We start from the raw sequence: 72,089 nt of genomic DNA on the forward strand, positions 1-72,089 counted from the left end.
CATTGATGATTTTGCCCACAGTGGCCGATATGATATGATGGGAAGCCCTCAGAGGCTGATGATGTTATGAAATTTGTACCTATGCATGAAATGACATTCATACGCATATGCATGATACTAAAATTATTTCATGATTTATAGAGTTATCCAGACTTACAGGTTGAGTCAATTACTCTATATTTCTTTTATGTCTGTTATGTACTTATTTATGTTCCTTACATACTCAGTATATTATTCATACTGACGTCCCTTTTGCCTGGGGACGCTGTGTTTCATACCCGCAGGTCCCGATAGACAGATCGAGAGCCCTCCAAGTAGACTATTAGCTCAGCAGAAGATGTTGGTGCACTCCATTTACTTCGAAGTTGCTTGTCTGGTTAGTATGAGTTAGATGTGTATTATTTGGTATGGCGGGACTCTGTCCCGACCTTTATAAAAATTATGTATTCTTAGAGGCTTGTAGACAGATGTCATGTACGTAAAAGATTGTATGGTCTTGTCAGCCTATATTCAGGGTACAAGTGGTTATTTTGGGCTTGTAGGCCCGCATGTCTTATGTATAGATTGGTATTACATGTTGTATCCTATCTATTTCATGGCAGCCTCTTTGGCTTAGTTATTTAGATAGTATGCATGAAAAGATATGTTATGTTGGTACTCGGTTGAGTAAGGTACCGGGTGCCCATCGCGTCCATCAGTTTGGGTCGTGACATATCGAAGGCAGTCAAAGTATGGCTAACAGTTATAATAAAATCAATGAAGGCTCTTTATGGCCAATGATAAGCAATAAATGAAGAACAATAATGAAGATAGTAGATGAAAGCAACGATATCAAGAGAATATGTTAGAAAGCAAAGAGAATGTTCTTGTATATTTCATGTAGAGCATCTGAAGCAACAACCCTTTGCAAAATGACAAGGACCCTCTTTATATAGGAGGGGAATCCCAATATAGTACTAAATACATTAATGACAAAGAAGCGGAGATGGGACATCTAGATGACACCCTAATTTGGGTTTAGAGTAGCTCACTAGGCTCTGTCAGTCCTTGCCGTATACCTTGGGAACTTCCCATTTCTACCATTGCCGTAATCATCACTACCCAAGGCCGGGTGTCGACGATCCTCGAGGGGGGATACTAGGTCGTGGCCTCGAGCCTTCGAGGTAATCTTCTGAAGTACCTTAATAGCGAGAAATTGGATCCTTGAATTTCGCCATATACACATACACATAGCAAATAAGGCAACAACACCTAATCCCTCAAGCTAAGGTTAGCCACAACACTTACCTCGATTCCACGGCCGAACTCAAGCCTCAAACACCACTTTCCCTTAGTTTCCACTTCCAATCCACTCGGATCTAATCATAATTAATTTAATAATATCAATTATCACTAAAGAAATCAATTCCAATATAAAATTACAAGTTTCCCAACATTTTTTCAAAAAAGTCAAAAACCGACCCCGGACCCGCTTAGTTGAAACTCGAGGTTCGGACCAAATCCCATTCACCCATTCACCCCCGAGCTCTAATATGTAATTAGTTTCAGAATCCTATTGAATTTTTTTGGGGTGATGGAATTGTTGTATTCTTCTGAGGTCAGTCTAACCCCCCCCCCCCCCCCCCATTCTTTTTTTGAAATACAAGACCATCCAAACTATGTCTAGGTAACTTTGTAAATAAATAAAACTCAGTCTCTCCATCAAATTATGTAGTTTATGCATGTATTTTCTAGAATTGGTCAAATATTATCTGTTTGCCCTAATGCTCCAAAAAAGTTGAATGATGCACTTAGCTAAATACTAAGTTAAATATCTTTACTTAATATTATTTTTTTCCATTTTTTGGTGATGTACCTCTATTCTAAGGACCCGTTTGGCCATAGATTTTGCCAAATTTTTTCAAATTATTTTTTGGCAAATACATATTTGTTCATAAATTTTATTCATGCTTTGGAAAATTTCCAAATCCCAAAACGCAGAGCTGGTTTTGACCCAAAATTTTACTATTACATTTTTTAAAAAATACCCTAAACTTTTATATTTTATAAAAGAGTCCACTATTTATTATTTTGTAACAATGCTGCTGCTTCTTCTTGGTCATCTGAGAGTATAGTATATAGTTCATATAAAAATGATAATTTTGTACCATATTTATTTATGTTCAGGACTATGGTTTGTGATAATAAATGTTACTGATGAAGGTACTGTTGGGTATTTGTGATAGTTTTTGGAACATGTGGGTTATAGTTTTTGGAACATGTGGGTCTAAGTCATGTTTCATATTTTTTCAAAAAAAAAAAGTGAAACACGTTTTGGAAACATGTCCAAATATATTTTTATCTTCAAACCAAATTTCATCCAAATTAGATTTTACAAACTAAATTTGGAAATTTATGGTCAAAAGCGAGCTAAAAAGCTTGATGGCACGATGAAGAGAGAGAGAGAGAGAGAGATTAGAGCACATAAACGAGAGGAAAAATAAGGTCAAGTATGAAAGTCCCATGATGTGACAGTGGGGGGCTATTCCAACGAGTCCGAAACCTAAATGGCAACTTTTTGGACTGAAACCACGTTTTTACAGTATAAAATAATATTACTTTTCTACTTAAAACGTGGTATTATGCTGCGTTTTACTTTAACGGAATTTTAGCCATTAAAGTAAAACTGTGACGACCCGACCAGTCGTCTCATGAGTTACTGCTCTGTTTCTCCCATTTCTATTTCTTTATGCTTCGTTATCCGTGTTTTATATGACCGGGTTGATTAGTTTGAGTTCGGAGAGGATTTGGCAAGAAATGAGACACTTAGTCTCTTTTAAGTAGGTTTAAGTTGGAAAAGTCAACCGGATGTTGACTTATATGTTAGAGAGCTCGGATGTGAGTTCCGATGATTTGGTTAGCTTTGGGAGGTGATTTATGGCTTAGGAGCGTGATCGAAATTGGGTTTTGAGGTTCGGAGTAGAATTAGGCTTGAATTGGCGAAGTTGATATTTTGGCGATTTTCGGTTGATAGGTGAGATTTTGATATAAGGGCTGGAATGGAATTATGAGAGTTGCAGTAGCTTCGTTGTGTCATTTGGGATGTGTGTACAAAATTTCAGGTCATTCGGACGTGGTTTGGTTGGGTTTTTGATCGAAAGCGTATTTCGGAAGATTTTAGAAAAGTAGGCTTGAATCCGATGTGATTTGATATATTTGATGTTGTTTGAGGTGATTTGATGATTGAAACAAGTTTGAATAAGGTATTGGGTCATGTTTGTGCTTTTGGTAGAGGTCTCGGGGGCCTCGGGGTGATTTCGGATGGTTAACGGGAAGATTTGAGACTTCAGAGATTTCATAAAATTGCTGCTTCTGGTGTTTTCGCACCTGCGGTTTGGGGACCGCAGGTGTTGTGCCACACGTGCGAGGGAGGAGGCCGCAGATGCGAAAGTTGGTTTGGCGAGCAGTTTCCGCAGAAGCGATCAAGGTGGCCGTACAGCGAAGCGGCAGATGCAGAATTTCTATCGTAGATGCGATTCTGGCTATTAAGTGAGGGACCACAGAAGCGGTTATTTTGACCGCATATGCGGTACCGCAGAAGCGGGTTTTGAGACTGCAGATGCGGAAAGACCTGGGCAGAAGGTATAGATTTCATCTCGTGATTTTTGAAGGGTTTAACCATTTTTTAACTTGGAATTGGAAGCTTTGGGCGATTTTGAAGAGAGAAATCAAAGAAACTTCATTGTGGTAAGGATTTTGGGACCTAAAACACACTTCCAAGGTAATATTTCATGGATTGGGACTGAAATTTAAGGAATTAAAGGACTAAATATGGAGGTTTAGGGCTTGAGTTTAAGAGGGCTTAAATTGAGGATTTGAGGGGTCATTTGAACTCCGATTCTTGTGTTTTTGATAGGTATGAACTCATGGGAAGACGAGGAATCTAATGATGTGAAAATTTCTGAGTTTCGGGAAGTAAGCCCGGGGCTCGGGTTTTGCTAATTTCGGAATTTTTGGTATTTTTTGATTGTTTTCGCTTGTGATCTGTTCCCTTAGCATATTATGAAGTATTAGTTCTGATTTTGGATAGATTCGACGCACGTGGAGGCCGATTCGAGGGGCAAGGGCGTCGCGAGCTAGAGAGTTAGCCTGTTCGAGGTGAGTAATGATTGTAAATGATGTCCTGAGGGTTTGAAACCCCGGATTGCACATCGTAGTGCTATATTGAGGTGAGACACACGCTTGGTGACGAGCGTGGGGTCGGGTACTATTGGGGATTGTGACTTGGTCCGTCCCGGTTGATGATTTTATTGCGTATTTGACTGAAACTTATTTGCTATCATCATGATTTGGGCTGATTGCCATATTTGGGCCTAGTGCCAACTATTTGAACCTTTCGGGGCTATTTATTGATATTTCCTCACTGTTTTGACCTTTTACTTGAACTCACTCATGATATTTTCCTACTGTTTTTACAATTCAGCCATTCTTTCTTAGTTTTCAAGACTTAAATGATATTTTAAATGATGTTTGGGCTGAAAATACTGTTTTACTATTGCCCGAGGGGCTTGTGATGATTTTTGGACTAAGTAAGGCCGAAGGCCTATATTATGAGGAACAGTGATACTGATATGAGGTCGAGGGCCTGAGATACATATATTCGCCACGAGGTGGCTTGATTGATATGAGGCCGAGGGCCTAGATTTGATGCCACGAGATGGCTTGATACTGCGCTTGGGCCGTAAGGGCCCCTCCGAAGTCTGCACACCCCCAGTGAGCGCGTGTACCCATTGTGATGTGAGATTGAGCCTGAGGGGAGGAAATTGTTGATACTGTGCCCGAGGGGAGAACTTCTATGTGTTTACTTTATCTTAACTGTTTGTCGATTACCTGTTTATTTGTTGTAGAAGTATTTTATTCTACTTTTCATTGGTTTACTGCTTACAATTACCTATTTAATTGCTTCATTATAGGATACCTTGTGTATACTTGTTTTCTTACTTTCAGTCATTATTTATATTTATTACTCACTGGGTCGGAGTACTCACATTACTCCCTACAACTTGCGTGCAGATCCAGGTGCCCCAGAGGCGTAGTGAGAGCTTTTTAGTCGTTCAACATTTGCCGAGGATTTCGAGGTAGCTACATGGCGTTCGCAGCCCTGATTTCTCCCTTCGATCTTATTACTTTTCCGCATTCCTAGACTATCTATGTAGTAGGTTGTTCAGACTTGTATTAGAGGCTCTAGACTTGTGACACCAGATCAGTGTGGGCTGTGTAGTTTTTGTGTTTTGTTGACTTCCGCATATTTAACTTGCTGATTTATACACTTATTATGATAATTGGTAATTAAACCGTGTTAGAAATGATTTATTAAGAATGAAAATGGGCTGAGGTTTGATAGTTGGTCGGGCTTATCTAGTAATGTGATAGGCACCATCACGATTGATATTTGGGGTCGTGATAAAAATGCATTATAATACCACGTTTTACATATAACGCAGTATTATATTACGTTTTGCCCACAACACAGTGCAAATCAGTGAACCTAAGGGCCCCATTGTCTTCCTTTTCCCTTTTTTGTCCTTATGCTAAGCTTCAGGTATCTCAAGTAAATGCAATCTATTTTTTTTTAATAACTTCAACTTAAAATATATTTCGAAATATATTTTAAAATACAACTAAGAGTAATTAGTGACCAAATAACCAAGATTGAAACTTTAGTATATTTTACCCTGTATATGTGTTTAGAAGCGACTTATTTCAAAGAAATGGAAAGGACACTGCAGATTCAGAATTTTATTTGCGCCAAAAAGGAATCAGATTTAAAATCTGGATAACATAGCCCCAAAATCAAAACTCTTTAACAAATAAGCTAATCGGAACAATAAATCAAACATTCAAATGAAATAAATGGCATAAGAAAAAGGTATAATGATTTGCAAAAAAGAAGACTTTGGACTCGCAAGAATGTTCCTCTTCAAGATGGGAACAAAGAGAGGCAATATCAAAATCCTCATGACAATACGGGCATGGGAAATCGGGTCGGACCTCTTCTTCAACCTCGAAATCATTTATGCTCAGCCTATCTACTTCACCCCCAAAATCATGCCAAAAAAAACAGAAAATAAGAAAATCTCCTTTTTTTCCTGGACAAATCAATGAAAAGCAATAAAATCCAAAAGAAAAAAAAAACATAAACCAAGTTGAGAACTTTGATGAATATAGGAATTGTGTTGCAGTAAATTCAACTGCCGCTTTGTAGCTGCAAGACGAGAGGTCCAGAAATCTGAATCCATGGAGAAATGAAGAAATAGAGAGAAATGGGTTCACGGACAAAAAATGGAAAAGGAAGAGAGTGGGGCCCTTTAACGGGGCCCTTAGGTTCACTGATTTGCACTGTGCTGTGGCAAAACGCGGTATAATACTGCGTTATACGTAAAACGTGGTATTATACTGCATTTCAGTTAAAGTAAAATGCAGTATAATACCACATTTTAGGTAGAAAAATAACTTTTTTTAAACTGTAAAAACATATTTTGAGTCCAAAAAGTTGTTATTTAGGTTTCGGACTCCTATTCCAACGGTCAAGTTCTTAGCACCTTCACGTTGTATTCGTCTTTTGTGGGGCTTCATTTCTTTCTTTAAAATCATGGTCTCTTCTATCATCAACATTATACTCATGTATCTAATTTATTTTAATCAGATGTACGGCCGAGGAATTCATTTAGGGGTCGTTTGTTGGAATACGATTTATATCGGTATAAGTTATGCCGGTATAAATTATGTTTAGATTAGTTACATTGTTGTTTATTTATTGTTTGGTATATTGTATTAAGAATGACAATTGCATAATTTTTAAGAAGAAGGTATAAGTTATACCGGTGCTAATTACCTCATCTTCTATAAGACATAAGTTATCCCAGTGTTAAAATTAACACCGGGATAACTTATACCTGATTTGCTAACCAAACAAAGTATTAAGGTGATATTAAATTTTTATACCACCCTTATACCTTCTTATACCTCATACCAAACGACCCCTTATTGTGAGATGCTGCCAATTAATAATTTCTTTTATAAACCATTAAATCAATCTTAAAATATTGTTGATCTTAGAAAATAAAACCAGATTAAAAACTTGATAACTTGATATTAAAATAATTATTTGATTTTTCAATATACTTGTTCCAATGCTTGAACCCTACAGATGAAAAAAATTAAGAATATGCAATATAGCTTATTCAAAAGAATTTTTAGCTCTTATTTTTAATTGAAAAAAAGATCTTTTTACAGAACAATATAGCTTATTGAAAGATTAAACTTTTGCAGAAACCAAGAAAGAAAATATAAGAGTGTAGTATACGTTTTCTGATGAGAAATATAAAAACTGAGATTATGGACTACTGGAGATATTAAAATAGAGACTCTACAAGTTTATTACACGTTTTCTAGTGAGAAATATAAAAAAGAGAAAAAAAAATGTAGGGAAACTAAAAGTTATCTTTATGTTTTATTTAAAAAATTACTTTTCTATTTTGAAATACTCAATATTCTTTTTTAAAAATTAACTTATAAATCTATTATTGATAAAAGTTGGGCTCCATTCCAAGGATTGTGGTTTGATGGATATGATTTAACCTACTTTAATAAGATATTTCGGGTTTGAACCCTATATATGGATGAAATTGTAACGATCCCACCGGTCGTTTTGAGCTCTAGCGCGTCGTTCAGCGGTTTGAGGCCTTGAGTAGCTTCACTTCATATTTTATGACTTGTACGCGTAGTCAGAATCAAATTTCGGGAAGTTCAGAGTTGATTCAGATGGAAAATTCTAATTTCGGAAGCTTTAAGTTGAAGGAATTGACTGAGGTTTGACTTTTCAGTAAATGACCTCAGAATCGAGATTTGAAAGTTCCAATAGGTTCGTATGATGATTTTAGAATTGAGTGTAAATTCGGGTTGTGTACCGGTTGGTCCAGAAGCATTTCGGCGCATATTATGGAAAGTTAGCATTTTGATAGTTTAAGAATTTCTAGACTTTGATTTGAAGTGAATTTTGGTATTATCAATGTTCGTTTGGGGTTCCGAACCTTGGAATAAGTTTATATCATGATTTATAACTTGTACATAAAGTTTGGCGTTATTTCGGAATATTTAAGTATGATTCAGACGCGTTCGTCTAAGTCTGAAATTTTGGAAGTTAAAAGAAGGATTCTAATTGCCGATTCGTAGTTTGGATGTTGTTTTATGTGATCTGAGGCCTCAAGCAGGTTCGTGACATGTTTTGAGACTTGTTGGTATGTTCGGATAGGGTTCCAAGGAGCTTGGCTGAGTTTCGAGGTTATTTCGGACCATTTCTAAGCCATTTTTAATTGCTGATTTTTGGCTACAGCAGCGTACATCGCAATCGCTGACACTGGATCGCGTTCGCGAAGAGAAAAATGGAAGAAAGGAGTCTATGAATCACGTTCACGGAGGCAGATTCGCGATCGAGAAGAAGAAATTTCTCCTACACGAGGCTAACTTTGGAGGCTTATATCTTGCAATCTATAAGAAATCTGGAGATGATCTAAAATAAAAGTTGTAGCTCTTGGTGTCTACTTTTCAGAAAGGCAAACCATTTGTCATTTGGAATTTGGTACAAAAAGTTATCACCATTGTACTAGAGAGTATCTGGAGGAGTTGGCAGCTTGTTCTTTGCGATCGCGAAGGGCAATGTTTGAGCTGAGAAATGTTGTGCTTCGCGATCACAAAGCATTTTCCGTGATTGTAAAGGGTAATACCTGCAAAGAAGCTATATTTCTGGGGTTTGGCCCATTTGCACCTCATTCCTTCCATGGGAGCCGACTTTGGGGAAATTTTGGAGTGCCATTTTCTTCATCAAACTTTAGGTAAGTGATTTCTACACCTTGTGAGTTAAATACATGGTTTATATATGATTAAAACATGAATATTTACGAAAATTGTGGAATTTTAAGAGAAAAACCTAGAATATACTATTTTTGGATGTTGACCACGAAATTGGACTTGGAATTGAGAATAAATTATATATTTGAGTTCGTGATGTTATGGGTAAAGTTTATCTTCGATATTTTTTGGAATCACGGCACATGGGCTCGAGGGTAGATTTTGTCGACTTTTCGAGTGGGGTTGAAAATTATTATAAATTATTAAATTATATGCATTTGAGTATATTTTGATTTATTTGCACGTTATTTGACTAGTTTCTGAAGGTTTGGCTTTGAGTTGAGGTGTTAGAGAGGTATTGGAACCGATTATGGAACTTCAAAGTAAGGTAAATCTCCTGTCTAACCATGTGAGGGTGAAACTATTCCCTAGGTGATGTAATTTTTATTCGCTATTAGTTGTGGGTGCTACGTACGCACGAGGTGACGAGAGTCAGTACGAGGTTATATTCACTTTATGCTCATGTACTGTATTGTAAGCACGTGTCTCATAATTCGATAATTTTCTTCCTTTCTTGTGGAGCTGGTCGAACGCCTTGGCAGTATAATAGATGCATATATGGTTCGTGCCGCTCGACCCTCGGTAGTATACACATTATTCTGGAGTGGGCCGAACGACCTCGGCATAATCGTGTGTTATTTCGTTGGCAGTCCGAAGATTAACGAGATTATCCTTCCACTGATTCCTGACATTTTATTTGGCATTTCTTATCTGTTTGATACTGGTACTTGATAAATCTGAGTTGTTGAGGTAGAATACAAAACTGAGAAATTCATACCTTTAAAAGAAATTTTTGAAAGATTTTGTAACTTACAGATTTACCTCATTATTGTTGTGTGCTTCCTATATGCTTTTGATTTATTATATTGCTTTATTGGACTTCAAGTAAGGGTCTACGTCGAACCCTCGTTACTATTTCTCCGAGGTTAGGTTAGATACTTACCGGGTACGCGTTAATTTACGTAATCATGCTGCACTTCTGCACTAAATGTGCATGATCTGATAGGTTTATTTGGTAGTCACCTTGGCGCATAGGCGCAACTGCTGAGGGAACTTTATGGTAAGATGAAAATTCCATGCTACATATCGCAGTCCAAAGAGTCTCCATCGTATTACTTACTTTATCATGTCTTATTTACATTCCAGACAGATGTTGTATTATTATTGTACTCCTTAGTAAATACTCATGCACTTTTGATATCGGGTTTTGGGATATTCTAGTTGATGACTACAGATTTGTATATTATATCACCTTTCATTTTCCATTTTCGGACTACTAGTTATTTACATACCCGTGATTTAGATGTGTAAACCTCCTTATTTAATTACAGTTATGATTTCGAAAATAATAAAATGAATAATTAAGTTGTTAGTTCACCGTTGACTTGCCTAACAATAACGTTGGGAGTCATCGTGATCTTTAGTGGGTTTTGGGTCGTGATAGATATCCTGTTAGAGTGCTCTTTCCTTTTTACTAGGCCTTAGGCGGTTCAGATTCAAGTTAGTTGGAACTTCAATACTGTTGATACCCAATTTTTTCCTATATATTTTAATATACAGAATACTCTCAAAACAGCATGTATGTGCATATATAAGTATGTCTCAAGATTTTATTATTTTTCTCTTAATTTTTAAAGATTTTTAAATCAATTTATTGCCCTATTTTATCAAGAAAACCACAATAATTATCCTCAAAATTATCATTTTAGGTTATTAATTTATTGGATTCTCATATTTATATTAAAACATAACTAGCATAATTTTTCCATATTTTTTACAAATTTATTTAGTATTGTTAAAGCTAAATTGCATATAATTGCAATATTGGCCTCTCTCAAGATTTAATTGTAATTATATTTATAAAATTGACTCCGGTATTTTAATTTGATAATTATGTATTATTAATCATGTTAGTACCTTTAATTTATTTCCAGAAGTTATTTTTCTATTTTGTATAAAATAAATAAGGGAAAAATGGCTATTTAAATGTTAGCCCATTTGCATTTCAATTTTAGCCAGATTTGACACCCCAATTAAACCCAATTTCAAATCCAATTATCCACCCCAAATCCTAAATCTACCCGACCCACGACCCTTTAAAATAACCCGCCCGAATTCCCCTTCAATCCAGACCGTTGATCAAAATGATCAACGACCACCCTTAACCCCTTCCTTTTTTAACCCGACCTAACCCCTAAACCTAATCATTTCCCTTTTGTAGTCACCCTTGAATACCCCTTTCTCCCATTTCTCTCTCATGCTCCCCTCAAACCCTAGCCGTCTCCCTCCGTTTCCACCCTAGAATCACCGAAATCCAATGCTTCCAAGGCCATTGAAGTCCTATACCGGCTCCTATAACTCTTACATGCCTGGTTACTATAGTTTCAAGGCCTTACACTGAAGAATCTTGGCCCAGACTTTGTTCGATTCGAGTTCTATGGCCGTCTCCGACCTTGCTCCGGCCAGCCATGGCCATTCGAGCCTGATCTCGACTTCTCCTGCTTAGATCAATGACTTTCCAAGCCTTTCTCACCATCTAGGTTCTTCTGAAACCCTAAATTTTGAGGTTCTTCTGATTTCTTTAGATTTGTTCTAGATCCGTGTTTTCCCTAAACTTTCAAACGCTTTCTCAAAGCTTCTTTCAAAACGCTTCTTTCAAAACCTTTATCGTTTCCGATTTAGGATTTTGGCAAGATATTTAGAAGTCTCTCTAATCTTTAGGATGTTCTACTATGTTTCTTATGTTGTTCTTCTACTATGTTTCTTATGTTAATTCTTCTACTGTGTTTCTTTATGTTAAAGTCTTAAGTTCTTTCTTAGGGTTTCTGATTTTATTTTCTTTGTTGATATTTTTGCCTGATTCTCTTATCTTTCACCTCTACACTCGATCGATGGAAAAAACCCTAAGATTTGGGGTTCATTCGAGTTCTAATGTTATATGCTATGTGATTTGTTTGTTCCTCATCTCCAAACTTGTTTGGTTTCAAAACCCTAATTTCTTTGGACCTATTTGAGTTTCTGAAGTTGTTTCATCTGTTGCTCGACTGAATTTCAAAATCTTTTGTTTCTTTATATGATTCTGAATCCCTGCTAAACTCTTCTAAGGTCTTTCTACTGGACCCTTTGCATGCTATTTAATACTCTCTCCCTTCTCCATTGCTGAGTTACTGAAACTGACCTATGTGACTACCATGTTCCTATAGTCCACAACTTACTGATTTTTCAATTGCATGACACTTTTCTTTGTCCTAAATTCAACCTCGCATGCCTGATACTTGTGTGCTCTTTATATATGCTGAGCTTCTCCTTTAAAATGACTTTCAATTTTTGACTGATTTCATACCTCCTTGTGTAAGTCTGATCGATTCTTTCCTTGTTTTACTAATTTCCCTGTTTCTTGGTTTCATTTGAAAACTTTCCTTAGCCTTTCTGACTTGGTTTATTCATGAACCAGTAATTTCGAACCTCTGACTCCTTGATTTACTATGTATTGCTTGATTCTTACCTTATTTGTTTAACCGTATATTTCAAAGATCCTTCCCTTAATTAAACTCCTATGTATTTACCCCTAATTGTATTCTTTGCAAAAGATGCTTATTTGATCTCTTTCCTTAAATGTTTTCTGTTCTTTACCATTTAAGTTTGAACTCCTTAATTAAAGGAAGTTCTTCTACTGATTGATTTTAATTGGTACATGATTATTTTCTTGCCTTATTCTCTGCATGTTTTCAAACTATAAATACCATGCTCTTTTATTGATACAAAGACACACGAACACTCTTAGTTTTTTGAACTCACACTCACATTCAAAAAGCATTCTCTCTTGTTACTTGCATTGTGGCTTGTTTCTCAAGTCCTGCTACTTGTTTTATTGTACTTTGCCTCTTTGAAACTGGTATGTTCTGATTAAATTTCAGCATCACAACAATGTGTTTACTTTACACTCTTCTACCTTTCTTGTCTATCTATTGATTGTGTTTAATTCAGTATTCATCCCAAACCCCCTACCCAATGTGTTTGATGCTAATGGTTTGTTTGAGGCATGACAATATTAAGTATTATTGTCTATGGATCAAACTTGATTCCCCTGGAATCATAACCTCTATGTCAGTATCATATGTTGTGTATTCTTGTTGATTTGTAAGCATAACAACACTCTCTATTGTTGTGCATTCCCAGAATTAGCTAAATGCCTAAGCACATAGGCTCTTTGCAACTTCCCTATTCTCCTGAATCCCTTTTGTGTACTTGTTTGTAGTTGTTTCCCTTTCATTCACCCCTTTAGAACTCTGTTCCTCACTTGTACTCTCTCTTAGACTTTAAGTTCTGCCCCCCTCTTGTGAGCCTTGCCTTGGGACCCCTTGATCTCCCTCTGAACTTGGACACTTGAGGGTTGGCAGTTCCACACTGCACTTATCCCCATTCTGATAATGTAAATTGGGTGTAAGCATTGCCCGGAGTCCCATTGAGGCTCTTAGGGAACTTTGACACACTCAGATTGGAGAAAGGCTTTGGATCAATAGTCTTTGAGTTGGGTTTATCTGGTAAGTCAAAGAGGATGTCAGAATCAGGCTTCCTTTGGTTGTACTTTTATTTGTATTTGGATGTAATTTTATTTATTCTTGTTTGTAATAATTTGTAATAAACATTTGGGGCTGGTTAGTGAAAAGGGGTGGGTAACTATGTATGCAAAGGGTAGAAATCATGCCTATAGGACTACTATATTCCTACATATTCAACCTCATATAGAAATTATGTCTATAGGATTCTGCATATTTAATTTCATATAGAAATCATGTCTATAGGATTCTCCATATTTAACTTCATATAGAAATTATGCCTATAAGATGTTCTGAATTCTGCATGTTCAAACTTCACTTAGAAATCATGTCTATAGGATTCTGCATATTTAACTTCATATAGAAATTATGCCTATAAAAATGTTCAATTCTGCATAAGGTTTAAAACAAGGTCCACATTTAGAAACCATGTCTATAAGGTTTTAAAATCAGCAACGTATAGAAAGCATGCCTATAGGATTTTCTAATAAAATATGATTCGCCTTACTCAGTGTTAGATATAAAACCAGTAGTAATGGATGCTATCGTTTGCAGAACTTATAATCAATTCGTTTAAATTCTGCCTCTCTCTTTCAATTATCTGAGCCCCTCACTTAGAAAGTTTAACGGGTATGCATTCAAACAGTTCATTTCGAGCCTAACTGTTTTATTGCTTTTTGAATCGAGTAGATACCATGCTTATATGATCTTTGTCCAACACTTAGGCAAGCCCTAAGGTAATAAATATAAACTGAATCTACTTTTATTAATAATTACAACGAGCAGGCAGGCCTGATTCAGACTTCTTATCTGAGTTATGTGATAAGCTGAAACTGTCTCAACAATTTCCTCTCACTCGTCTTTAATACCTTTTAAATCAGACCTAAACAGTATGTGTAAGTCATGCTAATTACGTGCTTCTTTGTTTAAGGAGGTATATCTGAGCCTCTGCTTGTTATATTCTTTCCCCAATTTGTAATACGTATTTTGTATGTCGCCTTAGAGTTTGTTTCCTTTGAAGCTACAAATAAGCCTAATATCCCTCCCTTTTAGGATTAGTAATCCTAAATGCCTCCGGAACTGATAGGATTGGGGCGGGTAATAACATGCAATAAGCAAACGAGACCAATCTGCGCTTTAAATACCTTAACGGGGTGGGAAGGGTAGATATTAATATGATGACAACGTGAAAATGTCACGTGTAGCCCCTCATTGAGGAGTGATTACCAGGCATTGTGTGGGGTGATCCACATTGTTAATAAACCTAGGACCCCCTTTTCCTTATTTCTTTTATCATTTCAACTCCTTCTTTAAAAAATCAGCTTTCTTTGCTCTTCCAAACTTTGTTTGTTTGCAAACCATTATATTAAACCCCCTCTTATTTGAGCCTTATTTGTCTACATGTTAATTCCACCCCAAATTCACAATAATTGTCTGGCCGGAAATCACACTAGTGGATTCTGAGAGGTGCCTAACACCTTCCCCTTGGAATAATTTCAAGCCCTTACCCTAATCTCTGGTTATTCAAAATCAAACTCTTTTGGTGTCCTAATGCACCCTAATCATTAGGTGGCGACTCTTCAAACGCAAAACCAATTCCCAAAGGGAACGAGTTGTCCTTCCAAATGTCATAAACCTGATTTTGCTCTAGAAAAAGGGGGCGTGATAGCATGGCGACTCCGCTGGGGATTTTTAGGCATTTACCATTTCAGATTGTTATTGTGAATTTATGCTTCTTTATGCCGCAATTATCTATTTATTTCTTTCAAGCATTCAATTTTCTTTTCGATTGCAAAACTAACTTGTCTTTTTGTTTCTTTCCTTTATTACTTTCCTTTACTGCGCTTTAAATTATGAACAACTGTTGTATTTACTACTTTCCTAAAGTGCAAATATGTGACAACCTACTTTAATTGTTGCATAATCATGGTCAACATCATATTTTACTCGTGCCAAACAAAATACCATAGCAACACTTATAATGAGTGGTTGCCCTCTTCTGATATTATCACCCCTGAATCCGGAAAAGGCATATTTGCGGTAAAACTAGTCGATCAACGGTGTAGTCGACGGTTCCGTGCCTTTCCCCCTTGAGTTGTTCGCTCAAGGGTACTAGTCTAAAACCCCGTAGAAACCTTACTCTGTTTAACTGTGCATGCATCATAGTCAAACCTAGCCGAGTCAGTTATGTTGTCCGCATAATGACTCTTTAAGATAGCCTTGTCCAAAGTCCATTGGGTTTCCCTAATATCCAAATGGACGTTACCACATTCTGTGCATTTATTTGGAGAACTAAATGCTTTTATGCTAATTGTTGATATTAAATAATCGAGTCTGGTGGAGGTAAGGGCCTAACCCTTTTATCTTGCAGAAATATGAGGCACGAGGTCCCCATCTTCGGTATGGTTAGCACACCCTCACTTTTACTAGACTGGTGGAGGAGTCTTCCATCAAATGACCAAATCAATGAGTGAAAAGAGAGGTCCGCCAAAGCTAGCACAAAGTTGGAATATCTAGAATACAGTCTGTTGGAATTGGAAGGAAAAGTGAGGAAGAGAGTCGCTGACTGCCAGAACACTGAGGAAAACATAGGAGAACACCTGGCAAAGGCATTTTTACTGGTGAACCTACGCGAGCTGGAGGATTTGATCAACAAGAGCATTCAACCTGAGGAAGGTCCTTCTGGGACCAAATAGATAGAAGTTTGTTTTTTGCTTTATAAAATGTAATAAGGCCAATGGCCATTAGTGATTTTCATTTCCTGTTTGTCTAGTGTCGATTTTGGGATTCGTCTTATTTATCAATAAAACGAGGCATTTAGCATTCTAAGTTCACCAAATCAACTTGTCTCTTGGCCTACCTCGGGCACAAAGAGGTTCCTAAGTTAGACACGGTTTACATTCTGCCCTATGTGTTTAAATATCACAGTATTTTTTATAATCCTCACTAGCTTGTTACCTTTTTGTTTTCATTTTTTGTTTATTATTTCCCCTCCCCAAAGGTTAGTTCAGTCACTCTGGAAACATCATCCTATTCCACGAGATCCAGGGGCCCTCCACCCACTCCTTCTCTTAGTCCCATTAAAAGCAAGAACTAAGGGCTCGACAAGAACCTTCAAGGAATCTCTAAACCCATAAAACTCAAGAAACATGGCACTACATTCGGTTTAGGATATGGATACACCTGAGAGGAATTCAATAGTTGGTCGCCACCATAGAATGGTCCTTACTATCCACTGGAGCAGCCAATACCGCATTTGGAGAAGACTTTCTAACAGGCTGGCATTATTTATGGATCAGATGAAGAAGAAGCACTTATAGCGGTGAAGAACTTGTTCCTAGAAGACAATGACATAGACTGTTGTGTTGTTCTCGAGGAGGAAGGGGAGGAAGGAGCTTCCATGCAAGCCGTAAGCAGAGGGGCCCACCTCAATAACTGGACCATCAGGACAACCAGAGCCCAACGAGCCTCGGGGCAGCAAGGCTAAAACAAGCACTATTTTGATTTACTAAAAGATTGTTATTTTTTCTCTCACATGTTTTCAATTCCCGCAATAAGACCTTCATTGTTCAAAACAATTATGCAATTTATCAAAGTATTCTGACTTTTCTTATGAATCAACACTTATTACTATTGTTTTCTCTCATCACTTTACTTATACAACATTACTATTACTTATCTTGATGAACCAATGACTGTGACATGCAACGAGACAACGCAACAAACAGACACAGATTCAGAGGAATATGAAATACCAGAAGAGGTTGTTAAGGATGTTGAGAATTTTGAGAACATACCTAAGTCCAACCTGGACGAGACCGAGATTGTTAACCTAGGAGAAGCAGAGAACGTCAAAGAAACGAGAATCAGTGTCCACTTATCACCACCAGAAAAGAAGGAATACACAGAATTTCTAAGGGAATATGAAGACATATTCGCTTGGTCGTATGATGACATGACTGGTCTGAGTACATCTATTGTGGCTCACAAACTGCCAACCGATCCAACATGTCCGCCGGTAAAGCAAAAGCTCAGAAAGTTTAAGCCTGACATGAGTCTGAAAATCAAAGAAGAAGTTACTAAGCAAGTCAAAGCCAAGGTTCTCAGGGTAGTAGAATACCCAACATGGTTAGCCAATATTGTGCCAGTAACAAAGAAGGATGGGAAGGTTAGAGTCTGTGTCGACTACCAGGATCTCAACCGGGCCAGTCCGAAAGACGACTTCCCCTTGCCAAACATACACATCCTGATCGACAATTGTGCCAAGCATGAATTACTGTCATTTGTGGATTGTTTCGCTGGGTATCATCAGATCTGGATGGATGAAGAAGATGCTCAAAAAACGGCTTGCATTATGCCGTGGGGAATGTACTGTTACAAGATGATGTCGTTCGGCCTAAAAAATGTAGGGGCCACCTATATGAGGGCCATAACTACCATCTTCCATGATATGATACACAAGGAGATAGAGGTGTACTTAGATGATGTTATTATCAAGTCCAAGAAAGCCACTGACCACATGGAAGATTTGAGGAAGTTCTCCAACAGATTACTGAGGTACAACCTGAAACTGAATCCCGCGAAGTGTGCATTTGGGGATCCTGCCGGAAAACTACTTGGGTTTATTATGAGTCACCGAGGAATAGAACTGGATCCATCAAAGGTCAAAGCTATTGAAGAATTGCCACCGCCAAAGAACATGAAGGACATGATGAGTTTCTTGGGGAGACTTAACTACATCAGTCGTTTCATAGCACAATCTACAGTTATCTGTGAGCCGATCTTTAAGATGTTGAAGAAGGATGCCGCTACCAAATGGACTGATGATTTCCAAAAAGAATTCGACAAAATCAAGGAATACCTATCAACACCACCAGTCTTAGTTCCGCCTGAGCTAGGTAGACCCTTATTACTCTACCTTGCAGTATTGGATAGAGCATTCAGTTGTGTTCTAGGGCAGTATGATGAAACAGGGAGAAGGAGCAGGCCATTTATTACCTCAGTAAGAAGTTCACCCCGTACGAGGCCTAATATTCTCTGTTAGAGTGCACCTACTGTGCTTTGACTTGGGTAGCTCAGAAGTTGAGACACTACTTTTGTGCCTATACTACATATCTCATATCAAGGATGGATCCTTTAATGTACATCTTCCAGAAGCCCATGCCCACTGTCAAGCTAGCCAAGCGGCAAATCCTGTTGAGTGAGTTTAACATTGTCTACGTGACTTGGAAAGCAATCAAGGGTCAAGCATTGGCAGATCACCTTGCTGAAAATCCCATAGATGGAGAATACGAACCCCTAAAAATATATTTTCCTGACGAAGAGGTGTCATTATTAGGAGAAGACATTGCAGAATCCTACGATGGTTGGAGATTATTTTTTGATGGAGTAGCAAATTTCAAAGGAGTTGGCATAGGAGCAGTCCTGGTATCAGAAACCGGTCAACATTATCCGGTGTCCGCCAAACTCAGGTTCCCATGCACCAACAATATGACCAAGTACGAAGCCTGCATCTTAGGGCTCAAAATGGCTATTGACATGAACATTCAAGAGTTGCTAGTGATTGGAGATTCGGACCTACTTATACATCAGGTTCGAGAAGAATGGGCAACCAAGAACTCCAAGATACTCCCGTATCTGCATTATGTACAGGAATTGAGAAAGAGGTTCATAAAGACAGAATCCCAACATGTTGCCAGGGTCCAGAATGAATTCGCCGATGCATTGGCTACCCTATCATCCATGATACAACACCCAGACAAAAACTTCATTGATCCCATTCCGGTAAAAACCCATGATCAGCCAGCTTATTGTGCTCATGTTGAGGAAGAATTAGACGGAAAACCTTGGTTTCATGATATCAAGGAATATTTGACAAAAGGAGAATACCCAGAACTTGCAAATCCTACTCAGAAATGCACCCTTTGGAGCTTGTCCAACAATTTCTTTCACAGCGAAGGTATCCTATATAGGAGGGCTCCTGATTTGGGGTTATTAAGGTGTGTCGACGCAAAGGAAGCATCCAGGCTACTAGAGGAAATTCATGTGGGGACCCGCGGTCTACATATAAATGGCTTTGTCTTAGCAAAAAAGATACTCCGAGCTGGTTACTTTTGGATGACTATGGAAATGGACTGTATCCAGTATATCCGGAAATTCCACCGCAGCCAAATACATGCAGACATGATAAAGGTACCTCCGAATGAGCTTAATGGAACGAGGTCACCATGGCCTTTCACCGCCCGGGGGATGGATGTTATTGGACCAATCGAGCCCGTTGCTTCCAACGGGCACAGATTTATCTTGGTAGCAATTGACTATTTCACCAAATGGATTGAAGCATCATCTTACAGAACAGTAACCAAGAAGGCCGTGGCGCACTTTGTTCGCAACCGCATCGTTTGCCGATTCAGGATTCAAGAGTCAATTATTACCGATAATGGCTCCAACCTCAACAGTGACTTGATGAAAGCCATCTGTGAAACCTTCAAGATCAGACACAATAATTCTACAGCCTATAGACCTCAGATGAACGGAGCAGTATAAGCCGCCAATAAGAATATCAAGAAGATATTAAGGAAAATGATAGAGAAGCATAAACAGTGGCATGAGAAGTTATCGTTTGTTTTACTAGGATATCGCATCACAGTCCGCACATCAACTGGGGCAACCATCTATATGCTGGTTTACGGTACAGAGGCAGTCATTCCCGCCGAAGTGGAAATTCCCTCCCTAAGGATCATACAGGAAGCTGAGCTCGACGATGCAGAGTGGGTGAAGAGTCATTACGAGCAACTGGCTCTTATCGATGGAAAGAGAATGAATGCATTTTTCCATGGTCAACTTTATCAGAACAAAATGTTCAGATCCTTCAACAAAAGAGTCAAGCCGAGACAGTTCACACCGGGGCAGCTAATGTTAAAGAATTTTTTCCACATCAAGATGAAGCCAAGGGGAAATTCTCTCCCAACTGTTAGGGTCCATACATCGTTCACTAGGTTCTGATATGAGGAGCCCTCATACTCGCAGAAATAGATAGAGAAGTCTGGCCGAAGTCGATCAATTCAGATGCAGTCAAGTGTTACTATGTGTAATCTTTATGCATTCCTCATATGATGTAATTTGAACTACGCCTGACTTGATTCTCGTTTAAGAGGGGATACGTAGGCAGCCCTATGGGTTTTGTCACAATTCAATAAAACTTTTATTTTCCCCTGCAATTGGAAACTGGGGCAGAATATTGAGGAGGACCCTCAAAATTCCGAAGTTAATTTCAGCTAATCATTGCTAGCAGCAGTCGAAAGCATCAATCCATTAAACTGGGGCAGAGTTTTGAGGAGGACCCTCAAAATTCCATAACAAGAAGGGTTGCAAGTCTTGAACCACGTTGTGGTCGTTGGTTCATCTAAAGAAAACTATTCTTAATTATGTATTTATGTATGCCTTTACTAAATCATGCATGTTTATTGCCAAAATTGCGTTGTTTAGCAACGTGACCCCAATGATACGTACAATATCACTATATCAAAGCCGAGCAGGTCAAGCAGAGCCAGCGAGGATACGAACTAACCTCCCCCTTTACAAAACTCACAATTTTTCTTTGGATGCAGGCACTTGAGTTGCAAAATCATCAAATATACTCACATTGCTCAGAAATACAACTCTCAGAACCGTTGCACTTACTCACAGATGCTATCCGCACATAGTGTCCCCAGCAGACACAATATCCCCAGTAGTCGCAATATCGCAATCCGCTATCAGCTAAGAAAATTCTATCATTATTTGCCTTTTTACTTCATGCATAAGGCTACCATTCTGCCTTCCAAGACTAAGCTCTGTCTCCATCTACATTCTTGCATTGCATAAGGCTACCATTCTGCCTTCCGAGACTAAGCTCTGTCTCCATTTGCATTCTTGCATTGCATAAGGCTACCATTTTGCCTTCCGAGACTAAGATCTGTCTCTATCTACATTCTTGCATTGCATCAGGCTACCATTCTGCCTTCCGAGGTTAAGCTCTACCTCCATCTGCATTCTTGCATTGCATAAGGCTACCATTCTGCTTTCCGAGGTTAAGCTCTACCTCTATCCGCATTTCTTGCATTGCATAAGGCTACCATTCTGCCTTTCGAGGTTAAGCTCTACCTCCATCTGCATTTCTTGCATTGCATAAGGCTACCATTCTGCCTTCCTAGGTTAAGCTCTACGTCCATTTACATTGGCTGAAAGATTGCCACTTTATTTACATTCGCATCGGCTAAAAGATCGCCACCTTATTTACATTTGTATCGGCTGAAAGATCGCTACCTTATTTACATTTGCATCGGCTGAAAGATCGCCACCTTATTTACATCTGCATGGCTGAAAAATCGCCACCTTATTTACATTTGCATAGACTAAAAGGTCGCCAGACACTGCATCTCATGGGCTAAAAGATCACCAAATTATCCGAAGGCATCATTGTTCGGAGGCACCATTCTCATAGCCCGAGAACACCATTTCATGGCCTGAGGACCCCTTTTATCTTTTGCATAACATAATTCAGAGGCATCATAGTTCTGAGGCATCATTCTCATAGCCTGAGAGCATCATTTCATGGCATGCAAATCCTTTAATATATGCTTTATTGCCCAGGACGTCATCCTAACCATCCAAAGACAACTTTCATGGTCCAACGAGAATTTGCATCATGTTTAAATTTACGCACAATATATGATTGTATCGCTTACTTGTAGGTAAACTAAAGAGAAATGACCGTCTCGTCAGGAGCGATCCCAATCCAGTTCCCGCAGCGCTGTCATGATTCAAACCATTCACCCCAACCTGAATATTGCGTCCTTTCTTGAAAAGTCTCTATCGGGATATTCCGCCGATGGATCCTGAACTACATACGACCTGATTCCTGTAAAACCAGGGATATGTAGGCAGATCAGAAACCAAATTATGGTCTAAGTCTCCTCGAACCATTTCGTTCGGTCAAAATTGGCCTTCATATCTTTACCCGACAACTCTTTCATTTTTCCTAGGTGAAGAGGGGCAGCTATTGATATCCAGTTTTTCTCTGTATATTTTTTATATTCAAAATACTCTCAAAATAGCATGTATGTGCATATATAAGTATGTCCCAATGTTTTATTATTTTTTTTAATTTTTAAAGATTTTTAAATCAATTTATTGCCTGACCCTGAAGAAGCTTGGCCCAGACTTTGTTCGATTTGAGTTCTATGGCAATCTCCGACCTTGCTCCGGCCATCCATGGCCATTCGAGCCTGATCTTGACTTCTCCTGCTTAGATCAATGACTTTACAAGCCTTTGTCACTATTTGGGTTCTTCTGAAACACTAACTTTTGAGGTTCTTCTGATTTCTTTAAATCTGTTCTAGATCCGTGTTTTCCCTAAACTTTCAAATGCTTCTTTCAAAACTCTGCTTTTAAAACCTTTATCTTTTCCGATTTAGGGTTTTGGCAAGATATTTAGAAGTCTTTATGATCTTTAGCATGTTCTACTATGTTTCTTATGTTGTTCTTGTACTATGTTTCTTATGTTGATTCTTCTACTGTGTTTCTTTATGTTAAAGTCTTAAGTTCTTTCTTAGGGTTTTTGATTTTATTTTCTTTGTTGATATTTTTGCCTGATTCTCTTGTCTTTCACCTCTACACTCGATCGATGGCAAAAACCCTAAGATTTGGGGTTCATTCGAGTTCTGTTTTTATTTGCTATTTGATTTGTTTGTTCCTCATCTCCGAACTTGTTTGGTTTCAAAACCCTAATTTCTTTGGACCTATTTGAGTTTCTGAAGTTGTTTCATCTGTTTCTCGACTGAATTTAAAAATCTTTTGTTTCTTTATATGATTCTGAATCCCTGCTAAACTCTTCTAAGGTCTTTGTACTGGATCCTTTTTCATGCTATTTGATACTCTCTCCCTTCTTCATTGCTGAGTTACTAAAACTGACCTATGTGACTACCATGTTCCTATAGTCCACTACTTACTGATTTTGCAATTGCATGACACTTTTCTTTGTCCTAAATTCAGCCTCGCATGCCTAATACTTGTGTGCTCTTTATATATGCTGAGCTTCTCCTCTAAAATGACTTTCAATTTTTGACTGATTTCAGACCTCCTTGCGTAAGTCTGATTGATTCTTTCCTTGTTTTACTAATTTCCCTGTTTCTTGGTTCGATTTGAAAACTTTCTTTAGCCTTTTTGACTTGGTTTATTCATGAACCAGTAATTTTGAATCTCTGACTCCTTAATTTATTATGTACTACTTGATTCTTACCTTATTTGTTTAACCGTGTATTTCAAAGATCCTTCCCTTAATTAAACTCCTATGTATTTATCCATAATTGTCTACTTTGCACAAGATGCTTATTTGATCTCTTTCCTTAAATGATTTCGGTTCATTACCATTTAAGTTTGAACTCCTTAATTAAAGGAAGTTCTTCTACTGATTGATTTTAATTGGTACATGGTTATTTTCATGCCTTATTCTCTGTGTGTTTTCAAACTATAAATACCATGCTCTTTCATTGACACAGAGACACACGAACACTCTTAGTTTTCTGAACTCACACTCACATTCAAAAATCATTCTCTCTTGTTACTTGCACTGTGGCTTGTTTCCTCAAGTCCTACTAGTTGTTTTATTGTACATTGCCTCTTTGAAATTGGTATGTTCTGATTAAATTTCAGCATCACAACAATGTGTTTACTTTACATTATTCTGCCTTTCTTGTCTATCTATTGCTTGTGTTTAATTCAATATTCATCCCAAACCCCCCCGACTCCAATGTGTTTGATGCTAATGGTTTGCTTAAGGCATGAAAATACTAAGTAGTATTGTCTATGGCTCAAACTTGATTCCCCTGGAATCATAACCTCTATGTCACTATCATATGTTGTGTATTCTTGTTGATTTGTAAGAATAACAACACTCTCTATTGTTGTGCATGCCCAGAATTAGCTAAATGCTTAAGCACATAGGCTCTTTGCAACTTCCCTATTCCCCTGAACCCCTTTTGTGTACTTGTTTGTAGCTGTTTCCCTTTCCTTCACCCCTTTAGAACTCTGTTCCTCACTTGCACTCTTTCTTAGTCTTTAAGTTCTTCCCCCTTCCTGTGAGCCTTGCCTTGGGGACCCCTTGAGCTCCCTCTGAACTTGGACACTTGAGGGCTGGCACTTCCACATTGCACTTATCTCCATTCTAATAATGCAATTTGGGTGTGAGCATTGCCCGGAGTCCCATTGAGGGTCTTAGGGAACTTTAACACACTCAGATTGGAGAAAGGCTTTGGATCAATGGTCTTTGAGTTGGGTTTATCTTGTAACTCAGAGAGGAAGTCAGAATCAGGCTTCCTCTGATTGTACTTTTATTTATATTTGGATGTAATTTTATTTATTCTGGTTTGTAATAATTTGTACTAAACATTTGGGGCTGGTTAGTGAAAAAGGGTGGGTAACTATGTATGCAAAGGGTAGAAATCATGACTATAGGACTACTATATTCCTGATATTCAACTTCATATATAAATTATGTCTATAGGATTTTCTATATTTTTTTATTTCATATAGAAATCATGTCTATAGGATTTTGCATATTTAACTTGATATAGAAATTATGCCTATAGGATGTTCTGAATTCTGCATGTTCAAACTTCACTTAGAAATCATGTCTATAGGATTCTGCATATTTAACTTCATATAGAAATTATGCCTATAAAAATTTTCAATTCTGCATAAGGTTTAAAACAAGGTCCACATTTAGAAACCACGTCTATAAGGTTTTTAAGTCATCAACTTATAGAAAGCATGCCTATAGGATTTTCTAATAAAATGTGATTCGCCTCACTCAGTGTCAGATATAAAACCAGTAGTAATGGCCGCTATCATTTAAATTCTGCCTCTCTCTTTCAATAATATGAGTCCCTAACTTAGCAAGTTTAATGAGTATGCATTCAAACAGTTCATTTCGAGCCTTACTGTTTCATTGCTTTCTGAATCCAGTAGATACCATGCTTATAGGATCCTTGTACAATACTTAGGCAAGCCCTAGGGTAATAAATATAAACTGAATCTACTTCTATTAATAATTACAACGAGCAGGCATGCTTGATTCAGACTTCTTATCTGAGTTATGTGATAAGCTGAAACTATCTCAACAATTTCCTCTCACTCGTCTTTAATACCTTTTAAATCAGATCTAAACAGTATGTGTAAGTCATGCTAATTACGTGCTTCTTTGTTTAAGGAGGTATATCTGAGCCTCTGCTTGTTATATGCTTTCCCCAATTTGCAATACGTGTTTTGTATGTCGCCTTAGAGTTTTTTTCCTTTGAAGCTACAAATAAGCCTAATATCCCTCCCTTTTAGGATTAGTAGTCCTAAATGCCTCCGGAACTGATAGGATTAGGGCGGGTAATAACATGCAATAAGTAAACGAGACCAATCAGCGCTTTAAATACCTTAACGGGGTGGAAGGGTAGATATGGATATGATGACAACGTGATAATGTCACGTGTAGCCCCTCATTGAGGAGTGATTACCGGGCATTGTGTGGGGTGATCCATATTGTTAATAAACCTAGGACCCCCTTTCCCTTATTTCTTTTATCATTTCAACTCCTTCTTTAAAAAAACAGCTTTCTTTGCTATTCCAAACTTTGTTTGTTTGCAAACCATTATATTAAACCCCCTCTTATTTGAGCCTTATTTGTCTACATGTTAATTGCACCCCAAATTCATAATAATTGTCTGGCCAGAAATCACACTAGTGGATTCTGAGGGGTGCCTAACACCTTCCCCTTGGAATAATTTCAAGCCCTTACCCTAATCTCTGGTTATTCAAAATTAAACTCTTTTGGTGTCCTAATGCACCCTAATCATTAGGTGGTGACTCTTCAAACGCAAACCCAATTCCCAAAGGGAACGAGTTGTCCTTCCAAAATTCATAAACCCGATTTCGCTCTAGAAAAAGGGGCGTGACAAATACAAATATCGAACATAAGTAAAAACAAATGCAAAAAACTAAAAAATAATTTGGGTCTCTAAAAAGCACTTGCTTTAGTTGCTTGACCCTCTATCCGCCCCTGAGACTACTAAAACAATGAGTTGATTACTCGTCACTTAACTAAGGGTAATTGTCCATAAAAGTCATTTTTCTTTGTTTTATATCTCAAAAGTCATTCTATTTTTACTATCTTACATACAAGGTCACTCACTAAACTATTCAATATTTTTTTTAAAGCTAAACATTTTAAAAATAACAATGCAGCCAATTTTTTTTTGGACCTATTCCGAGACCCAATTCGCTATCCTCTATACCTATTGTTTTTAAAGTCTCATTAAAATTGTGTTCGTATACCATAACTCATTAGTTGCAGTTTTCTTTATGAGCAGTATTTTCTGTTAAGTGGTGTTGAGGAAGATCAAATATTTGGAGAAAATTATACACCTAATATAAGGTAAAGTTACTTTTGTTAGTAAACTGTATTTGTAAACTAATTCTGGAAAAGATAAAACAACATAAACAGAAATATAAACGAAATAAAAATTAATATAAGCCCATTGAATTCACAGTATTTCCTTAAGGAATTTAATCCCATCCTAGTACCCAAGGTTATGGATTATTTCCTCCCAGGATAGAACGAATTACACACTGGTGTAGTGGTACTTCAAACCACAATGTTTCAGCGAACACAAAGTTCGGTAGCAAATGAAACTTACTGTTGCTTTCTTTGAAGTTAAAACAATGCAGAAGATGGAGGAGAAACTCAGAAAATCATATGGAAATTCTGAGAGAATGGACCTTGTTTACCGTGAAAATGGTAATAACAATTAAATTTGATTTTGTGGTTCTAAAAATACGTGATCTATCATTATGCTAGTTGTTAGGTAATGGATTCTAAAGAAAGAGATTAGAAAGCAAGATTATAACTAGAAAATGATATGATAGTCAGACCAAAGGGCTGGAGATCGGGGCCTCCAGCCGTCGTATCGAATGGCCGGCTTGGAGTAATCGAGGGAGGATTAGCACTTGTGAGAGCTACGGTGGTGGCTCTTTATGATCAATGATAAGCAATAAATAGAACTCAATGAATGTAAGTAATAAATGGAAGCAATGAGATCAAGAGAATATGTTAGAGAGCAGAGAGAATGTTCTTGTGTATTGAATATTGAACATCAGATGGTTACAAAATGACAAGGATCCCCTTTATATATGAGGGGGAATCTCAACATAGTACAAATATATTTATTACAAAGGTATAGAGCTGGTACAACTAGTTAATGTCATAATGCGGGCTTAGACTAGCCTGACAGACTTAGTTGGCTCTAGTTACGCACCTTGGGAACTTCCCACTTTTTCACCGTAACCGCTGATCTATGTTGCCTCGAGGTCGGGTGTCAATTTCCCTAGAGGGGTGAATCTCGACCATAGTCTTGAACCTTTGAAATGTGCTTATGAGGCATCAGAACGACGGAAAATTGGACCCTCTAATTTTACCGTATACAGATAGTCCCCGCGTTTCTTAAAGTGGAACGATAAGAAATGACTTCGATATCCATCTCTTCAATTTTCTCGTGATGATGTCATACTTATGACGTGAGCATTTGTGATAACCGAGGCATCCCGTCGGTTCATCTTTCCAGAATTATTCAATGCACTGCCGATTCTTATTTTTCAAAGCAATAATGTCGCTATAGGTTCAGCTCCCAAAAATGCATTGATTTCGCCTGCCAATACGTCTTTCAAATACATTGATGGCGCCGTTGGTTATGCTGCCACCCTTTCTATAAATGGGAGCCTCCTGGAACCACTTGTTCATTCAAATGTTCTTCAACAATCTTTCACCCCTTTCTTCTCTTCATCCTCATCCATTGTTATTTCTCATATTTGAGGCCTGTGGCCTTAAGGTTACATGGCGGCGTTCTCATAAGTTATGCCACGGCCCTTTTCCAGGGCCTTTCCTTACCGAGCAATGTTGTACTGATTTGTTGTTGTTGTTGTTATTGACCCGAAGTGATGAGAGATACATCTCAAATTATCCTTGCATTAGAGGATACGAGAACTATGAACTTCTACTCATCTCTCCTGACTACCCGGTGCGGTGCCTCACTCCTTTTGCTTTCCGTGGAGTGAGGTGGTACTATCTACTAACTGTTGCATCCCACACCGATGTAACGTCTCAAGAAATGGCTTCACAATAGTAGTGCCGGTGAAATCATACTAGCCATATTTTTCACCTAGCCACTTCTTCATCCCTTTCTGCTTATTCTGTGTCACATTTCTCTTCTCCATCTTCTCACTTTCCTCTTCTTCATCTTCTCCCTTGAAGATGTTGTTTTGGAAGATCGAGACGAGGCCCTCAAGGAGGTGGTGCTCGAAGATACTGCCGCCGAGGATGCACCCCCGAGGATAGATTAGACTCTTGGATTTTATTATATATGTATATCTTTTTTTTGCTTCTATGTAAGGACCCCTCGTGGGCTTTTGTAATCATATGTAAGGACCCTTAGTGGGTTGTTGTAATCATGTGCTTATGAATACAAATATGTTTCTTCAATTTGTCTCTGATTTATGTTATATTTCTTTTTATCTGCGTTTGTGGAGAATCTGAATGCATGACTCCACCAATTGGTGCAAATATCAAGCCCGGGTGCAAGTATTTCTTATGTCTCTTGATTGATTAACACAATTCCACATAGAACCCTTTACCGTTCCTCGGACCAAGCCCAGATTAGATCAATAAAATTAGGTCATCGGAATCCCCGACTTCGAGTTGAATGAGAGTAGGGTTTCGAACTTTCAGTACGAGCCTTAGCCTTTTAGACCATGCGATATCCCTTAATGGGGGGTTTCACTCGGATGCCTGAGAATAAAAATAGCCTTTAGGCTTTCGAGCACAGTCCCCGAGTGGGGGTTCGCTAAAGCTCGGGCTACCTGGAGACATGTTTTGAACTTAGTGTAGATAGCCTTAAGGCTTTGAAGATAGATCCCGGATGAGGGCTTACCCGGGTTTAGATGGTACCTCGAGGCCAAGCCCATATGAGTAGGTTTTTAGATCTTATCTTCTTTTTGAGAGAGGTCTTCGAGATCGGGTATCATCTCGAGTCTCATAATGATATTAATGTCTCCTTAGAGCCTATCTTCTTTTTGGTGGAGGTCCTCGAGATGGGGTACCATTTCGGGACTTGCAATGATGCCAATGGCTTCCTGGAGCATATCTTCTTTTTGGTGGAGGTCCTCGAGATCGGGTACCATCCCAGGACTTGTAGTGATGCCAATGGCTTCCTGGAGCGTATCTTATTTTTGGTGGAGGTCCTCGAGATCGGGTACCATCTCAGGTCTCATAATGATATTAATGGATCCTTAGATCCTATCTTATTTTTAGTAAAGGTCCTCGAGATCGGGTACCATCTCGGGACATGTAACGATGCCAATGGCTTCCTAGAGCCTATCTTTTTTTTGGCAAAGGTCCCCGAGATCGGTACCATCTCGAGGCCTGTAATGAAATTGATGGCTCCTTAGAGCCTTTCTTCTTTTTGGTGGGGGCCTTCGAGATCGGGTACCATCTCAAGCCTTGGTTGATGCGGGGGTCTCTGACCCCAAAACGTCGTATGGCGGCGTCAAGTGTATGACATGGTTATGAAATGATCGAGGCAATCCCACCGGCACATATTTCCAAATCGATAAAAGCTTTATCCAGTATTTTTAATCGGCCTTTGAGGCAGGCAGGTAGTCGCCGCTTTTTCCATATATAGGGTTGTCTTCGTCCTTTTGGAGATTCCGCTATTCTAAGTAGTTATCCTCTTTTATTAAGTTCTCCTTTCATGTGTTAGGTCTTGCACCATTTCAATTTTGATGCCCTTGCTCAAATTCCTGCTCCAATCCCCTAGTTTTACTACAGTCATGGCAGCCACGTCAAGGTCCGCTTGGCAAGGAGAAGGGAGTTCCGTCTCTGGGCATTTTTTTTCGAGGGGGGATCTTCTTGAGTTGGAGATTAAGGATTGTGTATGGGGGGAAGAGGTAGTACTGCGAGTACCTTTCCCAGAGGAGAGCATCATGGACCATGTCGAGGGGTTTTTGAACGTGTACACGCACCCTATACCCTAGGCCCCCTTGATAGGGTTGTGCTCGACTTCTGTCAAAAATACCAGGTTACCTTGGCATAGATTCATCCGTCATTTTGGCATATAGTATTGATGATGAGGTTCTTTGCAGAGAAAGCAGGGCTTGAATTCACTCTTAGCCATCTGATCAGGCTGTATCAGCCTTTTCACCATCGAGGTCTGCTAACTCTACGATAATGATCCATTACACCTTTTGTTGTTAATGATGAAGAAGACGGATATCGGGGGTAGATGAGCCAATTCGTCCGAGTACGAACTGTCGATATTATCCATGTGGAGTTTCTGCCATTTCCTGAGGAATGGAATTTTACTCGTATGTGGTACACTCGTGCCTTCGTAGTTTTGTTTATGGTGAAGGCGGGCTCCGTAAATACGCCTTCCTTTCCTTTTCTATAGCGATTTCATGGATGCTGGGTGAGGTTCCTGATCTGCCGGATTGGGTTCGAAAGTTGGCGACCCACTCGAGCTACAACGAGCGTAAGTGGCGAGCTTTATCTAAGGATAGGTGGTAGGCAAAACACCACGGTACGTGCTATATGATTTTCTCCCCCTCTTTTTTTCTTGGAAGGGCGCTTTTTCTTTCTGCAGACTAACTCTGTCATTGTAGGCACTGGGGAGTCCTTTAAAGCGAGGTCGTGCCCTCTATGAGAGGGAGAGAGACCGTCGTCCTCAGGACCGAGGGATGATAATAATAACAGTAAGCAGAAAAGGCCTTTGCAGGATGACAGTGATTATAGCAAGACGAGTCTAACCCGGAGGCTTAGAGAGGGCATATTAGCCGAACCTGCAGCACCCGAGGTCTCTAGCTATAGAGAAACGGTCCCTCAGCCGCTGCCATCTTCCTTTATCGTCGAAGATGCTTCGAGGAGCGAGGGTTTTTTGCCGTTGGCTTCTTCTGCTGTCGAAGGAACTTCAAGGGATGTTCGACGCCAAGGGGCGCATATATCGGGCCACCTTGTCCCAAACTAGGGTGGTTCTACCGGGGTAGATAGAGCCAGACCAGTAGATGTACGCTCAAATCTTAAGGAAGCTCAGCGGTTTTACTCGGAGGTATGTTAGGGCCGTTCGTACTGGTTTTATAGTGTTGTAATTTTCACTTTCTTACCATGTTTCTCTTCCACAGGCTTTTAATAAACTCAAATCTGAGCTGCTTTGTCGTGAGGCCATATTGCGAAAAGCCATAGATGGGGAGAAATCCCTAAGGCTTCTTTGCAATGAAAGGGAAGACAAGTTGGCACACTTGCTGTATGAGGCTAGTCGCAGTCTGAACTACGAAATCTACCTCAAGGAACAGGTAGCCTCTGTTTCAAGGGACGCGCAATTCTTCTTTTATCCTCCGAGGATAATGTTTCGTTTACTTTAGCTGTAAAAAAAGACGGAGGATCTGGAACGCCTTTGGAACGAAGTTGGTCAAGCCAAGTTCGAGCGCGATGGGCTAAAGGCTCGGGTGGACACCCAGATATCAGCTAAGAAGGATGCTTTGGCCAAAGCTTCCACCTTCGAAGTGCAACTTTACAACCCTCATGAGAACATCTTGGTTCCAAAGGACATGATTCCTCGGCTCAAGTCCGAGCACGTAAAGGTCAAGGCCGAAGTCGTTACAATCCAAACCAAGGCTGATAAAAAGGTGGCTGTCTATTTGAAAGATGTTGCCGATGCTCGTGCTGAGCTAAGGAGGGCTCTCGACCAGGATAGTAGGAATAAAGAGTACATGAGGTGTAAATCTCGGAGGGAAACCATCGAGGAAATTCATCCCAAGGCCTTCGATCTCTCGGAAGAGATAAAGTAGGCAGAGGCGGAAGAATATGATGCTAAGTTCCTTCTGTCTGATGGCAAAGATAGCGAGAAAGAGGCCGACGGGCCATAGTCCCCGAGGGGGGACGTAGATTAGGCCTTCCTTCTCTGCGTATAGTGCTTTCAAAGAACACTTGTAAATGGAGCTTGTATTTTTCGCATACATGTATAAGAGGAAGCCTTGCGGTTTTATTTTTCATGCATTCCTCTTTACTTTGATTTTATCCAGATGAACTGGTCTTCGAGTTAAAAGGAACCCTCAGATTCATGTTATGGCCATGGGGCTCATTGGGCTGGCCCGTAGGCTCTTACGCGCTTGTTCAGTACCACCTTTTAGTATAAGCCGATGTTTGAGCTCTTATGTTTTTGCTCTTAGGCATATTTAATTAACTATTTTGGGTTCAGTCTCCGAGTCGGGTTTTGACTTGAGATCATTCGACCCTCAAGTTTTTGAATTTAAAGCTGTCCCTTTAGGCTCTTACGCGTTGGGTCGGTACAACCTCTTATATGGGCTGGCGGCAGTGGCTCTTACGCATTGGGTCGGTACGACCTTTTATATAGGCTTGCGATAGTGGCTCTTACACATTGGGTTGATACGACCTCTTATATGGGCTGGCGACAGTGGCTCTTACGCATTAGGTCGGTACGACCTCTTATATAGGCTTTATTTTTCCTTTGTTAAGGACTTTTTGAAATTGTGTTTGCCTGACTCTTCGACGATTCAATAAAAACCTCGATTGTGAGTCGTTATATGGCAATGATCGAGCACCTCGGAAAGTTTGGCTCGGTGGCTGAGTATCTCGAAGCCTTATAGTTTGGAGCTAACATGGTCGAAGCTCTTTTGCCTATGTCGACGGTAGCCTGTTTAACTAGTTCTTTTTGAAGTATTTTCGAAGTAATTTAAGGCCTGTGATTTTATAGCGACGCTCGGGCATCCCCGAGTCGTGTTAGTTTGGCTATTATATCCTTGTGACCGTATTCATTTGTGTTTGGCCGAAGCTTTTTAGTCCCCGAGTGTAGTAATTTTGGCGTCTATATCGAGGGTATGCCTTTTAAGTGTCTTACAAGTTCGATATATAGCCTTAACTTTAAGATCGGGATTATGCCTTCAGTAAGGTCTTACAAATTTTACATGCCTTTGAGGTATTATAGTTTTGTTTACTTGGTACAAGTATGGTTCATGCCTTGCTTGTGGTCTTATAGATAATGTTGTTGCTCACTTGGTACAAGTGTGGTTCATGCCTTGCTTGTGGTCGTGCAGATATTGCTGTTGCCTTATATAGGACTTACGAGACTGAGGCTGCCCGCACGTGGTCTTATGGCCTCGGGTTTTGATAAGTCGATGGGGGTGGCGATTGGCGGCAGTCCTCAAGTCATCGAGGGTTTCTTGGCTCTGGAGCCATTACTTTTAAACTTGGTATTGCCTCGTTGAGGGCTTACGATTTCAAAGTTTCCGACCCAGAGGTCATGTCGCCTTGGGTTTTTGACGCCAGTCCCCGAGTGTTCGGGACCTTTTTGGCCCTGGAGTTGTTTTGTGATCTTGTTGTTGCCTCATTGAGGGCTTTCGAGTTTGAAGCTCTGACCCGGGGGTCGCATTGTTTTGAGTTGTTGATGCCAGTCACCGAGTGTTCGGGACGCTTGTGACAGAAGAGCCATTTTTGCAAAAATACCGAGCTTTTTTGAAACGAAAAATGCTTTTGGAAAGTATTCTTTGATTACTTGGTACAAGTATACGCGTTTTTGTTGTTACGGTCTTGGTTGTTCTATGCGGACACGGTTCGTTCGACCGTTTGGCCCGGTACATCATTTTCCTATCGAGACCCCACTTAGTGCATCTTGGCTTCTCCGAGATCCCATTTAGTGCATCTTGGCTTCTCCAAGTAGGTGACCTTCCTGGGGATGCCCCCTAGTATTTGAGGTTGATTACAAAAAAAGCCTTGAATACTTGTTGGGCCTTCCTTAGGTAGCATACAGATGTTGCCTCGTTAAAAACCTTGCTGGTAAAACCATTTTCGGGATAAAAACTAATTCAAAGGAAAAGAGTGCAATGTATGCTTTGAAACCTTAAGGTCATCGAGTTGGATAGCGTGTCGGTTGTCTCAGTTAGACACCTGTATAAAGGTTATTGTGAAGTGTGAATTAAAAGGGAGATGGTTATACCTTGGTGATGGCGCTTTGAGCCTCGGTACACCTTCAGTATTTGCTATGAGGACACAGTACGGTCCTTTATTTGTTCATTCTAGCATGCTCGAGAATATGTCTCGCGGTTTCTATTTAACTGTATGTTTATCCTTAGCTCCTTTGATGGTGGAGATATTGGTGTTTTGGGTTGTGCCGGCCAAATTATCTGGTAGGGTGGTTTCCCCTTTCGCTATTTCGCTCGCCGTATTGAACCCGTTGAGGACTAGTGAGGTGATCATAATTTGGCCGAGCTAACTGGATTCACAAATACATATTTAATTTGAAATGTATTCACAAGAAAAGAAGTTACTAGTGCGTCGTTATGGGGCTGAGATAGAGCCTCGAGTTCGCTTTTCCCTGGTGAGGGATGTTTTTGTTCTCCTGACCGCGGGTTCTTGCAGGGCACCGACACCTAAAATGATCGTATGGATGATATGGTGCATCTCATCTGCTTCGTTCTTTTTGTTCGCCTCTCTTTTCCAAAACTTATTTTTGGCTCGATCGCTGAGAAATTCACGGAAGTGACCTTTACTAAGTAGTCGAGCCACTTCTTCCCGGAGTTGTCGGCAGTCCTCGGTCCTGTGATCGTTTGTGCCATGAATTTCACATGTTAAGTTATGGTTCCTTTGCGAATGATCTGACTGTACAGGCCTCGTCGACCTGCCATCACTGATCTTACTGATGGCGAACACAATATCTAAAATATCAACGTTGAAGTTGTATTCTAACAAGCGGGGTGCCTCCACCGGCTCTGCGTGCCTATCGAACCCGGCTCTACTGATGAGTCCCCGAGGGTTCTGCCCTCGGTCCATTCTTCGATCACCGGGGTAAGTTACATTTCGGGGTGTTCCTCCTGTCTTTGATGTACATTTAGTACCTTTCTTTGTTTGGCTTTGGCTCCTTCGCCAGAAGACTTCTTGGGTATACCGAGCCCGAGGGGGCTCCTAATTGGTCATCCTCGACCCTGATTTTTGATTGATATCAGTTGTGAACGTACGACCAGGTCATGGCAGGGTATTCAACCAGATTCTTTTTCAGCTGCTTTGAAGCCACTGAGATTCGTTCATTCAGACCTTGAGTGAATGCATGCACTGCCCAGTCGTCGAAGACTGGATGTAGTTCCATTCATTCAATTTGAAAGTCGGATACGAACTCTAGCAACATCTCATTCTCCCTTTGCTTTATCTTGAAGATGTCAGATTTCCTTGTTGCTACTTTGATGGCACCGACATGTGCCTTTATGAAAGAATCTGCCAGCATGGCAAATGAGTCTATAGAGTTAGGAGCTATGTTGTGATAGAACATCATGGCCCCTTACGAGAGAGTTTCCCCGAACATTTTTAGCAGGACAGACTCGATCTCGTCGTCCCTTGGGTCGTTGCCCTTCACTGCGCAAGTGTAGGCAGTGACATGCTCGTTGGGGTCTGAGGTTCCATTGTACTTCGGAAGATCGGGCATTCTGAACTTCTTTGGAATGGGTTTTGGGGTCGCTTCCAACGGGAATGACTTTTGCACAAACTTCTTCGAATCTACACCTTTTAGAATTGAGGGTACGCCTGGAATTTGATCGACCCTAGTATTGTAGGTCTCTACCTTCTTGTCGTTGGCTTATATCTTCTTCTCGCCCGAGTCAAACCTCTTTGTGAGGTCCTCGATCATCTTTACGCTGGCGGGGTCGACTGTTGACCCGTTGTTGCTACCTCTCTGGTACTTGTTCGGCTGGGGGAGCCGTCCCTGGTGCTACCGTGTTGAGAGTTTTCTGGTGACTTTGTAGCTGAGCAATCTCCAACTATTGTTCCTATAACATTTCAAAAATAACATGAAGGTTAACCTCCCGTTCTTCCCTAGTTGGGATTTTTTGAGCTTCTTGTTGGTGTCCTTGGTGCACGCTCCTATAAGTGTGGGAGCTTATATCGACATGTTGGGCATCGCGTGAGACTGCATCCACGGAAAATGGTTCTGGTGCATTCTCGGGGTTTCGTGGTGGTTCTAAAAATACGTGATCGATCATTATGCTAGTTGTTAGGCAATGGATTCTAAAGAAAGAGATTAGAAAGCAAGATTATAACTAGAAAATGATACGATAGTTAGACCAAACGGCTGGAGATCGGGGCCTCGAGCAGTTGTATCGAATGGACGGCTTGGAGTAATCGAGGGAGGATTAGCACTTATGAGAGCTACGGTGGTGGCTCTTTATGATCAACGATAAGCAATAAATGATGAACAATAAATAGAACTTAATGAATGTAAGTAATAAATGGAAGCAATGAGATCAAGAGAATATGTTAGAGAGCAGAGAGAATGTTTTTGTGTATTGAATATTGAGCATCAGATGGTTACAAAATGACAAGGATCCCCTTTATATATGAGGGGGGAATCCCAACATAGTACAAATACATTTATTACAAAGATATGGAGCTGATACAACTAGTTAATGTCATAATGCGGGCATACACTAGCCTAACAAACTTTGTTGGCTCTAGCTATGCGCCTTGAGAAATTCCATCCTTTTCACCGTAAACGCTGATCTATGCTTCCTCGAGGTTGGGTGTCAATTGCACCCGGGGGTGAATCTCGACCATAGTCTTGAACCTTTGAAATGTGCTTACGAGGCATCGCAATGACGAACAATTTGACCCTCCGATTTACCGTATACAGACTTGTATTTATAGCCAATTTTGGGCTGAAATCTGAAGAGGTGCAACTCTTCAGAATGATTGTTTAAGCAATACGGCCATAGCATAAATGCCATAACATAAATGGCTATTTACTCTACTATTAAGAGGGAAAATTGAAGAGGGTAGTTGGTTTTCTGTTACAAAAACAGAAAATGGAAAATTGGAAATGGTTAGATTTTAATATTAATATTCTTCGCTTTAATATTAATATTTTGTTATTAAAACGGATATTTAATAACATTTCTGTTAATATTTACTATTAACAAACAAATTTGGTCCAAAATATTAATCAATCAATCGATCATTTGACCAAATCTAAATCTGAATCCGAATTCGAATTTGAATCTGTATCCGAATCCGAATCTGAAGCCAAAGCCGAGCCGAGCCGAGCGACGACGACGATGATGGTGCAAGGCTTGCCTTCTTCTCAACTCTTTAAGAGCTAGAAGAAGATCAATTGCTTATATACCCATTAAAAACCTCTTCCTCTTCCAATATGGGACAATATTCCTTCATCAAGGGGGAAACTTAAAATTTCACTTAAAAATTTCATTTCCTTCCATTTCCCATTCACCATCACTTAAGCATTTAATATACTTAAAACCCTAACAATCCCCTACATGAATGGAAAATGGCAATATCACGGAAATATACATGAAAAACTATGTGATTCGCAAGCAAGGATTAATTGCATCTGGATAAGTAAGTTTCCCGTAGTAAACTTATATCGGATATACTCGTTCAATCGATAGATTTGATATCTTTGAACCATCGAACTTTGGTGTATACCTAGACAATCATAAGTCACACAACCAACCCTTAACCATCTTTGGTTCTCATTGTTGTGTTCGTTTCAGCCATGAACACCGCCTGGTTTCCTAAGCGCGTAGAGAACTGGCCTTACAAAATTCTCCTTGAAGGGGCTAACACTTCACACATACATAGGTGATTCCTAAACGTGTCATCTCGTAGATACACTATTTGATATACCCCGTATCAAAAAATGAATTTATTAAAAATTCTTAATGCTTTATCCTTGGTACTGAACATTGTCTCATCACGAGAATGGACCAAAATTTTAGTTGGCAATGTTGAATCGTCATTAATCACTTTTTTTGATATATTTGAACCTAGATCTTGGGATCTCCAGTCTTCTAGGTAGAGTTACCGCCACTATTACTTATTCTCGGCCATAGTCCCATTCCCCTTGATGATTTCTCAACTACCTCTCTAGTTAGGCATTTTGTAAGCGGACACGATACATTATCACTTGACTTTATATAGTCAATCATGATAATTCCTTTAGAGAGTAATTTCCTAACGGTTTTATGTTTTCGTCGTATATGACGAGATTTACCGTTATACATAACGCTCCCAACCCTTTCAATTGCTGCTTGACTATCATAATGTATGCATATTAGTGCCAACGGTTTAGGCCAAAATGGAATGTCTTCCAAGAAATTCCAGAGCCATTCAACTTCTTCACTGGCTTTATCTAAGGCTATGAATTCAACCTCCATTGTAGAGAAGACAATACAAGTTTGTTTGGACGACTTTCATGATACCGCTCCTCCACCAATTGTGAATAAATATCCACTTGTGGACTTAGAATCAGTTGAATCGGTGATTCAATTTGCATCACAATATCCCTCAATCATTTCAGGATATTTAATGTAGTGCAAAGCAAAGCCCTGGGTATGTTCTAAATATCCCAAAACTCGTTTCATTGCCATCCAATGAGATTAACCTGGATTGCTCGTATATCGACTCAATTTACTTATAGCACAAGCTATATCTGGTCGTGTACAATTCATGATGTACATTAAGCATACCAACACATGAGCATAATCCAATTGTGATATGTTTTGGCCTTTGTTCTTTGATAATGCAAGATTCACGTCAATTGGAGTCTTTGCAACTTTAAAGCGTAAATGCTTGAATTTTTCAAGTATTGTCTTAATATAATGAGATCGTGACAATTCCAGAGAAGTCATATGGATCTTAATTCCCAGAATTAAATCAGCAACTCCCAAGTCTTTCATATCAAACTTGCCAGTTAGCATACGCTTAGTCGCATTTATGTTGGCAATGTCATTACTCATTATCAACATATCATCCACATCTAAGCAAACAATGACTATGTGTTTGGAACATTTTTAATGTACACACATTTATCATATTCATTTATTTTAAAACCATTTAACAACATTATTTGGTCAAATTTTGTATGGCATTGTTTGGGTGCTTGTTTTAGTCCATAAAGGGACTTCACAAGTCTGCATACTTTCTTTTCTTTACCTGGAACCACAAACCCTTCAAGTTGTTCCATGTAGATTTTATCCTCCAACTCTCCATTTAATAAAGTTGTCTTAACATCCATTTGATGAATTTCAAGACTATAAACTACAGCTAATGCTACTAACATTTGTATGGACGTAATTCTTGTAACTAGAGAGTATGTATCAAAATAGTCAAGACCTTCTCGTTGTCTATACTCTTTGACCACAAGTCTTGTCTTATATTTGTCAATAGTGCCATCATCTTTCATTTTCCTCTTAAAGATCCATTTAGAACCCAACAGTTTATTTCCAAGAGGAAGATCAACCAATACGCATATATGGGTTGTTCAATATGGATTCTATTTCACTATTGACTGCCTCTTTTCAAAACAATAATTCCGAAGAAGACATAGCTTCTTTAAATGTTTGAGGCTCTTTCTCCAATAAGAAAGTCACAAAAGCTGGTCCAAATGAAGTAGACATTCTTTGACGTTTACTACGTCTTGGATCCTCCTAATTAAATATACTTTCTTTTGGTTCTCCCGAGGTTGTTTAGATCCTTCACCAATCGACTCACATTCCTTTTTTAAGGATATATATTTTCAAAGAACTCAACATTATCTAATTCTATAACCGTATTATTATGAATGTCGGGATTTTCTGATTTATGAACCAGAAATCGATATGTTTTACTATTAGTTGCATATCCTATGAAAACACAATAAACGGTTTTCAGTCCTATTTTTGCCTTTTTGAGTTTAGGAACTTGCACTTTTTCCAAACACCACCGCACTTTAAAATAATTCAAGTTGGGCTTCCTTCCTTTTCATTTTTTATATGGAATGGATTGTGTTTTCCTATGTGGTACTTTATTTAGTATTCGGTTAGCTGTAAGAATGGCTTCCTCACAAGTTCTATGGCAAACCAGAACTTATGAACAATGCGTTCATCATCTCCTTTAATGAACAATTCTTTCTTTCCGCAATCCCATTGGATTGGGGAGTGTAAAGGGCTGTTGTTTGATGAATAGTTCCGTATTCTAAACATATTTGTTCAAAAGGAGATTCATATTCACCACCCCTATCACTTCTTATCATTTTGATTTTCTTGTTAAGTTGCGTTTCAACTTCATTTTTGTATTGCTTGAATGCGTCTATTACTTCATCTTTACTATTAAGTAAGTAAATATAGCAATATCGAGTACTATTGTCAATAAAAGTTATGAAATACTTCTTTTCACACTAAGTCTAAAGCTGCACGCATGTACATCAGCCACACTAAGGGGAAAATATGCAAAGATATGTGTGGAACTGCCATTGTAGCAGCCAGTACAAAATCATATAATGGTTGGGCATCAAAAACAAGCTATCCTATATGAGGGAGAAAGTATACTCTGCAAAGCCTGTAGAAGGATTGGGTATATGTGCCATAATTATTCCTACTCTATCAATCAATCAAACAAAGGGGAGAACAACCATAATTGGAGATACCTCAACTCGTGCAAATAGTAGCTCAAGAGTGGCAGACGGTTTCCTTCTCAGAAAAACCAAGGTTAAATTGTCCAAGCAATCCAATAACATTGCAAGCTCATCAAAGGCTCCAGGTATTAATGTCCTCATTTATGATGCTTCCACTGGTAAGTATCTCAACATATAACATTTGAAATATGTTAACAAACAACACCTTGTAGCACCTACAATGACTCAAATAAAATCCAGTCCACAACTTCTTTTAACAATCAAAATAATTACAAAGTTTTGATTGAAAAACCACTTCATGATGGTAGGAGCAGTATTGACAAGCTACACGAAGAGCACATGGTTTTGGATAAAAAAGAAAATAAAAATGCTAAAGACACTAAATGGTATTGACTTCATGTCGCAAATATCTGTATGAATTGAGTCTAAAGGATTTGAATTCCTTTCAACTGACTTAAAAGGTGTTTAACATACTTAGATTCCACACATATTTGACATTTTAATTTGTCGCATTCAAATTTAGGCAATTGTACGCGGCGAAATCTGAAGACTTGATTTCTCGCTCTCAAATCACTTTGCAAGAATTCCTCAAGACCCCGGGGACAGGAAGCCATGGCCGAGTTCCCGACCTCGGGGCTCGCCGAGGCGCAACTCAAAGAAGATGGAGATCAAAGCCAGTACAGAGGGGGAAGTTCCTAAGGCACACAGCTAAGTCTGACAGCGTCGGTCTATCCAGAGCCCATGCTGAGGCATTGCATCAAGCCATCCCATCTCCATACTTTGTAATTAATGCCCACGTACTTGTAGCCGAGTTCCCCTCCTATATAAAGGGGACTCGCACTACATTGTAAGGGGATGATGTTGCTCCATTTTCTTTACAAGTGCAATAATATCTCTCTCTCTCTCTTTTCTTTCTAACTTGCTTGTTCTCACTGGCCCGAGGCCACCTTTATATCATCGTTCTCTTACTTGTTGTTCATTATATATCTCAGTATTGGCCGTAAAGAGCCTTGTTTAATTATATCCTTTGTTGTTATCCCATTACCGATTATCCCCAATAGCTCGAACTTGACCTTGACAACGACCTTGAGGTCCCCCATCGATCAGACCTATACCCAGGCAGCAGGCCTTTCGGTTCGATTACTATCTCGTTTTAGCTCGCATCTCATCATTAAACTCCATATTATTAGCATCAACCGCTCTAACAACCAACTCGGGAATAGATCACGTATTTTTAGAATCCCATTTAAAAATTTAATTGCTGTTACCATTTTCATGGTAAACAGTTTGGTGCCCACCGTGGGGTTAAAAATAATAGTGATTATTTTCTTGATAGTTCCATTGCACAAACACACGCTATCTTTCTCACTTTTTCTTGTCCAAGATCCTTTGATTTCAGGTCAATATGTCTGGTTCGGTAAATAGAGTCGAGAATGAGAACCTCAAAAACCATGGGAAAAATGGCGTGGCTATCCTGGCCACCGGAGCACCACCACAGAATCCCGATAACGCGCTCGGACCGATTCTAGCTGATGCGGATTCACAGAACGCACGACAAGTCGACGAAACTTCTCACACCGACAGGAGCATATGACACAGCGATCGAAACGAAGCCCAACAAACCCAAGCTTGGGAAACACGGGAAGTTAGCCTTCACGATATTGTTGACATGTTGCAGGAACAGCAGTTGGCTATCGCTCAACTACAGAGCCATCTGAAGACTCCCAGCACAGTAGTGCCGGAAATAGCTCCCTATGCCAAACGAGTACCCGAAGGATTAAGCAGCAACAGATCGATAACAGACCCCGCCATAGTGAAGATGCTTGGGGATCTCTCTAAAAGGATCAAGTCAGGTTCGTGGAGGTTCATGCAGCAATTGTCCCCCGGGGAAGCGGTCCCGGAACCCTCTTCACAGAAATCTGGAATTGCAGAACTCCCTAGGTGCGATAGTACCTTGGATCCCGACGAGCTCACCACCGCTTACACGTGTGCAGAATAGGGCAGCGACCTTTAAGATGATGAGTTTGAGCTCATCTCGTTGAAAAAGTTTGGGGAAACACTCTCGAAAGAAACCATGATGTGGCGTCACAGCCTAGCACCTGACCTCACAAACTCGCTTACCATAACAACAGATTTCTCCGCAGAAGCACACGCCAATGCCATCGAAGCAGTAACGAAAGAGCCCGACACATCTGAGGCCGAACAAAGAGAGAATGAAATACCACATGAAGTCGTGCCTCATTCACTAATAGGACGAATGAGATCGCTCCCGATTTCGGATGACTGGGCAATACAGGCATTCGCCCGAAATTTAAATGAAGCATACTCGATGACTCCAGGTCATTTCAAATGAAGCTTGATCAGATACCCAGCCGAGATCTGGTCGGATATTCGTACCCGACACCGGCCACGAATCTGGGTCGTAGACAACCGTTCAGGAACCTCTACGGGCTCGGTATACCCAAGAAGGCTCCCGACAAAGAAACTAATTCCAAATAGATGGAGGTACCATACATGTACCGCGGATGGGAGGAACTCAACAAAATGCAACCTACCTGGCAACGGTAGGGAAATAGCTCGAGGGCAACATCCTCAAGGAACCTTCAGTAGAACCAGATCTAATAAGGCACAACTGGCAGAGGAACCCCGGCCGACAGAGTACGATTTCAACATTGCAATACCAAAAATTGTGATCACCATAAGCGAAACCAGGGAGCGGAACAATTCAGGCCTATTCGACTAAGACCCCTTCAAAAGAACCATAACCCGATGGGGGTACCGTAGGGCGCGCACGGCCATGAGATAAAAAATGGCCACTAGCTTAGAAGGACGATAGCCATGCTACTCAATAAAAATCACTGCCGAGTACCATCAAGCGGTCAGGCTCGAGTCCAGCCCCAAGGGAGGAGGTAACTGGGAAGGATGAAGCGAACAGCCACGATGTATTACCACAACAGGGAAGGAGCGGCGACACCTTCCGAGGACTCATAAAATGGAAAGTAAAAATGTTCACCGTCTGGGAAAAATGGGTCCAGGGAAATATTCCGGAGGACACTCTTAGATCCAGGAAAAAGGACACCGAGATTCCGCTTCGGCATCACACTGACGCATTGCTAACCCTCTCCCTCATTTGATCTATTTCAAATAAAACATGTGTTCATGAATTCAGGTGTTTCGATCACGTACAACAATGATGTCGGACCAACGTCAATGGGGAGGTCCGAAATAACGGACCAAATTGCTACCGCATCCCGAATCCCTAGCGAATTCCAAATGACAATCGCCATAAAGACCATTCTCTTGATACAACCCGTCTGTGCTCGGGTTGGGACGTCGAGCTCTATACTATTACAAGTGGCGCAAAGCATAAACATCTTATTCAGACGACCACCGACACACCACCATGGAACAACGTCAGCCCATTTCACCGAAAGAATGGAATCCCTCACAAAGGGCAGAACTAAAATAGGCCGACAAAGAGCAATACATGACGAGAGGAAATTCTTTACCATATGGTGCGTCGCCGGCATCAATGCCCTCACCCTTGGAAGGATCAAAGGGTAAGCAAACCACATCTTCAGCCAAGCCTGATAAGACAAAACGGAGGACTGTACCGGGACTCATGCCTCGAAAGGGTAGGAACATACCAAATCTCAAACTGTCGCCTACACATCCCGCGGTGAGGAAGAACTGCTTTACTCCCTTGTTATTTTTTCACTAACCTGTATGCAGACAACTGGCCAGGACATTCGGAAGTTCAAACTGCACCCGGAGATCTCTAGGTTTTTAAAAAGAGGGGGTGAGCGGGGGGGGGGGGGGAGGGGGCGCCGCACTTTTCCCCTCAATCTAACTTCTGCCCCAAAGAGGGCCTCATCAGCAAGATTATTAGCGGAGCAACGTACCCTTAGAGGAGGATCCGATAAGGTCGCAAGCCTTCTTCTACGGTCCGACGACGAGCGATGATCTTCTTCTAAGGGCATCGTCCCCTCGGGAGGACCGAGAAGCGGCATACTAAGTCTCAATAAGGAATTATGTACCAGATCGAAAGGTCCGAGGAGCTGCACCCGCACGGGCCGAGCTCACAACAATGAAACAATGTATGTTTTACCAAGTAATAAAGAATATATTTCGGAATCTCATACTCCATAAAGGGGGATTTCAACAGGCTCACGGCGGAGGCCTCTCTACCAAACGCGTCCCGAGATACTCAGAGACTTAGCGTCAAGAATTCTACACCCGCACGACCCTAGGGTCGAAACTCCGAGCTCATAAAGCCCCTACAAGGAAACTCCGAGCGCACAAAAAGTGGTCTTCAAGCTTAAAAAAATTCGATGACTCGGAGACTGTCATTCATCGCCATGCGCTGGAAAACTCAAAACTGTAAGACCTCTAGTGGGCAGACTCGACGTAACCATATCTATTCTACATTACAACAAAAATTATAAGACCTCAACAGGCATGGCAAACTGTAAGACCTCAACAGGCATGACAAACTGTAAGACCTCAATAGGCATGAAAATCCTGAAGTTCAGGCTATACGTGGCATTTGTAAGAGTCCCGAAAGGGCATACCCTCGGTGTAGAAGCTTGAACTATCACTCGAGATCAGAAATGGCTCCGGCGAAACATATATGACTATGCTCAAAACAACTGATACAACCAAACTATCACAACTCGGGGACGCCCGACCATCGCTAAACAAAAATCGCAGGCCACTACTTCGAATATACTTCAGAAAGAACCGGTTAAAATAGGCTTCCCTCAACAGGAAAAAACGAGCTTCGACTATGTCAGCTCCGAATCACAAGGCTTCGATCTACTCAACCTACGAGCTATGAACCTTCCCAGGTGCTCAAATCATCGCTGATAACGACTTGAAATTGAGGTTCTTCCAGAACCAACGACGGGTGAGGCAAAAATATTTCAAAAGACCTTAATGAGTGGAAAACAAAGCCTACAAAGAGCCCATAGGAAAATAACATAAGAGCCATTGTCGCCAGATAAACAACCCTCTGGGCCGCATACTAAAAGGTCTCTACGACCAAACATCGTAAGAGCCATTGTCGCCAGCTTGAAAATTTACAACTTGAGGATTAAAATGAGCTCGAATCGTAACTTGATTCAAAGTACGGATCCAAAATAGTTAACTATGCAAGTCTCTAGGCCACATATTAAAAGGCCTCAACGGCCCAAAGAGCATAAGAGGCACTATCGTCGGTCTAAAAATCAAAAGCACTTAGGGGCCAAATAAAGCTCGAGTCGCAACGTGACTCGGAGACTGGACCCGAAATAGTTAAACTACCATATGCCTAAGGGCACGACGTAAACGCCACTATCGCCAGCCGAGTGAGCCTCCGGGCCACCCACCTATAAGATCACTTTGACCCGAAGCACAAAAAGCCATCATCGTCTACCCATGCAGGCAGGAAAGAACTTGAGGGCCAACTGAAGCTCGAATCGTAATGCGACTCGGAGACTGGACCCGAAATAGTTAAGCTATAATATGCCTAAGGGCACGACGTAAATGCCACTATCGCCAGCCAAGTGAGCCTCCGGTACACCCACCTGTAAGGTCACTTCGACCTGAAGCACAAAAGGCCATCATTGTCCGCCCATGCAGGCAGGAAAGAACTTGAGGGACAATTGAAGCTCGAATCACAATGCAACTCGGAGACTCGACCCAAAATAGTCGAAACGGCAAATGCCCAAGGGTAAGAAATAAGAACAGTTACTACCTGCCCGCACAGGCATAGAAGATTTAAAGGCAGGCAAGCTCGAGTCAAGGCCTGATTCGGAGACTGATCCTAAACAGCTGGGCAAAACACGAAGACCTCGATGCATACTCTCGTCAAAGATCGAACTTAAAAGCTTCCAGGCCTGCCCGATAAGTTCCGAACCTACGAGGACCCAGCCGAACTCCGAAACTAGCCCGCCTGGTCAAAAGCAACACAGAAAGAGATGCAGAAGAAATAAAGCTTCAAGTCTCCTCTTATCTTACATACGTAAAAAAGGTGCACTCTCCATCTACAAACTTGCTCTACAAATAACAAATACAAAGCAGGAAAATGGTGAAATCTATACTGCGCTACAAAGGGCTACAGCTTGCCGAATTCGCTCTTCACGTTGTCAGTAAGAAGTGACCACGCGTGACGCTCGTCCGCCCTTGCTCGAGCCAATTCCTCCGAGAGAACGAAGCCCCTTGCACCGATCTCCTCGAGTATCTCTCTTCGGGATCTGCAATGAACGTATTCCTCGATCCTCTTCTCCCGGTCAAGGGCTCGCTTCAGCTCGGCTTGAGCATCAGCAGAGTCCTTCATATGAATTTCCATCTCCTGATTAACCTTGGTCTGGCTTAGTGCCGCTTCAGCCCGGGCGTCAATTATCTCAGCCCTGATGTTCGAGAGATTAGATTCAAGTTTCCCGATCATATCCACCTAAAATTTGGTATTGTCACGAGCGAAACGGAGTTGCGCTTTAAAGGTAGGGACCTTGGCCGAGGCACTTATCTCCTCTAAAGCTTGAGCTTGCATTTGAGCCCTTAGCTCACCATAAGCAGTTCTGATGCGGTCGATGTCGTCCTTGAGGTACTCCAAGGCCTCCGTCTTCATCTCCAGCTAATACAACAAAAAAGGGGGTTAACTTGAAGGACCAAAAGGAGCAAAGCACGAGCTGCAAAAAGTTACCTGCTCCATCAAATAGCTCTCATAATTCGAGCTCTGGTATGCCTCACATCGTCAATGCAGCAGCTTAACCTCCTTCTCCTTGCTAAGGAGTCTAAGGGACTTGACCTTGTCCAGAATTTTCTGAAGCTTGGCCCCTTGACGAAGTAGCTCAGACATAATCCTATTACAAGCCTGCACAAGGAAAACACAATAGAGGGAGGAGGACGCGGAATACAGGAAAATTGCGCCTAAACTCACCACAAAGTGAAGCCGACGGACTTCCTCAAAGTCAGAACACAATCCTATTGATCCTGCCTCTTCGGCCCCATAAGAACCGACCTCAGGCAAAGCATATTCACTCAGAGGAACCGCCGCCCGAGAATTAGATACTCTAAGAACAACGGACTCAGACAATGCCCTCCCCTTGAAGACACGGGCCCATTCATCGCCATTGAAAGCTCCTCCACACTGTGGGTTCCAATCCTGTTTATCACTATCATCCCTCGGCTCGGAGGCCGACGCCTCTTTCTCCCCTTCGGAAGAGCACTGCATCATCTCAAAGAACTGCCCGATACCTGCAAACGGCAAAGCCAGTACAAAAATAAGGAGGGAAATGTTACCTCAAAAATATGAAGGCCAAGACAAAGGCAACGTGCACGCATACCTTGGTATTTCACTCCCTGTCTGGCACGGAATACAGCTCGCCACCGATGCTCATCGCAGGTCGAATTGGTCACCAGCCTCCGAACCTAGCCAGGTAGGTCAAGGACTTTGCCCGACGTCCATGAAGTTGCTGCAGCAAGGGAGAAAACACTATTTTTCAACTGATTTTTGCTATAGGCAAAATCTAAAAAAGCACCAGACGCTCCGCTCACGTGCATAATTCCACCCTTTAGGAAATGGAAAAAGCTCCACAGGGATAATATCAATCGTTCGGACCCGGATAAACCAACTGGCTCACTCTCGATCCCCGTCCTCTTTGTCATCAACTACAAAGGGCGTGGACGAATGGCAACTTAGGCTTAGCAGGCCCTGGTGATGAAAGGGCCAGTATAGCCTGACAAGGTGGTTAAGCGTGAATTCAAGCCTAGCCTACTCTGCAAATAACCTCATCATCAACACCACTCGCCAAAATGACAGATGTATCTGCGCCAAAGTAACCCGATACTTCAAGCAAAAGTCAAGCACGACCCTATCAAGGGGACCAAATGCGAAAGGATATAGGTATAAGCTCAAGAATCCATCAGTAGAGTCCGTAATACTCTCATCCGTGGAAAGAACCTGCAGGTCTATCCCCTTGATCCATCCACACTACCTTCTCACCATCTCCAGATGTTCCCCTTTTATCAAAGACACCGTCTTCAGAGCAAACTCCCACGGTTCCTGAGCGCCGAGAGCAGCACTCCCCACTCCCTGCTGGGCCAGCCACGAAGTGGTTGCCATTATTATGGTGAAACTAACAGATCAGAGCAAGGGCGTGCGCCAACACTTTTTGTGCCGGCAGAAATGAAGAACCCTATGCCAAAGCAGAAGGGCAGCTATCTAAAAATAGTGAGGTCTCGCGAAGAAGCAGAAGTTGCCATACATATATGTGAGGAGCAGCGACGACTCGCCTACCCAGTGTGAGCCCCTAACAGCCTTGATACAGATCAATGGGGTAATACCCAATCCCGAATGCATCCTTCGATAAGAAGCCAAGACTTGAGAAATCGTCCATATTATCTCCAATCTTGAGACAACATTCTACCTCGAGGATCCCCACCAAAAAGAAGTCGGACCTCGGGATGTTCTCAATGCCATCACTCGACGCAAGGCAGTACCTGGTCTCATGGTTCCCTTTTTCTAAAAACAGGAATAAGCATAGGAAGCTCCGATCACGAAATCTGCACTAAGGTCCGAGGCAGCGCCTGGGTACAGGCAACTCCTCAGTAGAAGTCTATCCTATACATTTTAAAAAAACGGCTATCTGCATCAAAATCAAAAGAGACCCTCAGGTACCCAAATCTGACCTTCATTCAGGATAACATCCTCGAAGGCCCCAAAATTCGGCATATTATCTCCATACAGCTCGGAGGGCCCCGACAACTCGATATTATCTAATCAATTTAGGATTGGTCCGAGGTACAACAATGGGTTAGGAAGAGAGCCATGTCGATTGGCAGATGATCAGAAAGAACGCTCGCTTCAAATCAGATATCAGTGATCAACAATAAAAGAAGACATTTGAAAGGCCTTGAATGGCATGGGAACATACAGAAATAAGGCAAAGATCAAAAGCAACAGTCAATATAGTATATTCATATTCATAATAATTCATGTACAAATAGCCCTCGAGGGGTCCTTACATACAATTAAAAAAGCTTACAGAGATCTACACCTAAAGAGAAGGAACAAAAGGATGTACATGTGATGAAACCCGAGGGCCCGGTCCACCCTCGAAGATCCATCTCTGGTATCAGCATCCTCGAGCGCCGCCCCCTCGAGCATGCATCCTCAAGGGCGATTCCTTCGACCGCCACCTCATCTAGGTTCTCAGATCAATCCCTCAAGGGATTCCCATCGGAGGAGATGAAGAAGAGGAAAAGTAGGGGACGCAGAGGAGGCAGAGAAAAGAGACATGGCCCCCCAAAGCCAAAGGTTGAAGATTCGGCGGGCCCCAGCCTCAACGGCCGGTAGTGCCACTTTATCCCTTGGGAAAGAAAAAACCCAGGGGATGAAGTACCATACCAGGCTTGGGTAGGAGAGTGAGCAGTGGTGCATAGTCTGAATGACTGTCTACATAAAGTGGGAAACCGATTCCCCGTCCATCATCATCTCGGGCCAATAGCAGCAGCAAAGACAAGCATGTCAATGACCACAGCAGTAACTGGACAACATGATTATGCTCGACAAATGAAGCCCCGACATAGGGCCGCAACGTGATCTAAGGAAGCTCCGCCAAGCGGGCTTGAGGCCATGAGCCCCAAATATGATGTTCAAGGATAGAAGAAGACGATAAGAAGGAATGGCCAAATAAGCCAACAAAAGCACTGGGATAGGAAAAACAATGCCAAAGTACCCCGATTTATAGGGGGTTACGATACAGTCATCGAGGCTTTGAAAGATTGACCACCGGATGCAGTTAATGCATCCTTGGAAAACTGAATCGACGATGGTACCTTTACCTTCGAGAGCAGGGATCGGGAGTGCGTTGAATGAAGTAAAACATACACAAGCCCGTGGATGCCCCGATTACCTCAAAGCTAGCGTCAAGAGTCGCATCACTGGTATGACGTCGCCTTAAAGAGCTCGAGAAGTCAAGTGCCAAAATCTTTTCCCATCACTTCGCTCTGGGAAACATGAAGACTATCTGCATGTGGAGAATCAGAAGACTTGATTTCTCACTCTCAAGTCACTTTGCAAGAATGGCTCGAGACCCCGAGGATAAGATGCCACGGCCGAGTTCCCGACCTCGGGGATCATCGAGGCCCAACTCAGAGAAGACGAATATCAAAGCCACGATAGAGGGGGAAGTTCCCAAGGCACAGAGCTCAGTATGACAGGGCCGATCTATCTAGAGCCCATGCTGAGGCATCGCGCCAAGCCATCCCATCTCCATACTTTGTAATTAATACCCATGTACTTGTAGCCGAGTTCCCCTCCAATATAAAGGGGACTCACACTACCTTGTAAGGGGCTGATGTTGCTCCATTTTCTCCATGAGTGCAATAAATCTCTCTCTCTCTCTCTCTCTCTCTCTCTCTCTCTCTCTCTCTCTTTTCTTTCTAACTTGCTTGTTCTCACTGGCCCGAGGCCACCTTTATATCCATCATTCTCTTACTGGTTCTTCATTATATAGCTCAGTATTGATCGTAAAGATCCTTTTTTAATTATATCCTCAGTTGTTATCCCATTCCTGATTATCCCTGATAGCTCAAACTCCACCCTGACGTCGACCCCGAGGTCTGCCATCGACCGGACCTATACCCAGGTAGTAGGCCCTTTGGTTCGACTAGAATCTAGTTTTAACTTGCATCTCATCATTAAACTCCATATTATTAGCATCTACTGCTCTAACAACTAGCTCGAGAATAGATCACATATTTTTAGAATCTCATTTACAAATTTAATTGTAGTTACCATTTCCACCGTAAACAACAATACTTCAAAATTAATCATTTTCCACAAGGTTTTATAATTAACATGACCCAAACGTATATGCTATAATTCATTTGACTCAAGTAAGTAAGACGAAGCTAAAATTTTATTTTTATTTTCAACAACCATTGCATTCAGCTTGAAAAGGACCTCAGTGAGGTAACTTTTTCCTACAAATATTTCGTTCTTACTTATTACAACCTTATCGGAAACAAAAACACACTTAAAATCATTCTTAATGAGAAATACAGCAGAGACTAACTTCTTCCTAATCTCGAAAACATGAAGGACATTGTTAAGAGTCACCACCTTGCCATAAGTCATCTTCAGAAAGATCTTCCCATATCATTCAATCTTGGTGGTTGCAGCATTTCCCATAGAAAAAGTCTCTTCGGGTCCAACATGAGCAGATGTTGCAAAGGCTTCCCTAATAGCAGAAACATGGCGAGTGGCTCCAGAATCAATCTACTACTCCTTAGGATTTCCCACCAGGTTGCATTCAGAAAGCATAGCACACAAGCCATCAACATCTTCATTCTTTTCAACCATGTTTGCTTGACCCTTCTTTTTGTCTTTCATTGGAGCATGGCACTTCGTATATTTGTGCGCAGCTTTCCCATAGTTGTAGCAATTTCCGCTGAACCTCTTCTTGCTTGAGTTGCTTTTCGGTACAGAAGCCTGCTTCCTCTTTCTCCTATTTTGAGAAGTATCCTCAACAATGTTTGCTCCCATTATTGTTGAGTTTCCACGGCCTCTCTTTTCAGCAGCTTTGTTGTCCTCTTTGATTCTCAGCCGAACAATGAGATCTTCAAGGGACATCTCCTTGCATTTGTGTTTCAAGTAGTTTTTGAAGTCCTTACACAAAGGAGGAAACTTCTCAATCCTCGCTGATACTTGGAATGCTTCATTGATGACAAGACCTTCAATGAAAATTCTATTAGTAAAAATATTAAGATTACTACTTTGAACATCAGTACTAATTTGATTTATACCTTCAGCAAGGAGATCGTGAATAATCACTTGCAATTTCTGGACTTGAGTAATAATAGACTTGCTATCTACCATTTTGTAGTCCAAAAATTTGGCTGCAACGAATTTCTTCAACCTGACATCTTCAGGTTTTTATTTCTTTTCAAGCGCAGTACACAATTCTTTTGACATCTCCATGCAACTGTAATTATTATACAAATCATCCCCTAGTCCACTAAGAACGTAATTCTTGCATAGAAAATCAGAATGCTTCCACGCCTCAATCACGAGAAAGCGTTCATTCTCTGGAGTTTCATCGGGACAAACAGGAACATCTTCCTTGATGAACTTCTACAGACTTAAAGTAGTCAAGTAGAAGAACATCTTCTTCTTCCACCGCTTGAAATCTAACCGTGAAAATTTTTCATGTTTCTCCGCCGGTGCCGACGTCTGTGTTCGGCTTGTTGATGCAATGACAGTCACCGTTGGAACAGCCTGGTTCCCGTTATCATTAGTCATTTATGTAAAAGAATGACACAAGCAAGCGTTAAAATCACCTAAATTTTAATATCCAATAGATTAAAAAACCACAAACATTTAAAATCAAAAACAATAAATATAACACAAATACAGAATACAAATTAAATTCCTTAAGCTTGTTAGTAAACTGTATTTGTAAACTAATTCTAGACAACAACAACAACAACAACAACAACCCAGTATAATCCCACATAGTGGGGTCTGGGGAGGGTAGTGTGTACGCAGACCTTACCCCTACCCTGAGGTAGAGAGGCTGTTTCCAAATAGACCCCCGACATCCTTCCTTCCAAGAACTTCCCACCTTGCTCTTGGAGAGACTCGAACTCACAACCTCTTGGTTGGAATTAATCTTGTAAACTAATTCTAGAAAAGATAGAATAACATAAACAAAAATATAAACGATACAAAAATTAATCCGAGCCCACTAAATTCACAGTATTTTCTTAAGGAGGAGACACTTACTGTTTTAGCGAACACAAAGTTCAGTAGCAAATCACACTTACTGTTTCTTTCTTTGAAGTTAAAACAATGTAGAAGGAGGAGAAACTCAAAAAATCGTATGAAAATTCTGAGAGAGTGGAGTTGTATTTATACCCAATGTTGGGTTAAAATCTGAAGAGGTGCAACTCTTCAAAATGGCTGTTTATGCAAAACGGCCATAACATAAATGCCATAACATAAATGGCTATTTACCCAACAATTAAGAGGAAAAACTGAAGAGGGTAGTTAATTTTCTGTTACAAAAACAGAAAACGGAAAATTGGAAATGGCTGGATTTTAATATTAATATTCTTAGATTTTATATAATATTTTATTATTAAAACAAATATTTAATAATTAGAAGTGTAGTGAGCAGAGGAGTGCGGATCCAGGATTTTGCCACTCTTTATATAAACCGTATCCACATCTAGCCACAAAGACCGAATAGAAAGGGTAGATTTTGCTAAAGTTTTTGTTACTCCGATTAGATTGATTAAGCTTTTTATTCACATACATAAATAAATAAGCTCGATTTTGTCCAGTTACTTTTTTTTCAAGCTTAAATTTAAATTAATTATTAAAGAAAATTGCACAAAAATAAATAAATAAATAAATAAATCAAAGATTACCTCCAATTATAAAATTTTCTTAAAGAATAGCTTAATTATTATGAATTATTTGTTTAACTAGATTAATTTACCTTCCATATTCTAGAGTTTTTTGTATCTTAATTCCCAAGTTTGTATAGAAATTTTTTGCAAAGCAAAAACTTCAAATTTTTAATGTATGAGAATCAACACAAAAATGTCTACAACTCAAGCCATTTAATTTTTGTTAAAATTCAATAGAAGAGAGTGATATTGCTCAATTATTCTCCAATATATTCAAAATAATGTCGTGTCATCAAAAAGAAGAGATACTATATATGAACTAATATTAATTCAAATGATTTATTGAAAGAAATTGCTTCTGAAGTAAGCATACTGGTAGAGGAAAAAAGGAAGGTTAAACATTAGTCAAAGACATTGAAAACACATCAAGTAATTTTTATAGAGAATTACCCTTAGTTGAGTGATCTTGTGAGTAATTAACTTTTAAAATAATTTTACTCTTGGATTTATGTATGTCCTTTGTCATCATTCGTTTTGAAATTAAATTCTATGTTCCAAGACCTTAAAAATATCTTTTTATCTTACCTCGATTTGCCTGCACAGTCTGGACGCATTTCCAAAAAGCTTTTATGTGAAATCTAAGTAAAATAAGAAAATTGTCCTTTAAAATTAATTAAAGTTGACTTTAATCAACATTCTTGGTAAATGGACCCGGAACTGTGATTTGACAGTCTCATAGGGTCCATAGTAAAATATGGGACTTGGGAGTATGCTCGGAATCGAATTCCGAGGTCCCAAGCCGAAGAAAAGAATATTTTAAAGAAAATTATTTATTGGAAAATATAAAGGCTTTTAAAAGTGAATTGATGTAATGTTTTGATGGTATCGGGCCCGTATCTTGATTCCGGAGCTCGGTACAAGTTTAAAATAATAATTTGGTTGAATTTGTGGAATTTGGTAAGAATCGGAGTTCGTTTGGTATTAAACGGACCTATAGTTGAGAAAATAGAAATTTCAATGTTCTTGAGTGATTTCATGAATTTGAGCTTTAATTCATAGTTGTTGATGTTATTTTTATGATTTGATCACACGAGCAAGTCCGTACGATGTCTTTTTGACTTGCGTCATGTTTGGTTTGGAGCCCCGAGGTCTCAGGTGAGTTTTGTCTAGGCCACTGAGTGCATTTATACTTAGGAAATTTCAGCTGGTATCTGGTATTTTTGCCCAGGCCTCTAATTTTGCAATTGCGAGATCAGGCTTCGCAAATGTGAAGCTCTCAGGCTTGGGAAATGCGACCCAAGCGTCGCAAATGCGAACCAAGCCTGTGCAAGCCCTCTTCACAAAATGCGAGCTTTGGGTGGGAATTGCGAAGCCTACCCATCGCAAATGCGATGCTTTCCTTCACAATTGCGTAGGTGGTAGGATTTATCAGGGGTCACAAATGCGACAGTTTCTTCGCATATGAGAAGACAACATATTTTCAAAGGGTTCGCAATTGCGACATCTGCACCTGTGTAAGTTATAACTTAGACGGATTTCTCTTCATTTTTCCAACTATTCAAACCCTAAAACAGCTTTGGGCGATTTTTCAAGGGCACAAACTCTTCCAAATCATTAGTAAGTCATTTCTAACTCATTTCATTCAATCTAATCCATCTCCCAAATCAAGGGTTTTTCATAGGAAATTGGGTGATTTTGGGTAGAACTTAGGATTTTCAAATTTTGGCGACCTGGACCTCAATTTGAGGTCCGATTTCAAAATAGATTATATATTTGAGTTTGTGGGTTAATGGGTGATCGGGTTTTGGTTCGAACCTCGTTTTTGACCAAGCGGGCCTGGGGTTGATTTTTGACTTTTTGGGGAAATTATTAGAAAACCTATTTTCATGCATTAGAATTGGTTTATTTAGAATTTATTAATGTTATTAAGTAAAATGTGGCTAGATACAAGCGGATTGGTGATGGAATCAACAGGTAAAGTGGCAGTTGAGGCTTGATTATGTTTGTGGCATTGAGTTAAGTGTTTGGTCTAACTTTAGCTTAAGGGAATAGGAGTTGTGGTCTTATTTGCTATGTGTTAATTGTTGAGTACGACGTATAAGTGTGGTGATGAGTATCAATATGTTTGTATCGAGCATGCCCGTGAGTCTTATACTGTGATTGTTGTGACTCCGTTATGTATTGTCCATGCTTAATATGATGATTATCAATATTGAACAAAGATTATGGAAGTATTCTTGGTAATAAACATTGTAGAGCATTGGCTCATGTTGAGATTTATGTTGTGAAGCGATTGTGGAAATGAGGAGAGGTTTATGATATTGTTTCCCTTGCCGGGATGTTATTGCTTACGATATTGTTTCCCTTGCTGGGATATTATTGTTATACTATTATTCCCTTTTCAAGATTCTATTGTGATTTTATTGATTCCCTTGCCCGAATTGATTGTGATTGTTGTTTGGGTAAGGAAGAGTGGAAAGCACGAAGGGTGATGCCGTGCGTGATATTTGTGAGTGTTAATGCACAAAGGGTGATTCCATGTAGATATTGTGAATGTAAAAGCACGAAGGGTGATACCATAGTACCAATCTTCTCAATCACCTTATTCAGCTCCTTTAACCCATCATTGGTGAAATGGGCTAATAGTTGGTAAGTCCCTTTTTCCAAAAGCACATGGGAATAACGATTTTTCCGTTCCTTGGCTTACTATTTCAAGTATTCTATGGTTCTTTCATAAAACGAGAAACATTCTTCGATCCAGATTAAGATCATGTTCACCTATGCAGAAACAATTTAAACTTACATATAATTTAAAGAAAGAAGGAAAAAAAAAGATAGAAGACCGAGAACATTACCCGAAGGGTGCAATGAAGCACATCATTTGCCAATTGTTCTAGATTGAGCAGAAAACTCCTCCCTCTCCAAGGGCCCTATCAATCCTTCCAGCCACGCCGACCCCTCGCCCAAGTGGTCCAGAAGATTAACCTCCACCAGCACATTGATCAAGATCGAACGGGTGCTAGTCCTTGTTGAAGAGGACGTGAAGTAGCATGATGCAATGGGTGTGGGCGAATGGGTTTTTCAATATGCTTGTCCATGGTAATCCTTTTTCCCTAATCCAAGTGGGGGATTTTGATTCTCCTTGGTTCTGAACCTGGGGACTCCAAACCCTGGTCCTTCATGACTCCTCTTGATGGCTTTGAACCAAGGGACTCCAAGTCCTCATCCTCTAACACAATAGATGTGATATCTCAGGGACCGTCGATTTAAGGGTAAGTCTAGGGAATACCTTGGACACCATTAGGCCCTAAAAAAAATTATACCTTGTTCTTTTTTGTGAAAGTCCCGTCGAAGGGGAAACTAGTGAATCTGCTATTACTTACAAAGCACGAAGAGTGATACCATGCCATGATATGAGTGATAATGCATGAAGGATAATATCGTGCCATGATTATGTGAGGTAAAATCACGAAGGGTGTGACGACCGGGCCAGTCGTCTCATGAGTTACCACTTTGTTTCCCCTATTTCTACTTCTTATTGCTTTGTCTATCGGTTCTAGGTGTGATTGGGTTGGTTGGCTCGGGTTCGGAAAGAATTTGGTAAGGTTTGAGAGACTTAGTCTCTTTTGAGGAAGCTTAAGTTGGAAAAGTCAAATGGATGTTGTCTTATTTGTTAGAGGGCTCAGATGTGAGCTCTGAGGGTTCAGATAGCTTCGAGAGGTGATTTGAGACTTAGGAGCCTGATCGACATGTGTTTTGGAGGTCCGGAGTAGGTTTAGGCTTGAATCAGCGAAGTTGGAATTTTGGCATTTTTTGGTTGATAGGTGAGATTTTGATATAGGGGTCGGAATGAAATTCCGGGAGTTACAGTAATTCCGTGGTGTCATTTGGGATGTGTGTGCAAAGTTTCAGGTCATTTAGACATGGTATGCTATACCTTTTGATCAAAAGCGTAACTCGAAAGATTTTGGAAGCTTAGGCTTGAATCCGATGTGTTTTGGGTGATTCGATGTTGTTTGAGGTGTTTTGAAGATTGGTACAAGTTTAAATGGTGGTATGTGACTTGTTTGTGTTTTTGGTTGAGGTCTCGGAAGCCTCGGGGTTATTTCGGATGGTTGGTGGAAGATTGGAGTTGGATTGTGACAACTGAAGTTTTCCCATTGCTGTCATAACCGCACCTACGGCTATGGGACCGCAGGTGCGGTATCGCAAAAGCGTGTTTGGAGCCGCAGATGCAGCCAAAGGCTGTGTAGAGTGGAACCGAAGATGTTGTATGTGGAATGCACCTGCGCAACCGCAGATGCGGAGATAAGGTTGCTGGTGCGGGAGGTCGCTTAAGTGAAAACCACAGAAGCGGTTCGTGGACCCCAAAAGCGGAACCGTAGAAGCAGTTAAAGGGTCGCATGTGCGGAATCCCTGGACCAGAAGGTATAAAATGTTTCCTTCGCAAATTTTTGGCTAAGTCCTACATTTTTGAAGACGGGAAGCGAGCTAGGGCAGTGAATTCAAGGGTAAAATCGAAGACAATTAATTGGGTAAGTTCCCTAAGCTTCATTACTTGAGTTTATGATCATATTTTCATTGGTTAATCATGGTATTCGTGAGATTAAGGGTTAAAATTGGGGAAACTAGGGCTTGGTATTGGAGACCTAGACTTGAGGATTTGAGGGGTCATTTATGGTCGGATTTTGGGACTTTTGATATGTATGAGCTCGTGGAGAGGTAAGGATGTGACCACGTGATTTTTTCCCTATATATGATTATTCCCAAAATCCCAAACAAAATAATTTTTCTTTATTTTTACAATTTTTGTTCATTTCGGTGTCATTTTCTGATAGTTGTTGCATTTTATTTGCGCATGTTTAATTTTTATAAAATACAAAAATATGCATTTTCGCATTTAGGTTTTAGTTTTATATTCTAGTATCAATTAAGGGTTAATTTGTTTAGAACAAATCATGAAAAATCACAAAATTAGTTCACTTTCGCATTTTAATTGTGAATTTGTCATGAAATAGTTTTTAAACAATTTTAGGAATTAATTAGTCTTTGTTTTGAAATAATTAGGATTTCATGTTAGTTTTACATCTTTATAAAATTAGGAAAAATTATAAAAAAATTTAAAAATGAGAAAAAGGAAAAAAAGAGAAAAGAAAATAAGAGTAGAATAGGTGGTCTTAAAAAGGACCCAAAATTTGAGCCAAAAAAAATCCCAACCCCAGCCCAAACCTACATCATCTGCCTACCCGCCCAATCACACAGAAACCCAGCCCAAGTACCAGCAACCCGGTCCGCTCCCTCTTCTAATCGAAACGATGTCATTTCGTGGTCTTCGAATCAGGACCGCTGGATCACATCAATCCAACGGTCCGGAACTAACGAGGTTTCTAATTTAAAATGGTCGGAGAGCCCACCCCAGTCCCTCGTCTTCCTCACCCCACCTATCCTCTCAAACCCTAATCCGCGCCGCCCCTAAATCCCTCGCCGGCGGTGAACACCACTTACACCGTTCAAACCTAGATTAACACCATAGATCCCCCATGAATCCCTCTTTCCACTCCCGTTATTAGTTTTCCTCGAATGTTGCCGGAGCTCGTCGAATCTTCGATTGAAGTTTCCGGTCAGATCGCAGGTTTATCCTAACCAGCCCAAAATCACAGCACACAATCCCCGGTCTTCCCTCAACCCAAATCCATTATTAGTTTCCTTCAAATCTCTGTGAAGCGGCTCAAATTTCAGATCTAAGAATTTCTGGCCAAAACCCTAAACCAAAATCTTTATGATTTCGAACCGTAATATCCTTAACCATGTGTTATCTTGTAAGAACACATGGTTAGGGATGTTGCGTGTCAAAAATCTGAAAGGATTCAGACGTCAGTGACTGGCCGGAGTTTCTCGTGCTTCCGTAAGTGTTCCTGTTTCCTTTTACTTGCATGGTTGAAGTTTTAGTTACAGTCTTGGTTTCATTAAGTGTTTTGTTAATTTTACGATTTATTTTTGTGTATTAGTATAGTTCTGTCAATTTCTGTTAGTTCTGAGTTTGATGTTTGAATGGTCAATTGTGAGCTTATTGGTTAAGAATTAGTTTAATTTCATTTAATATTGATCAGTAGCTTAAGCTTTGCTTTGATTGATCCTGGTTTCTGGTTTTTCCTAGTTTGATTGAGTTGGTGTGATTGAACATTTGGGATTGGCTAGTTCGATTATTTAATTTCTGAGTTCTAATTAATCAGTCCTAGTTAGTTTTTGATTAATTTAGGGGATTGGTTATAGCTGTTGAGAATGTGGGTAGAATCAGTAACTTTGAGAAGCTTTCAGGGGTAGTTTGGGCATGGAAAAGGGTAATTCTGATAGGAATAGTAATTTCAAAGTAATGAAAGGGCAGTATAGGTATTGCATGGGTAGAAGAATACCCTAGGGCCTTCTAGAATAGGATTTTAGTGCACATTTCAGCACAATAGAGGTGCTTACTTGAGTAACAAGTTAGAAACAAGAGGACTAAACTAAAAATAGGGGAGGGACTAAAAAGAAAATCCAAAATCTGATTAACCCTCTTGTATCACCTATAAAAAGGGCATCAAGTGCCTTGAGGAAGGGGACTTGAGCTTTCATCCCAAAAAAATCCCCACCAAAAGCTCTCCTCCTTGCTTTCAATTTCAGATAGCATTTCAATTCCAGTACTCAAAAAATAAAACACCAAAAAAATGAAGAAATCAAAAACAGTTTTACTGTTTCATTACTAGTGTCAGTGATTCTCAGTCCTTCCTTGGGCATTCTTCATTCCAGATCAAGGTTTTATTTTCTAAAAAGTGTTCAAAAGTGATTAACAACTGATTTAGGTGAATTTGGGGCCTATTAGTTTGGACTTCAGTGGAGATTTGGGTCCAGCAGGATTTGAGAGCATCTAGGCTCAACTGTGAAGGCTAAGAGTGTATTCCGAGTGTGTGTTGGACTGATCTGTTGAGTTTTCTTATATTTCTGATTTATCAAAAGCAGTTCCTGGCCTGTTCTGTGATGGTATATTGTTGAATTTGTTGCTGTTGCTGTTCAAAGTAGCTGACTTCTCTCCTACTCATATTTTCCCCTATCCAGGTACACAATTGTACCCCTGATGATTGTGAGCTCAAGTGGGCAGAAATGAATTATGAGAAGAATGAATTTACTTGAAGAATTGAGTTCTGATTTAGCTAATTCCCAGATCTACGTTTTCAATGTTTAATTCATGGATATTGTTTAAGTTTTGCTTGCTTTTGTGCTAAATGGACTATATAAACTGTTATATTTTGGAGTCATGTGATTACTATGAAGTGAACACTAATGTTAGTTGATTACATGATAGGTTGATAGTAATGTTAGCATGAATTAATTCAGAAATAGTTAGCCTACTTTATGTTATTGAGATCGTATTTGCAGCTTGGTTTTCACCTTGATGATGTCTAAGAACTCACCGGAATATCAGTGGATAAATTAGCCTGTGTATAAAACTGGAATTCAATTGGCTAGTATCCTTCTAATTCGAGTAGATGTGTATTGTTTCCCCTTTGTTAATTATTGAACACTTAAACTAATTTAGAGGTAATTTCAGGGGGCGTTTGGTTAAGCTGAAATCAATGCCTCGCTGGGCTCAGCGATAAGTCACTTCAGGCTGTCAAACGGACGACCTTCATGAGTTTGGGCTTCTTAAGGGATTCGATCCCAGGTGCTGTTATCTGTCACCTGGGCTTCCCTTTCTCCTGCCTGACCAAATTTTGGGCCGTTTCTGAAGCCCATCAGTGGTCCAGCTCATTGTTGAGGTTGGACTACTGAATTTTATTCAGCTTACATGTAATTAAGTTTTTTTTTCTTTTTAGGGATATTTGATCAATAGAAAATTGTAGTCACTCTCAAATGGGCCTTTTAATAAGTGTTAAGACGAATCTCGCCAAACAAAATCTCAATTACATGGCTCTCACTTAATTAATTTTATTCCTTTAGAAATCGAGGCGTGCCATTTAGTTGAAATTCCATGGCCCTCGCAAAGTGCAAACTCGTAGTTGCTTTAGACGCGCTCTTAATAAAATTACTTTCTTAAACTCGGGTGCGCATTGATGCGACCCAAATCCGAATCTCGATGAAGTCGAAATGTGTTGACAATCACGGGCGCATTGACTGCGACGGGGTTCGAAACGCGCTTTCACGACATCGTAATTCTTTAAAATAAATAATAATAAAAAGCGGTTTATGAATAAAAGGCACATAAGCTAGCCGGAATTAAAATCAGATAAAATCAAATACAACAGTTAAGCGACCGTGCTAGAACCACGGAACCTGGGAATGCCTAACACCTTCTCCCGGGTTAACAAAATTCCTTACACGGATTTCTGGTTCGCGGACTGTTAATAGAGTCATAAATTTCCTCGGTTCGGGATTCAACCGGTGACTTGGGACACCATTAATCTCCCAAGTGGCGACTCTGAATAATTAATAATTAAACCCCGTTCCGATTGTCCTTTAAATGGAAAAACTCATTTACGCCCTTGCGGGTGTAGCTAAAAAGCGGGTGTGACAGCTTTGGCGACTCTACTGGGGATCGAACCCAGAATCTCTGGTTTCGCAGACCAGAATTTGAGCTTAGATAAATTGTTGTATTTCATTGCATTTGATTTTCCTACATATTTCATGCTGAATGCACTAAATGTTACCGCTTTTATATTATTTGAACTGGACACCCTTCTCTCTTCACCTCCGGGGATGTGCTTACTGGTTGAGACTCCCTATTCTGTTAGTGTCATACCTTGAAATAATAAAGAGGCCGGACAAGTTACGAAGCCGGATGGCCTTTTGGTTCCCGGTAAGTTGCCCCCTCCTTGACTCGAGTTGTCCGCTCGGGTACACAGTCTAGAACACCGACTCAGGTTTTGAACATAGAATAACGTGAATTCATGTCGGATCCCTAGTAGGAATGCTTATTTGCATCACGTTGCATTTGACGTAGGGGACTCAACACAGGGGTTAGGTCCGCCTAGGACTAGCAACCTGAAATGAAAAGACCATCCTGATGCATTCTCTTGTGCTGTGCATTTATTTGTTCCAAACTTGCATGTTGACCGGTTTCTGGATCCCAGAAATGTTGGAAAATTGAAAAAAAGAAAGAAAAAAAAAGAAAAAAGGAAGAGAGAGATAACAGTTAGGGAGCTAAAAACCCAATGCCCAAACACTGTCGAAACTCTGCAGAAATTTTGAGAAAAAGGAAAATGCTTTATTTCTAATAATCTGTTTTACTAAAAGAAAAAAAAAGGGACGAGTCTTTTATTTTTGGAAAGTGGTTGTTGAAAAAAAAAGAGAGTCTTTTATTCTTAGTTTGGAAAATAGGTTGTTTATTGTTCGTTGAAAAATTGAAAATTGTTTTAAAACATCTCGGTTAATTTGCCCGAACTATGCATGGTTTGATTCTCACAGGGCGTGAGATACGTAGGCAACCCTCATCGGGTCCAATCTGCCCTTTGCAAAAATAGTCAAAAAAAAATGTGTCAAAAATTTTATTTTTGGGTCATAAATAAATTGGGTGATGTTGTTTTGTCAAAAATAGCCAAATGTTCCCAAACGGAACGCCGTAAGGCTGACCTTGCATACATGGCCACCCTTGGTCATGTTTTCATTTTTTTGTTTTTCGACCCTCACAGCCTTAAGTTTTCGTCCGCAAGGCGTTGAAAGGCCGTATTGCAATACTGGGTATTTTTTATCTTAAATAAAAAAGAGAAGAAGTAAGAATCGTGAATAAGCTGGGTATTAGATAGTTTTTTTTGAGTTGAATAAAAGTTTTCTTTTTGCTTAAACGCTTTAATAAATGTGCACGATGAGCACGATGATAAATGAGCCCTTTTCAATAATGACCAAAATCCCTTTTGAGCTACAATTATGGTGGAATGATTTAGGCAAAGAGGGGCAAGACTAAGTGAAAAAATATTTGAAAGACCTTTCGGATTTATTAAACATTCAGCCTCAGGGGGATATAATCAGGGCATTGGTCGCCTATTGGGATTCGGTACATAATGTATTTCATTTCTCAGACTTTGAGCTCACCCCAATATTGGAAGAAATAGCGGGGTATATTGGAAGTGATCAAGCTCCATTGAGGTTCAAATACTTGATTTCTCCTAGGGCCATTACCATACACCGGTTCTTGGATTCCTTGAAAATACCCCGAACAGTTCATCATCCAGATTTTGCAAAGGGTTTCTGAATTTCCGCTTCATATATGATAGGTATGGCCACGTGGGCGGGTTCAATAATCCAGACTTTAAGTTATGTAGTAGAAGCAACCGACAAAAGTGGGAGGAGCACAGACGGGTGGCATTTATGATAGCCTTTTTGGGCCTCATAATATTCCCTAGGAAAGATGGTAATATTGATTTGAAAGTAGCGGGGGTCGTCAGTACCTTGCAAACCATGGGGAAAAGCACGTTAGCACCTATGATCGTGGTTGACATCTTCCGGGCTCTCACTGCGAGCAAATATGGGGGCAAATTTTTTGAGGGATGTAACTTGTTGTTACAAATGTGTATGACTGAGCATTTCTGCCCTCGCTCTCAGCTATTGAGTTATGGTTCGGTTGAGAAAACCTGTATAGGAGAATTTTATACAAGAATCAAAGGGGCTAGTCTACCTGAAGGAGTCACGGCTTGGACATCATTATTTCGGAACCTTAATGCCCGCCAGATACAGTGGGTGCTTGGATGGTTGCCTGTCGAAGAAGTCATATATATGCCAGCAGCCCGCCCGCATTTTTTGTTGATGGGACACAAAAGTATCCAGCCCTATGCACCATATCGGGTTCTGAGGAAACTCGGGAGATATCAAGTAGTACCGAGAGATGAAGATCTGAGTCCCAAGTGGTCGAAATTAGTCCTGACGGTTGGTTCCCCGAGGAAGAGGTTCGCCAAATTTGGAGTGAGTGTCAACATTTGATGGCGAACACTTGTGTGTCAGATAGGGTCAAAGGGGAAGTTGCCCCAGGGTATCATGATTGGTTCAGAGGTGACGTGGCATGTGGGAGACCGGCTAAAAGACCTCATCTCGAAGATTTCGCCAAGTCGTCCCAAGAGCAGTGGGACTGGTTAGCAAAGGAAGAAGGCTATCGAGTTGAGATTGGTAAACTGAAGCAGCAAGTTGGGAGTCTGAAATTCGAGAACAGTGTACAGGTTGTCACGGATCAAGGTGAAAAGAATAGACTGGCTCGAGAAAATGAAGCACTTAGGGCCCAAATCCGGCAATTGAGGATAACCATCGATAAGCAACCGAGGAGCCGATCCGATGAGCAATTGATAAAAAGATTGGAAAACGAAGTCAGGGAATGGCGGGATGAATTAGAAAAATCTGAGAATATCATGGCAGAACTTAAAGCACAGTGGGCTACAAGAATAGAGGAGCGTTTCCAGTACTTGAATCAATTGAAAAGGGACCATGAGAAAATTGTTGCCAATTTAAAGAGAAAAGTGGTTGCCCTTGAGGGTAAAGCGGTTAGGCAGGCTAAAGATTTTGAAATTGAAAGTGGACATTGTTACGACTTGTTGGCCCAAATGGAGGTAGAAGTGCAGCGATTGCAAGATCAACACCTGCAGGATTCTCGAGCTTTAAAGACGTGCAGCGAACAGATAAGACGCTTGCTCATAGAAAAGAAGCAAACAAAAGACAGGATTAGAGCCATTGCTCATGCCATTTTCAGGAGATGCCGGGTTTGTGATAACATGACCTATACTACTTTTATCTCAGCAGTAATGATCTATGTGAAGCGAACCATGAATGAATTAGAGCATCTTGAAAGGGATTTGGATCCTAGGCCCGCGGCAAGGCCGAACGACGCCCCGCGGACACCTAAGTTTGAAGCACTAGAGTATGCATAGTCCGTGTCTGTAATTTTCTACCATTTTGAGTTAGTCTTTCGTATGTCCGTTATCTTTCCAGGTCAAGTACATCTACAGTCTTAGAGTCTGTATTTACTTTTAATTTGTGTCTGTTAGTTTCATTCCAAAAAGTGTTGAGTTTGTAATAGTTTGTTTTAGTAATGAAAATTGAAAATTTCAAAAAAATTCTTATTTCCACCCTTTATTTTTGCATTTATTTTCATGAACTACGCTTGGTCTGATTTGTGCGGGGTCACGATACGTAGGCAATCTCCATAGGATTCGACCGTAATCGTAAAAAAAAAAAAGAAAGAAGGGAAAAGAAGAAAAATAAGAAAAACCAAAGAAAGAGAGAAAGAAAGAAAAGAGCGGAAAAACAAAAGAGAAATGAGCGGGAACACAAAAGAGAAATAAATAAAAGAAAGAGAAGAGCACAAGAGAGGGATGAGGTGAGGAAATTTGAAAGAAGGGTAAAAAAGAAACAAGGAACGAAGTGCCGGGATGACGCATGCAATCGAGCAAACGCATAATAGAAATGATTGACTGTATAAGTGCATTCATGCCAACGTGCGATTGTTAAATCTGTTAAAACTTAATCGCTAACAAAGTGGTTGTCTAAATGTGTGAGTTCAGGCAGGTGGTTAGTTGATTGGCAATTCTGGCAACTCACCCGTACAACACCCGGTCGAAAGATAAAGTAAAAATGACAGGGCAGGACTCGGAAATCAGCATCGTAGACCCTTCGAATGAAGTTGAGGTAACAGATGTGGGTGCTATGAAAGAAGAGATGAGGAAATTAAAAGCACAAATGGCTGAAATGCATCGGGCATGGTCTCAGGGACATCCGGCACCACTATATCCCGCTAATATGTCTTACATCCCACCCCTGGCCCAAGCTCAGGAGCCCACCACTCCCCACGCATCTTCAGCCTTCCCCTATCACGCCCAGGGCTATGGTACCACTTCATACGCTCCCCCAGCTCCACCCCCCAAACAGAACCCTCCCCCACCCATGGTTCCAATCTTTGTGGCACCTCCCCCAGCCCCATTACATAGATCGTCCAGTGAGCCGCTATTCCAAGATCACGACAACCAATATTACCCTCCCGAACCCACTTTCAAAGCGCCTGAGCCATATATCTATTCTCCCCATTTTGAAATCCCGAGAGAGGTTGAGAAACCGGTTAAGAATACAGAACAGGAGGAAGTGATTCATAAAGTCAAAAGCCTGGAGCAATCCTTCAGGAACATGCATGGTCTAGGTAACCAAGTCAGCGTCGCATATAAAGATTTGTTCCCTTTCCCTGATGTTCAGTTGCCTGCGGGGTTTAAAATGCCGAAGTTTGACTTGTATGAGGGGCACGGTGACCCAGTAGCCCATCTGCGTGGCTTTTGTAGCAAAATGAGAGGTGCTGGGGGAAAGGATGAATTGTTGATAGCATATTTCGGTCAAAGCCTGAGCGGGTCCGCGCTGGAATGGTACACGAGACAGGACCCCGGCCGATGGTATACATGGGATGATTTGGCACAGGCATTCATTGGCCATTTTCAATATAACCTTGAGATAGTCTCCGACCGTCTGTCATTGTTGAAATTGGAAAAGAAGCCTGGGGAAAGTTTTAGAGAGTTTGGTTTCCGCTGGAGGGAACAAGCAGCAAGGGTTGATCCTCCAATGAGGGAGAGTGAGATGGTAGATTACTTCTTGCAAACATTGGAGCCTACCTATTTTGGTCATCTGGTGACATCTGTCGGAAAGTCGTTTAATGAAGTGGTAAAGATGGGAGCCATGATTGAAGAGGGATTGAAATCTAACAAGATCTTGAGCTACTCGGCATTGAAAGCAACCACCCAGGCCATCCAAAGCGGTACTGGTGGTGTGCTTGGAAAGAAGAAGAAGGAAGAAGTTGCTACGGTTGAAGCTAGTGCTTGGTCCAGGCCCAATAACCCTCAACTCTACTACAACCGACCTAGACCACACCACCCAAACTACCAATATACCCCATATGGCCTACCGCAACACTACTATCCACCACCAGAACCACACTTTTCTATCCACCACGCCCAGACCTACACTCAGCCTCCGGTGCACTCTCAATGGCGTGCACCAAATCCCCAAAACACGCATCCACCCCCACAAAACACCTATCCACCTCCCAGGGCAAACAGACCAGGAACCAGCTTCCGCCCAAACCAGGTTTTTAGAAGTGAGAAGGCCCCAAACAGAAAAACATTTACTCCGCTGGGAAAATCTTACACTGCTCTTTTCCATAGATTGAAATAGTTGGGAATGTTGACCCCAATTGAATCCAAAGCACCAAACCCCCTTCCCAGAAACCTGGACCATTTTGTTAGATGCGAGTATTGCTCAGGGATGCCGGGGCATGATACTGAAAAATGTTGGAAATTGAAAAACGCGATACAAGAGCTCATTGATAATCGTCGTATTGAAGTACAGGCTCCAAAGGCCCCAAACATCAATCAAAATCCGTTACCAGTGCATTAGGAAGTCAATATGATCGAACTGATACATAAGGGGACAGAGCCTAAAAAACCCTCGCAGGTGGTTATGGTGATTCGTTCTACGAAAGCCAAAGAAAAGACAGTGAGCGCAAGACCAGTGGTTCAGTTAAAAGCAATAAAAGATAGGCCAGTGTTGGTAATGGGAAATGGACCATTTGTTGCTGCAAAAAAGACAGAGCCAGTCAAGTTAGGGGTACCGGGGTCATCATTTGCACCCGTGGTGGTTGTGAAAGGGGCCTACGTAGAACCAGTTGTCATAAAACCAGTAGTCCAATTACCCATGGTTGATAGCAAAGTCGTACCGTGGAAATATGACAAGGTAGTGGTGACATACAAAGGAAACGAAATTGAGGAAGAGAGTTGTGAAGCACAAGGACTAACTCGGCCGGGACGTTGTTTTTCTCCCGAGGAGTTGAGAATGGCTAAGGCCGCTAAAGACAGTCCAGTGCTAATCAAAAAAGTTGTGACAGAAGAAGAGGCAGAAGAGTTTCTGAAAAAGATGAAAGTGCAAGATTATTCCATTATTGAACAACTGAGAAAAACACCGGCCCAAATCTCGTTGTTGTCGTTATTGATTCATTCTGACGAGCATTGCCGAGCTTTGATGAAGATATTGAATGAAACTCATGTGCCCGACAAAATTTCAGTAAACCATCTGGAGACAATTGCCAATAAGATCTTTGAAGTGAACAGGGTAGCATTTTCTGATGATGAATTGCCTGTGGAAGGCACAGAACACAATAAAGCTCTCTATTTGACGGTCAAGTGTGAAGGTTCAATGGTTACTCGGGCACTGATCGATAACGGGTCGAGTGCTAATATTTGCACATTGTCCACATTGAACAAGTTGAAGATTGATGATGATAGAATCCGTAAAAATAGCATTTGTGTTCGAGGGTTCGACGGAGGGGGAACAAACACAGTAGGGGATATTGTACTCGAATTGACTATTGGCCCAGTTGAGTTCACTATGGAATTTTAGGTGTTGGATGCTGCAGTATCTTACAATCTTTTGTTGGGGCGACCATGGATCCACGCGGCCAAAGCCGTGCCTTCCACGCTGCACCAAATGGTCAAGTTCGAGTGGGACAGACAAGAAATTGTGTTATACGGGGAAGATCCCACATGCGCTATGAATGATGCCATTGTGCCCTTTATAGAAACTGAAGATGATAAGGGACCATGGGTTTATCAGGTCTTCGACACGGTCCCGGTGAGCAGAGTGACCGAGGGTAAAAGCATTCCATGTCCCAGGGTGGCCGTTGCGACCGTCATGGTAGTATCAGAAATGCTGAGTAACGGGTTCGTGCCAGGAAAAGGTCTGGGGGCTGAACTTCAGGGCATTATTCAACTCGTTTCTCTGCCCAAAAATCTGGACACCTTCGGATTGGGGTTCAAACCGATAGCGTCAGATGTTAGAAGGTCCCGTAAATTGAAAATGAAAGCTTGGGTTCTTCCCAAACCAATTCCATGCTTGTCCAGGTCCTTCGTCAGGTCGGGTAGCAAGAAACAGTCATTGGCAAAGGTGTCAGGTTCACTGATTGGGGCATACGGGAACTTGGATAAGGTGTTCGAGAAAGTATTTGCTGAAGTGAACATGGTTGAGGTCGGGGAAGGGTCAGGCAGAGCAGATATACAGTACATCGGACCACATGCTAACATCAACAATTGGGAAGCTACTCCCCTTCCGATTCGGAAAGAGTCGTGGTAGTGGGTTTTGTTTTCCTTTTGTCACCTGGATTATTCCAGGGTTTGTAATCCAGTTGCTATGTTCCGTCCGTTTGGATGAGTTAAAACCTTGTTATCTTTACATTCAATAAAATGCAATTTTCTTCGTCCCTAATTTTCTTTCCATTTTCTTTTCTTTTCTTTTGTACAGTTCTTTTTATGCTGATATCAATGATATGATATGCATGAGGAATCTTCGGCCCAGTTTTAATAGCCAATCTAGCTCGGAAGTAATAATACAAGAAATCGAGTGTGATGATGGGGTGGATTGTAACAACGATGAAGCTTATGAGGAAATTAGTAAAGAATTAAGTCATTTTGAAGAAAAACCCAAACCTAACCTAAATGACACAGAAGCAGTTAATCTAGGGGACCAAGACAATGTGCGGGAAACTAAAGTAAGTGTTCATCTGGAGCCACAACTCAAGGAGGAGATAATTAAAGTATTGCATGAGTACAAAGATGTTTTTGCATGGTCATATGATGATATGCCAGGTCTAAGCACCGATTTGGTGGTTCATAAATTACCCACTGATCCGGCACTCCTCCCTGTCAAGCAGAAGCTGAGAAAGTTCAAAACGGACATAAGTGTGAAGATCAAAGAAGAGATTACCAAGCAGTTTGAGGCAAAGGTCATTCAGGTTACACGGTACCCCACTTGGTTAGCTAATGTCGTGCCTGTGCCGAAGAAAGATGGCAAGACCAGGGTATGTGTCGATTATCGGGATCTTAACAAGGCAAGTCCAAAAGATAATTTCCCACTGCCCAACATCCATATACTGATTGACAATTGTGCCAAACATGATATTGGCTCTTTTGTGGATTGTTACGTAGGTTATCATCAGATTCTAATGGACGAGGAAGATGCAGAAAAAACGGCATTCATCACACCGTGAGGAACATATTGTTATCGGGTCATGCCGTTTGGTTTGAAAAACACTGGGGCAACTTATATGAGGGCCATGACAACCATATTCTATGAAATGATACATAAGGAAATCGAGGTGTACGTGGATGATGTGATCGTGAATTCTAGACAGCAATCTGACCATGTCAGAGATTTGAGAAAGTTCTTTCAAAGGCTTCGTAGGTACAATCTTAAGCTCAATCCTGCAAAGTGTGCTTTCGGGGTGCCATCTGGGAAGTTGTTGGGGTTTATAGTCAGCCGACGGGGTATTGAATTAGACCCGTCGAAGATCAAAGCCATTCAGGAGTTGCCACCTCCAAGAAACAAAACCGAGGTGATGAGTTTATTGGGAAGATTGAACTATATCAGCAGGTTCATTGCTCAGCTCACGACAACTTGTGAACCAATTTTCATGTTGTTAAAGAAAGACGCCGCGGTCAAATGGACTGATGAATGTCAGGAGGCTTTTGATAAGAAAAATGGGTATTTGTCGAACCCACCCGTGTTGGTCCCGCCAGAACCAGGGAGGCCTTTGATTCTATATCTGACAGTTGTGGACAGTTCATTCGGCTGTGTACTGGGGCAGCACGATGTTACGGGCAGAAAG

The sequence above is a fragment of the Nicotiana sylvestris genome, chromosome 10 (genome assembly GCF_000393655.2).
Source record: "Nicotiana sylvestris chromosome 10, ASM39365v2, whole genome shotgun sequence".
In the NCBI taxonomy this organism is placed as follows: domain Eukaryota; kingdom Viridiplantae; phylum Streptophyta; class Magnoliopsida; order Solanales; family Solanaceae; genus Nicotiana; species Nicotiana sylvestris.